We start from the raw sequence: 70,723 nt of genomic DNA on the forward strand, positions 1-70,723 counted from the left end.
TCCCTCTTCAGCTGTGGAAGCCGTCACAGGGGGGCTTCAGACTGCTGGTGCCTACTGTTGCAGACCACCTAGACGTGCTCCCTCCTTAGGTTCTGCGGCGGTGTTATGGGCTTTCCCAGCGGCCGGGGGCAGGATCACTTATATTTGCAGCTCTGTCACTGTTGGCGCCCACAAAATCTCGCTTGTCCGCTATGGGTCACAGCAGAGCTATGGGCATTTTCTACAGTCTGTGGTTAGCTCCCCTAGCTATGCTACTTTTGTCCCAGGGTCTTCAGCCTTGTGGTTGCCAGATGGGTGCTCTCTACTAGTGCTGTGCAGAGGCTATCGCTGAGGCTTCTGTGAGACTGCAGAGTTTCCCCCCTGGGCCACAGAGCCAGGTCGCTGGAACTCCACCCAGCCCCAGTCCTCTCCCCTAGGATCTCGGGGAGCCCATTGCCCTGATTGGGGGATAGCCGGATACCTTGAGTTCAGTGGCAGCTGGTTGGCTGCTGCCCTGCCTGGGATTCTCCTCTTTGGGACCCTCCCGGCATTGTGGATGCTGGGCAGGGCCTCTCTGCTAATGGCAGGCAAAGACCCTGGCTGCTGCCCAGACGGGACTTCAGAGTTTCTCCCCCAGGCCGTGTAGCCAGCCGCTGGAGCTCCACCCAGCCCCGGACCTCTCCCAGGAGATCTCCGGTAGTCCCTATCCCCTCCCGGGCGAAAGCCCGGTCAGAGGAGCTGGCGGCAGCAGCTGGTGGGCCGGTGCACCGCTTGGGATTCTTTCCGGGGGCCCCCAGGCATTGTGGGTGCTGGGCAGGGCCTCTCCAATAATGGCAGGGAAAGTCTCTGCCTGTGGCCGTGACCGGTCTCTAGAGTTTCTCCCCCAGGCCGCGTGGCCAGCTGCTGGAGCTCCACTCAGCCCCGGACCTCTCCCAGGAGATCTCAGGTAGTCGTGAGCCTCTCCCGGGCAAGAGCCAGGTCAGTGGAGCTTGCTGCGGCAGCTGGCAGGCTGGCGTGCCATTTGGGAGAGCCCCCAGGCATTGTGGAGGCTGGGTGGGGCCTCTCCGATAATGGCAGGCAAAGACCCTGCCTGCCGCAGGGATGGGACTTCAGAGTTTCTCCCCCAGGCTGCATTGCCAGCCACTGGAGCTCCGCCCAGCCCCAGACCTCTCCCAGGAGATCTTCGGTAGTCCTGATCCCCTCCTGGGCGAAAGCCCAGTCAGAGGAGCCCGCGGCAGCAGCTGGGGGGCTGGCGCACCACTTGGGATTCTCTGCAGGGGCCCCCAGGCGTTGTGGATGCTGGGCAGGACCTCTCCACTAATGGCAGGTAGGGGTTTTCCCCATGGCCTCCGGTGTGTAACTCTGGAGCTTCCCTCTGGGCTCAGGTGTAATTGCGGGGGGGCTTAGGTAGGGCTCTATTCACCTGTTTCCACCGTCGCTCCTCTGGTGTGTGCTCCCCCCTGCCCTTGGCGTGTGGCGATGTTCTGGGGCCGTCCGTTGGAAGAAAGCCGCCCGCAGGCTCTAGGCTGTTCGGGGGTCGGGGTCGGAGAGTTTTCACCTATCTCCACCTCCTCCCAGAGGGAAGTCCGTCTGCCTTCTGATGTATAGCAGTGTGGGTCTCTCTGATGTCCTGAGATGCTATATAGATATCCTTTGTCAAGCAATGAATGTCCAATTAGTTGTAGATTCGAAGGGGGAGAGACAAAGAAGTCTGCTCACGCCGCCATCTTGGATCTTATCCTGGACTGTCCCTTTGATCATCATATACTGCCCCTCTTTGTCTCTCTTTACTTGTCTTATCTTGAAGTCTACTTTGTCTGATATAAGTATTGCAACACCTGCTTTCCTTTGTTTGCCATTAGCTTGGAGTATCGTCTTCCATCCCTTCACTCTGAGCCTGTGTTTATCGTTGGAGCTGAGATGTGTTTCCTGGAGGCAGCAAACTATCGGATCTTGTTCTTTAATCCATCTCGCCACTCTCTGTCTTTTTATTGGAGAATTCAGTCCATTTACGTTTAGGGTAATTATTGATGTATGAGGGGTTAATGCTGTCATTATATCACTCGTTTTCCAGTTTTCCTGTATTTCCTTTGTTTCTTGTCCTGCGTTTTGGTCTACCCCTTGAATTATGTAGTTTTTTATAATGTTTCTTTGTTTTTTCCTTATTTATTTTTTGTGTCTCTGTTCTACCTTTTTGTTAGTGGTTATCCTGGAGTTTGTATTCAGAATCTCATGCATAACATAGTCCATTTTCTGATGACCTCTTATTTCCTTAGTCTAAGCTGATTCAGTCCCTTTCCTCCTCCCCTCCTAAGTTGTTTTTCTCATATCTTATCCAACTTGTGTTGTGAGTTTGTGGTTAAAGTGACAAGATTGTTGTTGTTTTTTGTGTTTTCCTTTCCTTTAGCCTAATGCTATAGTTGAATATTTGCTATCCTATTCTGATTCTGTCTACCTATTTATCTCCTACTCTGTGTTTTGTGACCCCTATCTCCCTTTTTTTCTTTTTTCAGGTATGAGGGCCTTCTTAAGGATTTCTTGTAAGGGGCGTCTCATGGCTATGAAGTCTCTTAGCTTTTGTTTGTTTGGGAAAGATTTAATTTCTGCCTCATATTTGAAGGATATTTTTGCTGGATAGAGTATTCTTGGCTGAAGATTCTTATCTTTTAAAGATTTGACTATGGCATTCCATTCTCTCCTAGCTTGTAAGGTTTTTGCAGAGAAATCCACTGAAAGCCTGATAGGGGATCTTTTGTAGGTTATTTTCTTCTGCTTTGCTGCCCTTAGTATTCTTTCTTTGTCCTTCATTTTTGTCAATTTTACTACTATATGCCTTGCAGTAGGTCTTTTTACATTGAAAAATCTAGGAGATCTGGGAGCTTCTTCCACATATATTTCCCTCTCTTTCACTAGATTTGGGAAGTTCTCTGCTATTATTTCTTTGAACACATTTACTGCTCCATTCTCTTTCTCTTCACCTTCTTGAATACCTATAATTCTTATGTTGCATTTCCTCATTGAGTCGAATATTTCTCAGAGACTTTTTTCATTTCTTTTTAGTCTCAGTTCTCTCTCTTCCTCTGCCTGGAGCATTTCAACATGTCTATCTTCAATTATGCTGATTCACTCCTCTATGATGTCCACTCGAGCATTGAGGGAATACGTGTTTTGTTTTGTCTCTTCCATTGTGTTTTTCATCTCTAATATTTCTGATTGGTTCTTCTTTAGAGTTTCAATCTCTTTTGTGAAGTAGTTCCTGAACTCGTTGAATTGTTTCTCTACATTCTCTTTTACCTCGTTGAGTTTTTTGATGATAGCTATTTTGAATTCATTGACATTTAGTTTGCATTTTTCTGTGTCCTCAGGACTGAATTCTGGGTGCTTATCATTTTCTCTCTGGTCTGCAGATTTGATGAAGTGCCTGATGTTGGAAGGTCAGGTCTTTCTCATTCTGATATCATTCGGTTGCAGTTACAGCCTATCGCCACTGGGTGGGGGTCGAGAGCCACACAGTCTGAGCCCTCCACCTTCAGCTGAGATACCAGGCACTGGAGCTGTGGGGTGGGGGTGGATGGGGGAGGGGTGCTTTCTCCTGCGTGCACTCCAGGATTTCTCCATCAGCTCTCGCTATCTGGTCTCCTGGGGTCTTGGCTTGATGAGTTCACCCCCCCCCCCCCCCGGGGAAAGCTTTCACCTCATTAGAGGGCTTCCCTCTAGGCTACAAAGGCCCTAGGCCGTCCTTGGTGATCCTGTGAATGAGTGACCCCTCCCTTCCTACTTCCTTCATGGATCCTCCCCTGGCCCCAATCGCAGTCCTTAGGGGAGGGAGCAAAGATCTGTCTTACCCCGTTCCAGCTCCTCTGAGGGGACTCCCACCTCTCTGCCCTCTATCATGTGGCTGCGTGTCTCTCCAAGGTTTTTGTGTTGTTAGGGTATCTTTTGTTGGAGTATGGATGCCCCTTTTTGTTGTATGTTGGAGGGGAGAGAGTTCCAGACAAGTTCGCTCCGCCATGATACTGACGTCACTCCCTGACCAGCCGTCTATAGATTGGAGGTTCCCATGATCTCCTCTTTAGGTTTGATTGATTTGCTAGATTGGCTCACAGAACTCAGAGCACCATTTACTCACCAGATCACTGGTTTATTATAAAAGGATGTAACTCAGGAACGGCCAGATGGAAAGGATGCACTGGGTGAGGTCTGGGGAAACAGCATGGGGCTCCCATACCTTCTCTGAGTGCCACTCTCCCCGAGCCTCTGTGTGTTCACCAGCTGGGAAGCTCTCCAGACCACTTCTTTTGGGGTTTTAATGGAGGCTTCATTATAGAGGCAGGATTGATTAAGTCATTGGCTATTGATGATTGAACCCAATTTCCAACCCCTCTCCCTTCCCAGAAGGTTGGTGGGTGGGACTGAAAGTTCCAGCCTTCCAATCACATGGTTACTTCCCCTGGCAACCAGTGCCATACTTAGCTTACCTGGGGGCTTTTCCAAAAGTCACCTCATTAACATAACATAATATAATATGACAAAACATAACATAACAAAGACACTATTACCCTCTCAACGCTCAGGGAATTCCAAGGATTTTAGGGTCTTTGTGCTGGGAATGGGAAGAAGATCAAATATATTTCTTATTATATGTCACAATGCTGTTCCTGCTGTCCTACGCTGTTCCCTCTCCCTGGAAAGCTCTCCTTTTCCCTTCTTGCCTGGCTTCCTGCTTCTGCCAGTAACCAGCTGACACCCTGAAGGGCACCTCCCTCTGCTCTTTGGTCTTCTAAGCAGGCCTCTGGATGATGGAGTCCGCAGAGACCAGAAGTTCCAGGGACCACTTGACGAGCCTCTTCCCCCAGAGCCTGCTGGGTTCCCAGCACAGAATGAGACCCTCTCAGGACCAGCCCAGCATGCACCTGGGGTTTAGGCCTTTCCCAACTGAAAAGTTAGAAGCTCTAGGGAAGAGGTGACCCACTTTCTGAATGAAGCATGTGGGTCCAAAAAAAAAAACCACTCAGAGTCACTTACTGGAGCAGAGTCCAGAATCCAGGCCCCAAGAAGAAAGGGTTCGTCCAATGTTGTGGGGTCATGACATTGTCAATAGCTAATAGTTAATGTTTACTGAGCTCTTACTGTTAGTGGGGCCAAATGAGGTAGCCCCTCTCAGTGCAGAGCACTGAGTGACTGCACCAGTGTAGGCCCATGGAGCAACCCAGACCTATTGATAAGACAAAGCTGTTCCTTGCTTGCCAGGATCAGGAAAAACACTCTTGCAAGAGGGCCTCAGCAGGGTCTCAGAGCCGGGGGCGGGGGGCAGGAGGGGAAGAGGGGCAACACTGGAATGTTTAGTGATAATTTTTTTTAAAGATTGGCACCTGCGCTAACATCTGTTGCCAATCTTTTTCTTCTTCTCCTTTCTTATCCCCAAAGCCCCCCAGTGCATAGTTGTATATTCTAGCTGTAGGTCCTTCTAGTTGTGCTATGTGGGACACCGCCTCAGCATGGTCTGATGAGCAGTGCCATGTCCACACCCAGGATCCAAACAGGAGAAATCCCAGGCCACTGAAGCGGAGAGTGTGAGCCCAACCACTCAGCCAGGGGGCCGGCCCCTTTAGTGATAATTTTTGAGGTATGGTTTAAGGTGGGTCTTTCAATGCACTTGGGATTGGCAAGAATCATGATATCACAGTTTCAGATTAATGGGCACAGTGAGATGATGGGGTGGAGGTGAAAAGTGTGGGGGAGGAAGAAATTTTCTTCTACCCTTCTAGGCTCTTCCAGCTGCTCTAAGAATTAAATTGACATGAGACAGATTAATTGGAGAAAGTAAAGTGTAATTAATTTCATATGTATTGCAACCCCACATATGTGAGAGGGTCAGTGACAAAAAGGTAAAATGAGGTACGTATGCCATCTTGAGCTCAGGAATGGGATAGGGGCCTGAGGCTTCAGAGGGGAGGAAAATAATTCATGAGACGATAAAAAGAGCAGATGTTCCATAATTAGAGACTTGCTGTGCCATATAGCTAGGTGATAAAAAGTTATTTCTGGTAATAACTCTTAGTATAGGCAAGGCCTCCAATTTAAATTCTTTAAGGGAGAGGTAAAAGTTTCTCTTGATCCTGCAGGATCTCTGATGAGGATCAAGGCTGCCCTAGGGAGAGAAGCCCAAGGTGTTCTGGCCTACATGCTGATCTATACCATCCTCCATCCGGGAAGTATAAGACGTCCTGACCTGATCAGGATAACCAGACCCCACCTGCACTGATACCATTTTCACAACTTTTTTACGTGATCTTTCCTTTGTCATATAAAGAGATAACCCACGTACCTATGCCTTATAAATTTAACTCTACCCTCAACCCATTGCAGCTCTTCATTGCCCATGGGTCCTGTCCCCCTGCTATTCTCTGAATAAAGGAGCACTACTACCAGACCTTGAGAGGCCAAGAAATCCTTCTTTTGACTCCTCAGCTCACCAAGCCCACATCATTTCTTCTGGTAGCCCATACTGGGATCTTGCTTCACTGGTTTGTGAGCTGAAGTTCTGGTAAGTGCACTTTTCTTCCTTGTGCCTTCCTCTTTTTCAAGGATGGATCTAAATTCACTTCTTCATCAGAAACCTTCTCGGACAGCTGTGTGAATCCACGTTTGCTGCCCGTGGCTACTCTAGGGGGCAAACCATGGCATTCAACCTGAAGAGAATCAGTACCTTAAGCCTGAGGGTGATGAAGATGAATTAATCCATTCCTCCCTAAAGCTGTCTCTAATATATAAATTTTACATGGGCACAGGTCAACCACTTAAGTTATTAGCATGGTCACCAATCTCCAAGACTCCCATGGCAGGTTTCTTTTCTTAAGGTTGGATTGGGATCCCTCCCTATGGCTCCTGGCCACACTCTGAACCATAGGAAAGTCCCAATGGGGACTCCAGTTCAACAAAAGTACTAAACTCTAACCTTTGGTTGAGTATGGAAACCCCTTCTTGGGAGAACGGCTCCAGGATGCAATTGGGTAGAATGTCCCCTAGACTGGCAGAAAATTCTTCACTGTTTTCCTCTATTCTTTTACCTTCAGGACTATTCACCAGGCCCCGATTACTGTCAAGCATAATAGGGAACATATACAATGGATGCAATGCAGGGGGACGCCCCCATCACCCCTTGCTATAGGAACCCCACAGGCAGAACAATGAGTAGGACACTGCCCTAGGTTCAGGGGGGAATTTCAAGGTAATGGACCCTTTTCTTTCAACTCTCTTAAAGTTGTAGTGGCCATTTTGGGCTTCTTTTGAGCCCCTGGTTTCCGGGCCTGATCACCCCAGGCGACCCCAAGTGGGGTGCCCTTTCTCGGCGGTTGACTTGTTGAGTATTTTAGGCGCCTACTGAGTCGGTTATGAGGATAAGCAACCTGTGATTTATTCTGTGAACTGTCCTGCTGGGGTTGTGTGCTCCAGTATGGGAACTGTTGTGTGACCTTTATCTTTCTTTTTTTTTTTTGAGGAAGATTAGCCCTGAGCTAACTACTGCCAATCCTCCTCTTTTTGCTGAGGAAGACTGGCCCTGAGCTAACATTCATGCCCACCTTTCTCTCCTTTATATGTGGGACGCCTACCACAGCATGGCTTTTGCCAAGTGGTGCCATGTCTGCACCTGGGATCCAAACCAGTGAACCCTGGGCCGCCGAGAAGTGGAACATGCGCACTTAACTGCTGCGCCACTGGGCCAGCCCCATGTGACCCTTGTCTTGATAACCCTTGGGAAGAGGCCATGAGGACGAGGCCTGATCTCTTCTTTTCCTTTCTTTGTCTGTCTCGTTCATCACCTCCTCTGTTGTCACCAAGTCGAGGTTAAGTTCAGGCCACACCTAAGCAGAACTTGGACTTTCTGTAAAATCGAAAACTTGAAAACCTTTTCCCAGGGACTTAACTCTCAACTCTGGCACTAGGAGACCCAGCCTCCTTCCAGCTCCAGGCCTTTGCCTCCTGCTTCCCTGGCTCGCATTGTGCTGGTTCAGGGACTAAGTGCCCAGGTTGAGCGGGACTTGACTAAATCTTATAACTGTACTGATGCCCACAGTCGGGCTCTGCACGCTTCTCCAGCCCACTGTCAGTCAGATGCTGACAGAGTTTTACTGCCATGGGGGATGCCCCAAGCATCCCTGGAGACTCACCCCTTGGGTGCATTTTAATTAATTGGAAACACTTTCAACTGGATGGGTTATGTCCCAGGAACTCCATCTTGGAGAAAACTTGAGGGGTTTCTCTGTGCCTTTATGATGTCATTGGACAGGTAGATCAACCTATACTGTCATTTGAGTTACAACCCAGTTTCTGAGAAATCAAGAGCAACTGTCCTTGGAAAATCCTTATAAGACTGGAAATGCAGCTCTGGAGGTGGTTCAGGTTCCACCCTTTTCCCTCATCTCAAAGAGCTCCCAAATCCTCTGGGGACTGTCTAGCCCATCACTAATTCCTAAGACTGAAGGGAAAAAAGGGAAAAAGGCCAAAAAACAGCCGTAAGCATGCCCTTGCCAAAAAATCTAGCATCTTAAATGTCTTCTCCACAAATATTAGTAAAAAGGCTCAAAACAAAATTTGGATTCATAGCTAGGGAGCTTTATATTACTGTACCTGATTCATGGCAGTAATTTTAAAACAATAGCTGTGGAGATTCTGTGTATGTGTGTCTATATGTATGTTATATGTGTGTGATATTTTACCTCCAGATTGTATGGCCAAAATCAAGAGCTCTGTTTAATTGGCTTAAAGTAAGCACTTACATAAATTCTAAATGTAATAGAAATTAACCCAAGTGTCTTTCAAGTTAACATGAGATAAATTAATCTTTGGTAAACAAAAGCTTGTTTAAGATTCTTGGCTTGATTGAAATAGGCATGTCATCAGAGCTGTTGGTATTTGGATATGATGCAGGCATGCAGCCTGGGTTTACTAGTCAAATAAACTAGTGTTGTCTGTTAGAAATTCATCAGCAAAATAATAGCTTTAAATGATAGCTAATTTTGTCTAATGTCTCATGAAGTTTTGGGGGGTAATCTGAACATAATTGTTGGAAACAAATGATTTAGATAGATTAAAATGGGTAAGAGTTTTTGGGTACAATAATTATGTTTTATGGTCTGTATAATTGGTGAAAAAACAGCTTCTAAATTCTTTTTGGTAACTTAAAACTTTAGAGTTTTGCCAAGTTAAGTTAAATGATAAAAATCTGTTGAGTATCTGGGTCATTTTCAGATAGGATGGAACATGAAACATTATTGCTGAACATGTCTAAGTTATCTACTTTGGGCTTCTTATTGCAGAGAGGCTAAAGGATGTTTGGGTCTATTAGTAAACATGCCTGTGTTTTATTACTATGAAGTAGCATGTTTTCTAGAAATTATGAAAAGTATTTAGAATGCTGATATGAAAGACAGTTCATAATTGCTTACCTTTTTAGTTTTTTACTAGGGTCTGTTAAAGGTTAAAAATTCTAATTAGTATATGTAATTAAAGCTACTAAAAATTAATAAGAAAAACAGCTCTGTATACAAGGAAATTAAAATGTCTATTTTCAGTAAAAAAGATATAAAGAATGGAAGTATTTTTGTTTGTTGGGTTAAGAAAGATAAATTCATCCTAAAGTAGTAGAAGGGAAGAATGAAAGCATGGGACAAATTCTGAATGTAAAAAGAAAGTTATAGAAGGTTTCTGAAAGAGAAGTTCTGAGAGAGTTTTATGCCTGGTCAAGTTGGCTAAGATTAAAGTAAATCCAATTAAGTAAATCAGTTTTTTTTTTTAAAGATTTTATTTTTTTCCTTTTTCTCCCCAAAGCCCCCCCATACATAGTTGTATATTCTTTGTTGTGGGTCCTTCTAGTTGTGGCATGTGGGACGCTGCTTCAGCGTGGTTCGATGAGCAGTGCCATGTCCGCGCCCAGGATTCGAACCAACGAGACACTGGGCCACCTGCAGCGGAGCACACGAACTTAACCACTTAGCCACGGGGCCAGCCCAAGTAAATCAGTTTTAATGTAAAAAATAAGCTGGTACAAGAATCGAAAGTTGTTTTCTCTCTCAAAAGGATAATTTTCTTAAAATTTTGGTCTGCTCTTTTTTTTTTTTTGGAGGGAGATTAGCCCTGAGCTAACACCTGCTGCCAATCCTCCTCTTTTTTGCTGAGGAAGATGGGCCCTGAGCTAACATCCGTGCCCATGTTCCTCTGCTTTATATGTGGAACACCTGCCACAGCATGGCTTGCCAAGTGGTGCCATGTCTGCACCTGGGATATGAACCAGCAAACCCTGGGCCACCAAAGTGGAACATGTGAACTTAACTGCTGCACCACCGGGCTGGCCCCTGGTCTGCTCTTGATAAAGAGGTTATAAAAGGTGTTTCTTTGAGTAAGTCTACCTAAAAGATGGAAAATCTATGTTTTGTTAAAATAAAATAATTCTCTATGTTCAGAAGGACTGAGGTCTCTCTGTTAAAGATTTTTTGACTGTTTCTGTTGTCACTTTGAATCTTATTTGAACAAGTGTTTTAAAACCTCTTGAGATTTTTGGCAAGCTTCTCCTTCAAACAAATATTCAAGTCCTGAATAAAGGCATTCTTTTGACCTGGAAGAAGGAAGAGGATTTCTAGGAGGATTTTCAGAGGGCCCCTGAGATTTCTCAAAAAGATTTGCTCTCTCTTCCTATAAGGAGGAAAATATTAAAGTAATTAGACTTATTTGGTCTATTAAATCACGTGGGAAGCATTGTCAAATAAGTGATGATAAACTTTCTTAGGTGGTATTATGTGGGTGAATGCTATTGATATAAATGTTTTAAAACTATATAACATTCCTAAAATTCTGATCTGTCCTGGTTGTCAGCCATAATTCCACTTACTGTCTTGAAGTGTCGTATGTCACAGAAGTAGCCAAGTTTCTTTGTCAATTGCCCTTTTGAGTCTTTTGTCATTTGCTGATAGTTGCTATTTTACTCTGATGCTTTTTGTTTTTGCAAACATGTTTTGTCTTCAGAGAAATTCATGGAAAGAATTCTGACACAGGATTCTAGAATACAGGTTTCTGATAAACTTTCAGATGGAAAAGCTGAAGTGGGTAAGAAATTACAGAATTCTAACAGAGAAACTGATGACCTCATAAAACTGCTAACAGAAGATTAAGATCAAGAACCGATTATACAGGATTGTATGAACTGATGAGCATGATTATAATTTTTTATGACTTTTGTTTGAAATATGTTGATTTTTTGATGTTTTGTTTTGTTTTCTCATATTTAAGGAAATCTTTTTCTCTTTCCTCTTATGCTAACTATGACTTATAGAAATTTGGTGAAATTATAACTTTGTGAGCAGAATTGAAACATTTATCTTTTTCTTCCTAGCTGATCCCTCCAGAATTTGGAAACTCTTAGTGAGTGAGTGAATATGGTTATTTTCATGGCAATATAGTTATTTGCATAAGTTCAATAAGAATCTGTTCTCCTTATAACAGGCACATTTGGAAACCTTGGTTATATAACCAAGGCTTTGACTGGAATGTCATATTTGAGAGAAACATACAGACTCAGATATGACAATACAGCCTTTGAGGAATAAAGGTTGACTTTCTGGAATAAAACCACTTGGAAATATTGGCCTTTACCTTGTTTACATAGATTCCAGCAATCTTACCTGGTAAGCAAGGAAGGTCACTTATCTGGCAGGTGCCTGGAACCTCGAAATATTTTGGAGGGCCTCAAGAAGAGAGAAATCTAGCCAAATCTGTAGGTATTACAGGCAAAATCTGATGGCAAGTCCTTGGCTTGGCTTTTCTGGCCTTGAGAGGCCTTTAAAGTTCAATCTGAGATTCCTCATGAAAAATTCCAGCAAAGCAGATTTAAAAGAGCCTATATAATCAATTGCTATTCTTGCTGCACTTATGTAAATAATTGGACCAAGTTTTTTTGTTTAGATTTTTTTTAATTTTTCCTTTTTCTCCCCAAAGCCCCCCCAGTACATAGTTGTGTATTTTTAGTTGTGGGTCCTTCCAGTTGTGGCACGTGGGATGCCACCTCAGCATGGCCTGATGAGTGGTGCCGTGTCCACACCCAGGATCTGAGCTGGCGAAACCCTGGGTTGCCGAAGCGGAGCAGGCGAACCCAAACACTCAGCCATGGGGCTGGCCCCTGGACCAAGTTTTATTAAAACTATACTTATTTTGCAAGCCAGTTAATCTTAATTTGGCTATCTTTTGTAAAACTGAGGGTGATTTTAGAGAGAAAAATTATGTTTCAGTAGAAGCTATAGTACACATTCATGGATATTAGATTTTAGCTCTTCTCTTCTACAAGATTCATCTATTACTAATCATAACGTCTCCTTGTGGCCATCTGTCTCTCAGACCTGGGTGCTCCCTGGCCACAATCAAACCTTTTCCTTCAACTCCACTGCCCAAATGCTAACTAGATTTGCCGTGTCACAGGTGGATCATAAACAACGAGTTCCTAAGGTAAAGTCCCCCACCTATCAATACACACAGGATGGACTATATCAAATTTGGGATGAATAGATTTGATTCACTCCTACTAGTGGTCGACTCAGTCAAAAGGCCACTCTATGTTGGGAACAAATCAATCACACCTGTGATACGTGGCCTACTAGCGCCCGACCTATGGCAAAAATTCCCCGTTATATGTGTTCTCATATCATAGCCTTAAAAAATACTGATTGGTTTGGGACTGACTGGGATAGACGGCCCAGCACACGTTGGTTAGCCCCTAACGGCACTCAGTGGTTACGTGGCTCCAACCTATGGCCTTGGCTGCTGCCTGGCTGGGTTGGACGATGCACCCTAGGCTTCATCTGGATGCAAGGTAGAACTACATTTACTGTATCTCCTCCTGCTAACCTACCCAACCCACAACAACGCTGGGCCCCTTCTGTCTTCCACTGGTATGATCGCCTTGCCTCACTTTTCCTTACCCAGTTAGGAATCGAAAGTGTCCTCTGGCACATGGAAGCCCTAAACAAATTTACCATGAAGGCATTAAATGATACACAACATAGCCTTTTGCTGCTCAATTTAGAAGTATCCCAAATGCATAAGGTGGTCCTCCAAAACCAAATGGCACTGGATGTCTTGACGGCAGCACTGGGGGCACTTGTGCCATTATAAAAGCCAAATGCTGTGTCTATATTCCTGGTTACCATCAAAATATTTCTGGCTTCCTATCCAATATGAGCCACTAAATTAAATCCACATCCAACTCTACCCTATCCCTGAATGATTGGCTGCACTCCTGGGCAAGTCCAGGTCTCTGGACTACTACCAACGCTTTATTTATTGGGTTAATCACATTGCTTGTATTTCTTACTATAATTTGCTGTCTATTTCATTGTTTGTCTTCCACACGTCAACAAAGTTTCATCTCCTGGACCACTTCTCATCAAGTGATTCTCTCATCTCCAGAGGATCTATATAACTTGTCTGCCTTGGATTCCATGGCCACAACATTCCAGTCCACTGAACTTTCTGCCCGAACCCCTGTAGCCCCATTTAGGGCCAGCTCTACAACCTTGTACAGCTGGGAGTAGTTACAGAAGATTGACCATTGTCCATATCCCCAAAGGATTTTGGAACCAAATGGTTTCAGGGGGGTTTTACAATGAGGATCAAGGCTGCCCCAGGGAGAGAAGCCCAAGGCATTCTGGCCTACATGCCAATCTATATCACCCTCTGGGGAGTATAGGACATCCCGACCTGATTCGTATCTAAAGCTATACAACCACACAATAACCAGCACAATAACCTGCACTGACACAATTTTAATGACTTTTTTACATGATCTTTCCTTTGTCTTGTAAAAAAATAACTTGCATAATTATGCCTTATAAATTTAACTCTACCCTCAACCCATTGCAGCTCTTACTGCCCATGGGTCCTGTCTCCATACTATTCTCTGAATAAAGGAGCACTACGACCAGACCTTGAGACTCCAAGAAATCTTTTGTTCGACTCCGCGGCTCACCAAGCCCTCATCAGTCTTGATCCTTTAGCTGGAATTATTTCACATGCAAAGTGGTGCAACTTGGGGAGGCTTGTTCTGAACCCCTTCAAGAGTTTTGGGTGTAATGTGTTATTGCATGCTTTCTATTGAAGAGCTGTGGAGTCTTTCTGGGAAGTTCTTGGAGTGAACAATAAAGTTAGTTGCAATTTGTATCTTTCTGGGCCAGAGTTTCCTGGGAATAGTAAAGCAATGTTGGTGGAGGCAGCCTGGTCTCCATCCAGCCATGTTATGGCAGACAAGCCATGGTCCAAGGAAAGAGATCAGGAGGAAAAGGTGAGCCCAACAGCCAGGTTTTTGAGCCATGAGGCTCTGGAAGGAGAGATACTGGCTCAACCCCAGCTCTGCCATTTATAATTGTATCGCTCTGGGCAAATAATTGTGACCTCTCTTAGCTGTGGTTTCACTTAAAATGGGGATAATCATGAGACTGAAATGAGAGCCAGTGCTCAGCACAACCTGAGCCAGAGACAGAGCTCCGCACAGCACACCGCAGCTGTCATCATTATCACTGCTAGCCTTTCTTGTGTTATCTCAGTGACACTAAAGCTTCCACTCCCTGCCCCACCCCACTCAGCTAGTTCCACCAGTCTGTTTCCAGTGCCCCAGGCCCAGTCCCAGCAGACCATGGTGGCCCTTGGAGGGAAGAATCTGAAACCTATTGTCGGGCGGCCTCTGTTTCGCAAGCATTTGGGGAGTTTCTCAGGGCCATTGTGCCAAAGACGGGAGCAGACACTCCCTTCCTCTAATCCTCTCTGTAGCTTTTCTTCTCCCTGGCTGGCAGCAAATCCGTGGGTTTGTCTGGGCCCATTGCATCAGGGAGAGCTTCTCAAATACCAGGGGAGAAAACCTCCTGCAGCCAGCGTCTGTCTCCTCCCTGCCTCTTGCCCCACCACCCCGGGAGGAGAAGGAGAAACAGGAGGTGGGAGTCTGAGGGCAGGTGTGTGTGCTGCCCAAAGGTAGCCAGCCAGCGCCCAGATGAGCAACGATGAGGAGAGGATTGAGGACATTGTGTCGGTCCCAGGGGTGAGTCTGCCTTGGTGGGGCACAGATCCGGGAGGCCTTGGGGCTGGGTGTCCAGGGAGGAATTGTTGAGGGAACATTCAGGAAAAGCACAGTCGTGCTTCTCAGGCTTTCATGAAAGCCGGAACCGCCTGGGGATCTGCTTCAAATGCAGCTTTGGATTGAGCAGGTCTGGGGTGGAGCCCAGGAGTCTGCGCAGGTGACGTGGCTGCTGCCGGGCCACAGACCTGAAGGCCTGGAGGAACTCCTCTTCCAGTGGCTTCAAGAGTGTGGGCATGCTCACACACTTTGGTTTCGAGGGGAACTTGAGTGGCTGGGCAGCCTCTGTAGGCTGCTGGCTTCCATATGACAAGAGATTTTCCATATGACAAGAGGCATATGGGGTAACTATTCAGGTTCAAAAACTGATTTGACTTGAACTAAAGAAGCTGACTCATGGCCTATTGAACATACGTTGTACATTTGCTTTAACCATTAAATTAAAGAATACGCTCTCAAGATAAGAATGCTTACTTCTCCTCCTATGCCCTTTTGGTAACCGTATTATTCCATTTCCAGACTTCAGGGTCACGTTGACCTGCTAACTTGCAACTGAATACCTCTCTGAAACTTTGATGATTATGTATTCTGGGCATATTTAATGTATATTCTTTCTTCTAAAAGTGTTTAAGACTGTAATGAAAACCATGCTTCTCCAGAATGCTTTCTTCCTTTGTGGAAACTGCCTTCCCAGACTATACTCCTCATCCCGGCTCAAGTAAAACTCACCTTATGTCTCTTATCTATAGACTGGTTCTTGGTTATTTTGCACTGACACATAACACGTTCCGCAAGATCCTGGGTTGGAAATGTAGGGTGTGTTATCTGGTCCTGGGGCGTCACGTAGTGCTAGATTTCCTGGGGTGCTGTAACTGTTCTGCAAGGGCTGGACTAGAGGTGGGGGGCCTTGCTGATAACTGTGATGCTCCCACCGATGCCGATGTCAGATGACTGCAGGGAAAGATGTGTGTTTCAGTGGAAAACTGCATTGCTGACAGTGCACTTCCTGATTCCACAGGGCTCTGCCAGCATGCCTTTGAGCTTACAATTCTGCAAGTCGTAGATAACCTATGCTAGTGCAAAATAATTGTCTATAAACATGCAAATGAACTCTGTCAGGGGAGGTTCCACTGACATCCCTCCCTCTCAAGAACCCGCGTAGATCCATTTGCAAACTCGTTTCAACATTCCTCTTCTATGAATGTGTCAGCTCTTTGGATTCTCTTTGAAATCAATTAGAACATCTGCCTAGGGCGCCAAAAGTGGGTTAAATAAAATCTATAATAAACACGTGCTTATTTGTCATTTGTACGAAAGTCATAATTTTTACCTTTTTTTTGAAAATTTCCTCTAACACTATTAATGTGAGGTCACTAAGTACAGTCAGAAAGAGATGGGCTGTAGCATACCATCATAGAGCATTTGAGGATTTATTCCCTTTCTTTTACTAAGGCAAAATTCACGTAACATAAAAATAGCCTTTTTAAAATGTACAATTCAGTGGCATATAGCCCATTCACAATGTTGCGTAACCACCAACTCTGTCTAGTTCTGAAACACTTTCATCACCCTCAAAGGAAAACCCACACTCATTAAGCAGCTACTCCCCATTCCGCTCTCCCCTCAGCCCCTGGCAACCACCAATCTGCTCTCTGTCTCTACGGACTTACCTATTCTGGATTTCTCATATAAATAGAATCATGCAATATGTGACCTTTTTGTGCCTGGCTTCTTTCACTTAGCATAATGTTTTTGAGGTACATGTAGCATGTATCAGTACTTCCTTCCTTTTTACAGCTGCATAATCCATTGTGTGTACATATCACAATTTGTTTACCCATTCATCCATTGATGGACATTGGGGCTGTTTCCACCTCTGGCTATTGTGAACAGTGTTGCCATGAAGATGAAGATGTATACATATGTGTACATATGTATATATATACACACCTATATGTATATAATTGCTTGAGTACCTGTTTGTAATTCTTCTGGGCATAGATCTAGGGGTAGAATTGCTGAGTCATACAGTAATTCTATGTTTAACTTTTTGAGGAACCACCACACTGTTTTCCACAGCAGCTGCACTATTTTCCATTCCCATCAGGAAGGTACAAGGGTTCCAATTTCCCCACATCCTTGCCTACAACACGGATGAAACTTGAGGACATTAGGCTAAGTGAAATAAGTCAGTCACCAAAAGACAAATGCTGTATGATTCCACTTAGACGAGGTAACTAAAGCAGTCAAATTCATGGATACAAAAAGTAGAGTGGAGGTTGCCACTGAAGGGAGGGAGAAACGGGGAGTTGTTTAGTGGATAGAGAGCCTTAGTTTTGCAAGAGGAGAAAGTTCTGGAGACCAGTAGAGCACAACAATGTGAATATACTTAACACTACTGAGCTATACACTTAAAAATGGTAAATTTTGGTATGTGGCTTGTTTTTTTTTTTAACCACAGCTTTAAAAAAAAGAGAATTGTCTACCTAAGGTAATGTGTAACCAATAGAAGCCAGTTGGGTCCCTGAGGAGTCTCGTGACTCCCTGGCTTTCAAGCTTTCTGTCCATGATTCCTGAGGGACACACCCTTTTGTGAATATGCAGTCTGATAGGCAAGGTCAAATTCTGTTCTTGGTAAGAAAACACAGAAACCTTGTGATGTCTCTGAAGTTTACTCACCACGCATGTCAGAACGTAATCAACAGCCAGCCTACTGGCCTTGGAGACATCTGATAGAAACTTGCGCTGGATTCTACGACAGCAGAGCATGGAAATGGCCCATAGAGCAAGAAAGTTACCTCAGATCTGGCGTGTAATCTCCCTCCTTGTTCTACCCACATTGCAGAGGTGGGTTCTGATGGCCAGGTGGCAAGCCTGGGTAGAGTGTGGTTGGCCCCACTGGGCACTGGGCTTGAGAAGTCTTGTGTCAACCAACTGGACATCTCTGCCCTCCTTCACCAGGAGCGCTGCCTGTGCAAAGCAAGGGCACGGCTGGATGACTGGATCCACACAGGGACCTGTTAATTACTCCTGCCTTATCTAAACTAGGAATGGGGATGACCCAGAGCTCTGCTTCCTCCCTTCCTGCCCCTCCCTCCGATCAAGCAATCGCATACACACTGCACCTTGGTGGGAGCCTCCTTTTGTGTGCTCTGAGGCACATGCAGGCATATCTGCTATAATTTGATATGCATGTTCCTAAAGAACCCCACATTCTACCATGTGGCACATAGAAGTAACAGGGCTTAAGGGAAAAATAGGGTTGGGGCAGACCACTCAAACCCCCTGCAATTTTTTAATCCGAACACAAACAAAAGCAAATGCAATCCCAATGAAAACAGCAGCCTGGGTAAATTTCCACTGACATTTGCACCCTGCAGCACAGAGGTCCATGCTTTCTCTTTTTTTTTTTTCAAAAGTTTGGCATCTGAGCTAACATCTGTTGCAAATCTCCCTTTTTTTTCTCTTCTCCCCAAAGCCCCCCAGTACATAGTTGTATATTCTAGTTGTGAGTGTCTCTGGTTGTGGCATGTGGGACGCCATCTCAGCATGGCCTGATGAAGGGTGCCATGTCCATGCCCAGGATCCAAGCCAGCAAAACCCCAGGCTGCAGAAGCAGAGTGCATGAATTTACCACTCAGCCACGGGGCTGGCCCCAGACGCTTTCTGCCTTAAGACAAATGTCCTTAGGCCATTTGCTTCTGGTAGAGAGCCAGTTCATCAAAATTTAAGATCTGATTTAGGCCGTAGTCTGTTGAAACAAATATATATGAAAATGTCTTCACTGACTTTGGGGTGTGTCTAGCAGTTATATAAGTGAGAACTAGGTTAGAGGAGTATTTTTCCTTCATGTTAAGCCCAGGGAGGTGGTCTGGGGCTGGAGAAGCCCTCTGCGTGGTAAGGGATCCATCTTTCGCTCTGTCCTGTGTGGCCTCAACCTCATGGTCCAAGCTGTTGGTACCCACATTGCAGGCAACAGAATGGAAAAAGGGACAAAGAAGAGAGCAAGGTTCCTGGAAGCCACCACGTGACACCTTTGGGTACTTTGCATTAGACAGAACTTTGTCATATATCCGTGCCACCTGCAAGGACAATAGGGGAAACATAGTCTTTCTCTTGGGGCAGCCACAGGTCCTGCTCAAAATTCTATTACTGTCAAAGAGGAACTGATCAAAATGATTTGGAGAGGGGTAGGAGGTGCCAACATAGATTGTACAATAGAGGCCCGTGGCAAAACTTTAAAGTTCTAGAACATTCGTAGAGGAGGTTGAGACCAACTGAAGTCTTAGTATCACTGTCTGACCTCAGAACAGCCCCAGGATTCGCCAGCCTGCTTTGTGGTGCTAATTCAGCATTTTACATCCTGGTGAAATTTTCCTATATAAACTTCTTTTTTCTTTTTTAAATTCTGAAAAGCTTGATTCTTAGATCATTTTAATTTTTTGTTTTATTACAACAGTAATACAGAAATTCTATTTCTCCTCCCCTCATCCTTTTGATCACCAAGGTTTGTCAATTTTACATCCTAAATATCTCTTAAAAGTATCTACTTCTCTGATGTCTACCGCCACACCGGTCCAAGTCCCCGCTGTCTGTCACCTGCCCTATGGCAAAGAACTCTGGCTCCCTCTTCCCTTCCTCAAACTCTTGTCCCCTTGTTACCAAACGAAAGTGGGTTCACCTTCGGGCAAGTTAAAATCAGACGCTCCACCAGAAATAGTTGTTACACAAAGTAAAGTATATTTACAGCAAATAGGAGGCCATGCAGCATCACTTCCAGAGTCCTGGTGTCCCCAAGCATGGGCCAGCAGGGACCTTTTATTTCGGATGGGGAATGAATATTCAAAAGGGAGAGGTGAGCAGGTGTTCGCTAGCGCAGGCTCAGCTAGAAAACATGCTTCCACATACTCTGCAGGTTATGGTGATAAGACCCAAGCTCATCCCAGAGAGGAGATCTTAGCATTAAAAATAAGGCAAAGGTTGTAGGCGTAGCTCTTGTGGTGAGGCTTGGTCCAGTTCACCATAGTTGGTGATTGCATCTCCTTAACATAACAAAAGAAAAAAATAATTTGGAGAAACAGTTAAATGCTTCGGAAACCTCCCTTGAGCCCCTCCGACCAATTAGGTCGGCAGCACCCTCACCAGTTCTCCTCTCCGCAGCCAGAGTGAGCTTTTTCTGTGTGTGTGTGAGGAAGATGGTCCCTGAGCCCATCTTCCTCTACTTTGCATATGGGACACTGCCACAGCATGGCTTGATGAGCGATGTGTAGGTCCATGCCTGGGATCCACACCTGCAAACCCCAGGCAGCCAAAGTGGAACGCTCGAACTTAACCACTATGCCACCAGGCCAGCCCCATAGCAGCCGGAGTGAACTTTTAAAAATGCAAATCTGATTGTTCTCCAAAACTCTTAACACCTTCTCTCTGCTCCTAGAATAAAAATCAAGTCTACAAGTGCTCAATGTAGTCTGGCCCTGCTTCCTTCCTCCTTCCCTCTTCCTCTCTGCTTTTGTGCTCTTCAGCCACACTGACCTGGCAATTTCCTGATGGCATCACACTCTCTTCTATGACAGGGCCTTGGCACATGCTGTTCCGTCTGGAAGGCTCGCTCCACCAGCCCATCCCCACCCCTCTTTGCCTAGGTAAACTCTATTCCTCCTTCCTTCCCATCTCAGCTCAAGCTCACTTTTTAAAGGAAGCCTTCCCCAACCAGGACCGCCTCCCCACTGCCATCTTTAGAGCCCTCTTACAGTCACAAATTCGTCAATATGCTTATTTAACTAAATTCTGTTTCCTCAACTAGAGTCTAACCCACATGAGGCCAAGGCTATTTCATTTTTGCACCCTGTTGTACTCCGCCCCCAGTACAGCAGTAGAGTAGTAAATATAAACATAAATTTATTCTAGGATTAAAATCATCTGTAATCTCACATCCCAGAATAACTACCGCTTTCAGATTTTGATGTCTTAGACATCAAATTGTGTGCTAACATATTTACATTTTTATGTTAGTGATAACGACTTGTGAATTGAGTTCTGGAACCCCAACCCTCAAGTCAGAATCCTCGGCAAGCAAGGATTCCTCGCCAGCACTTTCCCCATCGCAAGAGGTTAGAGGGCCTAACCCATGGCCCTCTGACAAGAAAATTGGCTTTTGGGTCCTCTTCTCCTTCAGTGATGAGATCCTAGCATCATTTCCCTGTAAAGAGTCAAACTGTATGGAAGGTGGGAAGAGAAGTCAGGCAGGCCCTGCCAGCCACGGGACTGGCCCGGCAACTGCCCGCTGTCCCTTCACTTTAAAAGTGATTCTTTGGCTCTCACCAGAGGGGAGAGGTAGTTTCAAAACACGAGTATGGGATTTCTTGGAAATTCTAGTACGTGTTCCGCCACACGCCTCAGCCTGTTATCTGCAGAAGGCCTTGGGTTAATCAGTGTTGTTTATCATTGTCGTTTCAAACTCGAAGGCAAAGATAGGCTTCAATTGTCAGGTTCCCTTCCTAGTCCGGCAGGACAGAGACAAGGGCTGGGCAGGGCGGGGAGGGCGAGACCCAGTGGGCGGGAATCTGAGACCCACCCCCCAGTTTTCAGCTCCCACGGGTAAAAATTAACACTTAAGTTCAGAAAAACAAAAAGACCGCCTGCAGTGGGCGAGCCAAGGTCACACACCTCAGGTCAGCCTGAGGTGGAGGGCCGGGAGGACCCCTGCCAGGGACAGTCACCGCCTCCAATCAGTGAGCCATTCCCCCATCTGAGCCCCCAGATCCTGGGAGCCCAAAGGACCCCTGACGGGCCCCGTGGCAGCCTGAGGTGCTGGGCCCGAGGCTGCCGGGTCCAGTCCAGGGGCCGGGAAGGACACAGAGGACAAGGGTAGTAGGGACAGTCCCGGAGCCCTTGGGCCCATTCTCGACTGTTCCAGGCTCCCACGTCCCACCCCCCCGCCCCGGGATCCCCAGGGACCCTCAGAGCTACAGGCCTCAGCCAGACCTAATGGTGGCCCGAGGTGAGGGGCTGGGGGCTGCTCCGCCCGCTGCGGGGGTCGGGGTCCTGGGCCAGAAGGAAGACTCGGGCAGGGGCCTAGGAGGACCCGGGCACGGACAGCGCCGGAGCCGGCTGGCAGCGCAGGCCGCGGAGGCTGACCCAGGGCTGCCCCGCGCCCGGCATCATGGCCGCCTCCCTGCCCGCGCCCGGCATCATGGCGGCCGCCCCACTGCGCCCTCTCCGTCTCGTGCTCCTCTCCCTCCGCCACTGAGGCGTTGGTGACGCCACGGCTATGCCTGCGATGCCCTGGGACTGCCAGGAGCCAGGTACTGCGGCCCTCACCTCCCCAGACAGTCTCGTCCGGGCCTGTGGGCCTGGACCAATGTCTCCTCCCCTGGGGGAAGTCGAGGCAGGGGTGGGGATTGTCTGCGTCCGCCATCGCCTGTCAGTTTTCAGCTCCCCACCGGCCCAGGGGCACACGGGGCGTGAGGTGGAGCATCTGGGCCAAGCAGGGGATTTCCTCTGTGCCGGACAATGACTAATGATTGCGGACTTTTGACATTTCTTTTTGATTGTGCAATCTGAACCTACCCCTTCACTCAATAGTCGTTCCCCGTACCCCCAACCCCCTCCCCAACTAAAGTGCATTTTCTTTGGAGAATTTTTCAAAACTCTGAAATAACTGGAAACCTCTGGTCTTGCCAAACCTTACTTGGAAATCATTGTATTAGGGCTGTGGCACAGAAGGAAAAGGACAGTAAATGAAGTTGGTGAAAGGAAATGGTCAGTCCTCCTTGGTGAATGGGGACATAGGGACCTCCGCAACACACACCCACACACACACCCACACACACACACCCCCACACACACACGGGCTGTTACACTGTCGCCCTCCTCACAGTCTCCCACACAGGGGAACCTGGACACAATTCCCTAGTTTGTTGCTGATGCCAGGAACAGTGCCTGACACATAGTGGGCTCCCAGTTAACTGTTAATTTGAAAGTGAATGAGGAGAAGGAATGACTGAATTAACTGGATTTGTGCCCAGCAAATAAAGCAGGGAATATGTCCTGTGAAGATGAAAGCCCGCAGGCCTGTGTGACTTTGCTCTGGATTTTGGCCACTTGCCCTGGTATGCCCCATGGTAGCTGAACACGTGCAGAGCACAGGGGGCTGGCAGTGGCCTGGCCGGGCGTGGAGGTCCCAGACCAGCAGCTGTGACTCATTTTCCCTGCCCTGCAGATAAAGGGCTTTGAAGTATTTACTGCCTTTGCATAGTGATGAATACACAGAAAGTAACATCTCTAGGCCACTCTGAGTTCCTTAAAAAGGAAAAGAAGAAACTTTCCAAGAAAGTGTTGCGTGGGCATCTTGGCAAAAGCTGACTCTCCAGTAGCAAGACTTGGCTGCCGGCTCCCTAGCAGGGACCGCTTCTGAGAAGCTTCTAGTGACTCTGTCTCTTGCCCCCATATTACCTGGTATGGTGTAGGGTCTGTGGCAGCTGTTGCTTTCCATGTGTTGGTGACAGAAATAACCCTTCCGGTCACTCACTATTAGCCTGACTAATGGTGGCTTTCACAGTGAGGAAATATTGCAGACTGTCCCAATCAGGAAGGCACTGTGCCTACAGCCCCAGGGGGCGGCCACTTGCTAAACTAAACCCCAGACATCTAATTTAGAAGAAGTGAAAGGAAGACAAACCTCTGGGTTCCTGAAAGGGTTATTCTGCCTTAGACTAGCCATAAAAATGCTATTGGCTGTTACTTGGCGCGACCAAAGTGCAGCCAGAATGTCTTCTCTCTCCATTCAGTGCATTTGTTATTTTGGCTGAGAGGAGGTAAGCTGCACTCTGCACTCGCAGAGCAGAGATGGAGCAGCAGGATCCGATTAAGAAGGAAGGGGTAAGAGTGCTGTTCAGGGACAGAGCACGGAGCAGCCCGCTGCCTGGGCCTGTTCAGCACGGCTGGGGGATGTTCTCGGGAGCTCTGTGCTGGGGAGGACCTTCGGGGGGACCTGCCCCTCAGAGTTCACCCAGGAGCTGGACTTTCACAGGGACTAGAGAGAGAAGAGATTTAGAGATATTTCGATTAATCTTTTCAGCAAGTAACATAGCTAAGCCATGAAAAGAAGATAGATAGACGCAGAGATGTTGCGAGATTTGGATTAAGCTCAAATCTGTAGCAGAGATTCTCTGCTTTTAGATAGTGAGACTTCCTTTTATTGACAGACGATTTTTCTGCACCTGCCCCCCATATAATGATGGTTGTACTTTTAGAATTCCTCAGTCGAGGAAAATGCGTAATGACGGAAAGATAATATGACTTTATTGATACTTTTAAGAAGTTTGCATTTTATTCACCACAACAGCATCTGCTGATATTTATCGGGGGAGAGGTACATATTTGTGCAAATTATTATTTACTCAGTCATGGATGTGAGGCCTTGCCACAGGGAGGTCAAGAACATGCTCTGTAGCTCATAGGTCAAGAATGGGTTTGGGAGGTAGAAATACCTGGGATTCATCCCTGCTTCTTCCTATTCTAGCTGTGGGAACTTGGCCAAGTTATTTAACTGCTCTGTGCCTCAGTTTTCTTGTCTCTGAAACGGAAATAATAAACATGCCACCTCATGGGGCTGCTGGAACAATTAAATGAGAGAATGTTTGTAAATTACTTGGCACATAGTGAATCCCGCATAAATGTTATTATTTGTTGATCATCCTTTAGAGCAGGGCACTACTGACATTTGGGACTGGATAATTCTTCGCTTTGCAGGGCTGGCCTGTGTGTTGTAGGCTGTTGAGCAGCATCTCTGGTCTCTCCTCACTGGATGCCAGTACCATCCTTGCCCCAGTGAGAATCTCTGCTTTAGAGATTACTGAGTACCTTCACATGGATTATCGTGTTGGACTTTCACAAAACCTAGGAGAGTGTTAGACGAGTCAGATGTTGGCCCCTCTGTCTTATAGAAAAGGAACTGTAAGCTAACGAGAACTTCGGGGTTCGGGAGTCAAGGGAGGCCCCTCTTCAAAGAGAAATCCACCCCCTAGCTGTGCCCCCGAGGTGTGGCTGTGGAAGAATGGAAATGTCCCTGAGTGGTGCTCCCTGAAAATGAGTGATACGTTTTGAAACGAAATGATTAAAATGGTCACAGATCATAGCTACCTGCCCCCTCCATTCTCCCTCCAGGTGCCAGGTGGGGTGATGGCTTCCCCCTCCTGGCCACCTGAGGGCAGACCTGCCCCTTTGGGTGAAAGCCAGGGCATGTGCTGGGCTTCCTACAAAACTCTTCAGTGGTGACTGCTTATAAAAATCTGGGAAATCATTAAATGAAGCTGGGGGGCGGGGGATTAGAAGCCAAGGAGAAGTGAAGAGGCCGGCAAAGGCTGCAGAGAGTGAGGGCCAGGCTGCAGGGGCTGCGTGGGCTGGTGAGGAGGGCGCCAGCTGGCCGGGAGGGCCTGGTCTCTGTCCCCTGGTGGCTGTGTGACCTCTACCTCACTGGCGTTTGCTTTCTTCATACGTAAAGAGAAAAGACCAGAATCTTTCTGATGTACATCAAAGACTTTCTGCCAGGAAAAAGGACTCTTAGCCTGAGAGAAAAAAATAAAATAGATTAAGGGAAAAAAATGGCAAAGTGCTTTGGAAAATGAAAGCACCTACTTTTTTGTGGAGTGCCTCTGCCACCAATTCGTTGGTGTCGTGGAGCAAGTAACTTCCCCTCTGAGTCCTTCTTATTAATAATTAATAATGATAGCAACCCCGTGTGTAACACTTACTCCAGGCCAGGTGTGGTTCTAAGCGTTTTTCATACGTACGAACTCACTCATTCCTCACGTCACTCCTGTTACCGAACCAGGTTCGTTATGTCTGTCACACAAACAAATCTCAAATCCGCCTTCCTGAAAAATGGGGACTAGGGATGTGTATGGGATAAGGGGGCGGTGGTCTGAAGTTTGAAGATAGATAATTGGAGGCAAGGAGTCATCAGGTAATTGATCTGCGCAAGCGTAGTCAAGCTTCGTGGCTCTTCGTAGGACGGTGTTCACAAAATGATAGTGTTGGCGTAATCCGAGGATGGAGTTTTTGGCTCCCTGACATCAGGAGGTCACCCAGTGGATGAGTCAGTGGTCTTAACTGGCCTGAACTGGACAAGGAGTAGACTCTCGGTTCCTGAAAAACTTACACACCTGTTACCATGGTGACCCAAGCGTCAGAAATGTTATCTATGAGGAACCTAGTGGGAGTCAGACAATACCTTGCCTATCTACGTGGTTTTAAAAATAAGCAGCACAGCTAACAATGGGCAGGCGAACAACCAAAGGCCACAATTAATAACTGCCAAAAAAAACTTTAGTTACTAGCTACCTAATCATTAATGACTAATTGACCACTGGTTTCAATCCTATGAGGAAGGTAGTATAGTTGTCCCCATTTTACGGATGAAGGAACAGAGACAGAGAAGCTCAGTAACTGGACCAAGGCCACACAGCCAGCAGCAGGAGAGCTGGCTTCGATCCTGTGCCCTCGGGCTGCAGGGGCTGTGCTCTGAACCCCACAGCAACGAGACAGGGCACCCCCAGCTCTAAAATGTGGTGATGTTGATCTCTCTCTCCCCTCACCTCTTAAACCTGTGTCTGCTTGTGAAACTTTGGGTTCCACGGTGTGATAAAAACTTGGGGTTCACAGTGTGACTTCAAGTGCTAATAATTTATAAGAACTCCAGAGATATTTGCATTCTGCCTAGAGATTCCTGACAAAGAAAAATCTTATCTGCAAAGTGTCTCTCTGACGGTGGAAATGGAATATGGAGACGAATTCCTCAGGGAGATGGTGAGGGCAGGGCTTCCTTCCCAGTGTCCTTGAATCACACTGCCAGAGGGCCCGCCCTGAAGGTGGTCAGTTTACTAAAGTCTCAAATGTTCTCAGTATTATGAAAAACAGGAAGCCGGTTGACTGTGGGCTTGAGGGATGCTGTTCCTGGTTTCTCTCAAGGGAGCGTCGTGGCTCGCCTTGGCCTCTGAGGAGAGCCCCCTCCCATTCATGTCTCCAGGCCACTGGGCCACTTGTCATTTTAGCAGGCGGGTTGGAGACCTTACATCCTCTTTGGCCTCTTCCTCTCCCTCATGCCCTAATTCAGCCTGGTACCAAATTCCCTTTTTTTCCCCTTCCTGGAAAGTAAAAAAAAAAAAGGGAAAGAAAGGAGAAAAAGAAAGCTTAAGCCTGGCTTTCTTTCATATGCCTTTTTTCCTTTCCTCTTCTTCTCCCCAAAGCCCCCTGTACATAGTTGTATATTCTAGTTGTGAGTACCTCTGGTTGTGCCACGTGGGCCGCCGCCTCAGCACGGCCTGATGAGCAGTGCCATGTCCACGCCCAGGATCCAAACCAGCAAAACCCTGAGCCGCTGAAGCGGAGCGCGCGAACTTAACCACTCGGCCATGGGGCCGGCCCCATACATGCCGTTTTAAATATACATTCATGTGTCGCTTAACAATGGCCATATGTTCTGAGAGCTGTGTCATTAGTTGATATTGTTGTGTGAACATCAGAGAGCGTACTTACCCAAACCTAGTATGGCCCACTGCACCCTGGGCTATATGGTGCTAATCTTGCGGGACTGCTGTTATATGTGGGATTCGCTGTTGACAGAAACGCCATTCTGTGTTGTGTGACTGTAGTATCTTTATGGAGAATATAACTCACATGCCATACCATTCACCATTTAAACTATACAATTCAGTGTATATTCACAGAGTTGTGCAGCCATCACCACAATCAATTTTAGAACATTTTCATCACCCCTGAAAGAAACCCATACCCACTGGCAGTCACTCTGAATTTCCTCCCATCCCCTCCTCTTCTCCTCCAGCCCTAGGCAACCACTAATTTATCTTCTGTCTCCATGGATTTGCCTGTTCTGGACATTCCACATTGATGGAACCATTCAATAGGTGGCCTCTGGTGACTGGTTTCTTTCACTTAGCATGTTTTCAAGGCTCGTCACATTGTAGCTGATATCAGGGTTTCATTCCTTTTTATGAGCAAATAATATTCCATCGTATGAATAGTCCACATTTTGTTTATCCACTCATCAGTTGACGGACGTTTGGGTTGTTTCCACTTTTTGGCTATTATGACTAATGCTGCTGTGAACATTTGTGGTAAAGTTTGTGTGAACATATGTTTTCATTTCTCTTGGATATGTACCTAGGGGTGGGATTGCTGAGTCATATGGGTTAACTTTGTGTGGAGTTTCCAGACTGTGAGAGGGTTCCAATTTTCTCCATGTCCTTGCCAACACTTATTATTACCTGTCTTGTTGATTTTAACCATCCTAGTAAGAAGTGCTATCTCATTGTGATTTTGATTTGCATTTTCCTATGGGGTACCAAGTCCTTTGATTTCAGTTTCTAAATGGTCTTCAAAGCTGACACTTCTTGCCCCTGCCACAGCCACCACACGTACCCAAGTCCCTATCCTCTCTCTGCCACTTTCCTGACTCCCCGTTTTAACCACTTCTGTGGTTTTTCTTCATAGAACATGTGACAGTTATAGTTTAATTATTAAATTATCATGTAGTTTTTAAAATGTCTGTCTTCTCCACTGGACCGTAATCCTCTTGAGAATAGCTGTTTTCCTCACCAGACCGCAGCTAGAACATATAGTCAGCTGTCAATGAATATTTAAGAAGTGAAGGCATTTGGACCAGCAAGATCAGTGAGAACCTACTCAGAATGTCTCTGCTATTTTCCTAGAGGGTAAGCTATGATTCCTACGGGTCCATAGAATGTGCCTGTGCCTTGAATTCGAGGAGGAAGCCGGAAAATAGAAGTTGAATTTGTGTGCTCTATGATTAGAGATTCTATTGAGGTCTTTCTGATCACTTTTGCTGGGACCCCACCGTCCCATCCTGCCATGGTGCCTGGCAGGATGCCCCCCAGTCTGGGTTACCAGCCAGCTCCCCAGCTGAGCTTTGCTAAGGACTTCAAACCTTAGCACCCATCACAGCAGAGTGTGGTCAGGAGTTCCACCTGGCAGTGTGCATGAAGCCTGTTGCATTTGTAGTTAATTGTTTACGGGGAAGAGAATTAGAAGAGGAGAAATTTTTATCGTCATTTTCTTCTTTTCTTTCCTTCTTCCCTCCCTCCCTCCTTTCCTTCCTTCCACAAAATCAAGCAATAGACTGCTGTAGGGGAGGGATCTTTGTTTTGTTCTCCACCATGTTCCCAGCACCTAGAACAATGCCTGGCTCACAGTGGGTGCTCAGTATATTGAATGAATGAGTGAAGGAATGAGTCCTCAGAGCACTTCAGGAGGGAGGGGAGCTCAGTCTGCCATGCTCTGCATCTCGGGGGGAGGGGCGGGGTGCCTGCTTGTGCACCCCTCGCATTTAGAAAATACAGGGCTGTGCAGCAACAGGCCTGGAACCCTCTTTCCTTCCTGGGCACTGTCACCCACTCCCACCACTTTTGTCACCCACTCCCCTCGCTGGCCCCAGAGGATGGTGGGAGCTGGGGAGAGATTGGAAACCAGGGCCTCCTCCTCCCTGAGAGGCTGCCTGCTCTGAGGCTGTTATCTTCCTCACCAGAAACTTCCTACTGAACTAACCACTTGCTAACTCATTTGGTGCAGGGAGGAGAAGGGCGAAGTCCCACTTGTGGTTTTGCTCTGACCAGGGCTCCTTGCAGGTCCTGCTCCTGCTCTGCGGAGGTTAACTGGCTCGCCTGTCCGCTCAGGGGCACCGCGACAAGGCAGGAGTGACTGTTGTTTCTCTGCCTGTCCTGCCCCTCACTTATCTCTCAAGAGGTCCTCTTTAGATTAGGAGGGATGCTGCCCAGAGGAAGACATGAGGACCTCGGCTTGCCACTGGAGGGGCACGTGTCCCGTGTCACGGGGACCTCCATCAGAGTACCTGAATGAAGGGGCTTCAGCGGAGGGTTCAGAGCTGTGTCCAGGCCTCACCCGCAGGGGATTCACCTCTCGGCCCGACGCTTTCCTAATTAATCCTCGCAACAGCTCCGAGGGAGTACTAATATCCTCATTTTAAAGATGAGGAAGCTGAAGGTCGTAAAAATTAAGGTAAAAAGTGGCAGCGGCAAATTCAAAATGAGATCTGTAGATTCTAAGAGCAAACCTCTTTCCACTTTATTTTTCTCCTGCTTGTCATTACTTTACTGATGAATTCCCTCTTGTCATTTAAGCTTGTCTTAAACGACTATTTACTTTCCTCTTGTGTCAAAAGGGGATATTATCATAGGGTGTGTCTGTTCAAGAGTCCCCAGAAATCTATGTTCAAATATTTTTTTCACTGTGCCTTGCCTGTTACAGCAAAAGTCCAGGGGCTAAAGGAAATTAATCAATGACCCTAAACAATTAAAAATTTTTGCATTTTTTTTCCTCTTCCATTTTTAGGGGCTTTTGTGTTTAAGATGGTGCTTGAGCACATTTGCTACAGTTGGCAAATGCAGCCCTGTGGCAGGAATGTCAGGGAAGCCGTGCGGATGGTAGATGGAGTGTTGGAGTAGGTGACCCTCAGTTTCCTTCTGACCCAGTGGTTCCCAACCAGGGGCAATGCCCCACCCACCTGGGGGACATTTAGCAATGTCTGGAGACATTTGGGTTGTCACAGATGGGAGGAGGGTTGATCCTACAGGACAGTCCCCCCCCTCCACCCTCCATAACAAACAATTATCCGGCCCTAAGTGCTACAGTTGAGAAAACCTGTTCTCATGCCAGGTGGGGAGAGGGGAGGTTTCAAGCTAGGGAGCAGCTGCGGATCTTCAGATTGTATTACGCCTTTCTACAAGACTTTGCAGTAAATCGGGAGTTCCGTGCGACCCCGGGCTGCTTCCTGACCTGAGCCCTGACCTCTCCTCCCACAGAGGCTGACACCTGTGCTTGCCTTGGCGACACTGATAGCTGCCTTTGGATCATCCTTCCAGTATGGGTACAACGTGGCCGCTGTCAACTCCCCTGCCGAGGTAGGTGGCTGTAGTGAGGGAGATGCAGCCCCCAGTAAACAGGGAGGTGGGTTGGGAGCAGCCCGTGTCGGGCGTGGTCGCCAGGGTGAGACTGCACACACACACTGAGGGCACACAGTGGGTCCTCAAGTGAAAGGAGGGGAACACACCCAAGAGACAGTGCAGGGCTTGGGAACTTACAGGCACAGGGCCATGGGGATGGACCAAGTGCCCAGGCCTCAGCTTCTCACGGAGAGCCAGCCAGCTGGACACACAGTGGGCTGGCCTCTGGGGTCAGGGTCTGATCTGCAGGCTTGCAATCTACAGAGGAGTCTGCAGAGGCAGGGATCGCCCAACAGACTGGCAGACTGGAGTCAGTCCTTTCTGGTGGTAGAGACATCCTGGGCGGATGGCCTCTCAGAGGCCTCTCAGCCCTCCCCATGGGTGCCCCCTGCTAATTGCTGTTAACTTTCGCCCTTTCCTCCACTTAACAGTGTTGATATCTATGCGCCCAGCTCATCCCATTGGGTGGCCCAACAACTTAGGTGGCTCTTTCTGCAAAACCAGGCCAAATGATCTGGGTGTTCTGTTTTGCTTTGTTCTCCAGCTCATGAAAGCATTTTATAATGAGACCCACTACAGTAGATTCAGTGAATACATCAGCGAGTTTTCCTTGACGTTGCTGTGGTCCATTTCTGTGTCCATGTTTCCCTTTGGAGGCTTCGTCGGATCCCTCATGGTTGGCCCCTTGGTGAATAGACTTGGCAGGTAAGGGAAGGTAATTTTCAATTCCCCAAAACTCATAGACTCCTTCAGAGTTTGACCCCTAGGCCTAAAGCTGAAATTGTTCTTGGAAAACTAGTTTATAACCGTTGTGATGATTTCTGTTTTCTAACATGATCTTAAGAATAAGACTAGACATTGACCAAGCGTTTGGGGACCTAGGCAAGGTCTGAGGGCCAGAAGTAGGGGTGATGAGGCTCAGGCTCTGGGTGGGATACCGAATGGGCAGAGTACGCTTCAGAGGTCCGGACTCACTCTTGCTGTCTCTGTTCTCTTGCCTTGAAGATATTTTCCCTACCAAAGCCAAAAACAAGTTCTCTCCTCTTTTTTCACCTTTCGAAGGGTCGAACACCAGATGATGTGGCCACGATGTTAGTCCCACCCGAGAACACAGCGCAGCGTCCTTGATCTCTGCCTCTTAAAGGAACACAAACGAACTGCTCCATTCTTTTACCTTGGGATCAAGTAATGTGCAAAATTTAGCCCAAATTAAATTCATGTAAAACTTTGAAATGGCTGAGATCAGTGTCAGGCACTTCAGTGTGAAACTGTGGTCCCAGAGTGACTCTGTGAGTGTCGTGAATGCCAAGGGCAGAGCTTTTATCTTTGCCCCTAATTCTAAAAGCATTAGAAATTCTGTATTTGATTCCAAAACATGTCCTTAAGACATCCCACTCCCCCAGGTAAATTCCACAGACAGGAGAGAGCAGCCCCCTTAAAAACAGCGTTTCCCAGCTCCTCCCCTCCAACCCCTTCCCTTTGCTAATGGGTACACAGAGGCTGGGGGAGGTCGAGTTGCTGTTCTTGACCACAGATCTAGTTAGCTCAAGAGTCAAGGCCAGAACCCAGACCTTAACTCCTTCTCCAGTATTTTTCAAAAAGAATCTGAGAATAGAAACTTAGAACCTCTGGTTTGGGATCTAAGATCCTAAGGTCTTTCTGGAGGGTTGATGTTGAACTCGCAGTTTTCCCTGGGACCCCCAGGGCAGGACATCTATCAGTCAAGTCACAGTGAGATCTGCAGGACGCTTCTCTTTGAGTGAAGTACTTGCCATCTGGTGTGCAGATGGAGCCGACAGTTGCTTGTCCAACCATCTGCTTGAGAATGTGATAAATGCTATTCAGTTGCTTGTGGTTTTCTTAAAGATTTGTAGGTGTTCCTTAAAGAACAGTAGCAACTAACAATTTATTGATGGATTCCTATGTGCCAGGATCTAGCCTGAGTGCTTCTAGGGTTATTGATTCCTCTAATCCTTACAAAAGCCCCATCCGCTTTTCAAAGATGGGAAAATGAGACACAGAGAGACAGTGTAACATACCCAAGATTACACAGCTGGGAGGAAATTTTACTTCTGAGCAAGTGCAAGTAAACTCCACATTGTACTCTGTTATATTGGGCAGACGTCTTCTCAGTCTGTTGCTTTATTTTCTAATCAGACATATAATATCTTTTTTATACAAAATTTTTAAATGTTCATGTGGTCAAATTTAAGTCTCGTTTATGGTTTCTGATTTTTGTGTCTTAAGCAGCTTTCCCTACTTGGAATCATAAGGATAGTCTTCTGTAATTTTAAAAATAATCTTACAATTTTGTTTTTCCCAAATAGATCTGGAATTTTGTTTTGTATATAGTGAGTGATGAGAGAAAGCTAATTTTATTTTTTTCCCATGTGAAAAGTCAGTTGCTCTCAGATTTATCTTAGTTATTTGTGTTCCTTTACTCCTCTGTGTTAATTTTTAAATCAATTTGTCAACATCCCTGAAGAAAGATTCTGCTTGGAATTTCTTTGGATTTATCATTTAATTTGAGAAAAACTGACATCCTTACACTGTTGAATCATCCCTCTTCGTGAGCAAGCGAGGGCTAATTTATTTATTCTGGAACGCGCTGTGGTTTCTTATCTGAAGTTTCATGTCTTTGTCATCAGTTTTGGAAAATTCAGCCGTCAGTTCTACAAATATTATCTCTCCTCCAATTTCTATATTCTTTCTTCTAGAACTCCATGGATTTCCTCCATATCTTTGATTGTTGTTGTTGCTGCCCTATTGACTTCTTCAAAAAATTATTTTTTAAAAATTGTGGTAAAATACGTATAATATAAAATTTACCATTTTAACCATTTTTAAGTGTCCAGGCTACTGGCATTAAGCACATTCACATTGTTGTGCAGCCACCACCACCATCCATCTCCACGACTTTTCATCTTACAAAACTGAAACTGTGCCCCGGTAAACAAGAACTCCTCATTCCCGCCTCCCCCCAGCCCCTGGGACCCACCATTCAACTTTCCGTCTGTGAGTTTGACTACCCCAGGGACCTCATATGAGTGGAATCATACAAGATTTGTCCTTTTGTGACTAGGTTATTTCACTTAGCATAATATCCTCAAGGTGCATCCGTGTTGTAGCATGTGTCAAAATTTCCTTCCTTTTTAAGGCTGAATAACATTCTGTTGTATGAATATATCACATTTTGTTTATCCATTCATTTGTCGATGGACAGTTGGGTTGCTTCCACCTTTTGGCTTTTGTGAATAATGATACTATAATCCACGTCTTAATCTCTCCTATTTCCCATCTTCTTCTCTCTCCCTCTCTGTTACTGTCTATGTAACTTCCTCGAGTCTACCTCCCTATTCATTAATTCTCTCCTCAGCCGTAATTCCCCTACTAAATTTTTTATTGCAATGACTATATTTTTGATTTCAAGAAGTTTTGTTTACTTGTTTTGAAAATTTGTCTCTCTTTTTGATATTGTTTCTGCTAGGTTTTGTTTTATATAGTTTCTTGTTCTCCCTTTAGCATATTTTGATTCCTTGTTTTCTGACACTAACCGTGTAATACATTTTGTAGCCTCTGTCCGATTCTGTCGTCTGAAACTGCGCTGTTCGTACATGCAGCTCTTGCATACGGTGGTTTGTTGTGTGTGTTGTGATGGTGGGGCTCTGTCGCTCGCGAGCCTGACTGAGGGACCCCTGGGGAGCCCGATGTGAGGAGCCTCTCGAGAAGTTTTCCCTGTGCCTTTGTCAGGCTCCAGGGCCCAAGTCCACCTCCAGTCCTGACTTAAATGGAGGTGCTTTTTAAGTTTTATTAGGTTTGATGTTATAGGTTTTTAGGAGATACCCTTTGTCAGCTTACGTAAGTTCCCTTATTTTTATAGTTTTTTAAAAAAATCATAATGAGTATCAAATTTTATTGACTTCTTTTGCTACTTCAGTTGATAATCCTATATTTTTTCCCCAGTGTAATCTTTAATATGGTGTTTTTAACATTGAAAGTTCTTTTTCATATATGCTGTTGAATTCAATCTGCTGATATTTCATTTAGGATTTTTGTATCTATGTTGATAAGTGAAGTTGGCTCACACTTTTCTTCTAATATCCTCACCCAGTTTGAATTTCAAGATTACACTAAAATCATGTTTGTTTATGATTGCAAAAGCCCTTTACTGTATTGTAATTTGTGACTTTCCCTCTACCCGCCACCGCTGATGCCCTCTGCACTGTGGGCATTTCCGTTTGCTCCCACAGAGACTATTCCACACCAGGCTCCACACTTGACCTGTGTCAGTCTTCAGTCAACAGCAAAGCTTAAAACACAACAGTGAAGCTTACTGCTTGAACCGAATAGATGCTCAATGAACGTTTGTTAAATGAATGAGTGAATTCTTAAACCAGACAATTAATTGATATTTGTCCTCTGCAGAAAAGGGACCTTGCTGTTTAACAACATATTTTCCATCGTGCCCGCCATCTTAATGGGAACCAGCAAAACTGCCAGGTCGTACGAGATGATAATTTTGTCCAGACTTTTGGTGGGAATATGTGCAGGTAACAATGCTACGCTTGCTACCGTTCTGTGATTTAGGATAATCAAGAGGAGGGGAACAGGCGCTGGTGTCTGAGCGTATAGATTCGTGCTGTTGCTCTGCCTCTGCTGTGAGGAGATGCTCGAGCCCCTGCGTTGGTGTCAGGGGTGGACAGCAGGCGGATCTTCACTGTGACGTTTCCTGCTAAGAAAGCTGTTCTTTGAAAGACTGAAATGCAGAATCTTAGGTTCCGAAGGATCCTTCCATTCCAGTCTCTCTTCTCAACATTGTCTAAACTGCAGGTTGGGACCAGTTAGTGGGTGCTGACATCTGTTTAGTGAGCAGAATTTTCTTTTTTTAACTAGAGCAGACTGTGTCACGTGTCATAAAAGTAAGGACTATCTTTTGAAGCTTTTGTTTCAGTTGCTCATCTGTGTGCGTACGTGAACCAGGTGGCCGTGTAAAGTGTATTTCTGCGTTTTCTATTGTGAGTCAAAACAGCTTGAGAAACAGTCTAATGTGCGAAGCCCTCTACTTAGGGAGTCAAGGATAGCAGCCTCTCACCTGCGCGGGGGTTTAAAGTGTGCGAAGGGCTTTTCGTGGGTTCTGGCTCCCTTAGTGCTTCAGCGCCCGCCTGCTGGCGGCCTAGCTCTCACCTCAGCCCCTGTGGAGCTGGTTTGCAAGCCCTGCAAAGCCATGCAGCCCAGGCTGTTGTTGAGTGCTTCTAGAAAACTCCCCCATAATTGCTTCAGACGGAGGAGGAGCCGTCGCTGGAGCCGGCCCGTGGCCTTCCCCCGAGTTGGCGTTCTCTTGAGGCAGTGATTCCCAGGGTCAGTCGAGGTGAGTGAGGTGCCTGGGTGTAAAGTAAGGAGGCGCCTGCTCTCGGGGCGTGCACCTTCAGGGTGGGCTCCGAAGGGGAGCGCCCTCGGGAATGCTGCACCCGGGGCACCTCCCTTGCCCCCTCTACCTGGCTCTGGCATTGCCAAGTAACTCTCGTTTTCTCCTTCCAAACACGGGGATAGGGACGAAGGGATCCTCTGGCTAGATAGCAGCAAAGCCTTTCGCTGGAGCTCATTGACAACGCGGGGGGGAGGGGCGGAGGGGCGGAGGGGCGGGGGGCGGCGGCCGGCGAGCAGCCTGGCATCAGGGGAAATGGTGAGGGGTTGCAGGCCTGGGGACAGAAGAGGAAAACAAGGTTCCTGGAGGGAGAAGAAGTCCTTTCAAGGAGAGAATGATGGGCCCCCTGACAAACTTCACTTCATATTCACATTCCCTGGGGGCGCCCGGACGGGTCTCTGCCATCTTGGCCTGAGCCCCCAGGGCACCTGGCCCCGCCCCTGGCCCTGCGGTGGGGCTCAGCGTTAGGAAAATAGACGATTCCTGAAAGTTGCCAGCTGTGAGCTGAGGCAGTCGCTTTTTGATTGACCATCCGACATTTCAGAGTTGGTTCCAACAGAGAAATATTAGGCTCCAATAGATGACAGATCACAGTTAAAAACCCAACTTTACTCCTGAGCAAGCGTTCCTTTCAGTCAGCTGTTCTCACACTTTTTGGCCTCACTTACCCTTTACACTCTTCAAATTATTGAGGGCCCCAAAGAGCTTTTGCTGATATGGGATTTATTGATCAATATTTACCATATTAGAAAATTGCAACCAAGAAATGTGTTACTTCCTTTAAAAATAACAATAATAAGCCCATTACGTGTCTTTATGAAAATAACTGTATTTTCTAAAACAAAAAATTTAGCGAGGTGAGTGGCATTGCTTTACATGTTTGCAAATCTCTTTCACGTCTGACTTAGTAGAAGACAGACAGACCCTCAGCCCTGCTCCTGGGCTCTGCTGATTGTGATCGCACACGGCGTGTAGCCTCTAGAAAACTCCACTGTGTGCTCACAAGAGAGCGAGGATGACAGGGAAAAATAACATCTTGAGATTTTTATGAAAATAGTTTTGGTCTCACTGACCCCCTAGAAAGGGGTCAGGAGCCTGGGTCCTCAGGTCGAGCTTAGAGAACACCCGCAGAAACATAGTTCCTTTGCAGTTAGTTCTTGAAAAAGTCAGGAAAATGCAGCATCAAGCTACATGCCTCTTAGACATCCTGATGCTGAAGTAAACAACTACCCCGGCCGGAGGGCGCAGAGAGAAATACGAGTTGGACTAGAGGATGCTCACGGGTTACTGGTTTGCTGAGTTAGCTTTGGCAGGAAGGCTGAAGGCTTTCGCTCAAGGACTTTAAACGTTAGGAGCCGCTCTCTCTGACTCTGTGTCAGAACAGGCCGGCTGGGGTTGCCCCAGGGAGTCATTTTTAAGACAAAATAGAGATTGCTTCCACCAACATGAAGGGAATCGCATCTCTTCAGCAGCCTCCTGCTGTCTGACGCCTCAGCGCTGTCCTTGATCAGGTTCAGAAGCACTCGCCACTGAGAACGGCCTGAGTGATGACCACGGGGCCTCGGTGTCCTCCACAGGAGGCACCGGGCCTGTGGGGCTCCTCCCCCACAAGACCCTAACGGCTGTTCTAAAGACTGCCTCCTGTGCTCGGAAAACCAGAAAGAACCCATGGTGATGAACGCAGATGTCTCTTTTAAAATACTAAACAGAGACACCCTTGGGCAGAATGGCGAAGCTTGAGAACTTGCCCTTCAGTTCCCTCCTGTCTCAGTGTCTCCCAAGGCCGTCCCAGGAGCAGCAGCTCTGGCCTCTGCCCACTCCAGGCTCCGCTTCCTCTCGGTCTCCCCGTGGCCGGAGTCTCCCGCAGATCCCATGTCTCTCTGAGCCTCAGCTTGAGTTCTGACTACGTGTAGGATACTTGGACTAACAACCCACCTTGTAACAACCCGTCTGACCTTCCTCTGAGACTCCTAGCCTCTCATTGGGCCTTTAGGAGAATTAAAAGGGATAATATATGTGAAAATGCTTCAGAACCTAAAAATTAAGTTCCACCTATTTTTTTTTTTTTAGCGATTTATTTTTTACTTTTCCTTATTCTCCCCAAAGCCCCCCAGTACATAGTTGTGTATTTTAGTTGTGGGTCCTTCTAGTTGTGGCATGTGGGACGCGACCTCAGCATGGCTTGATGAGCAGTGCTAGGTCCGCGCCCAGGATTCGAACCAACGAAACCCTGGGCCAGCGAAGCAGAGCGTGCGAACTTAACCACTTGGCCACCAGGCCAGCCCCAAGTTCCAACTATTCTTAAGATCAGATTCCAGTCAGATGGGAAAACTTACAAGTTTACATATTGGGGATTCAGAAGTAATCCAGGCATTACGTACGTCCCAGGTGGCAGTTGTTCCACATTGTGTATTTAAGTTTTTAACGTTTATTATAAATAAAGCTTGTGTTTCAGTGTCTGTGAAGGTATCTATGATGGGTTTATCATGTGACATACTGTCTCAGAAGCGGGCAGGGTCCTTGGCCTTTTATTAACAGACTCCCCAGGGAGCAGCAGAGGAGAGAGTGTCTAGACCAACCCGGGCTTTTCCTCTCTGAGGCCAAGCCAGTCAGGAGGGAAGACCTGAGGTCAGGCAGGCCTCTGTCCCCAGGCGCCACCAGGCCAGAAGCAAGGGCATCTGTTCATAACTTCTTTGGTCAGACTATTTTCTCCTTCCTTAAAAGTTCAAAGGACTAAGAATTAAAAGAGGCGTTTGCATACTCCTGCGGCTTCCGGAAAGTTTCATCCCAACTAGTGTGATTGCTGAGTAAGAATAAATGTATTTGGAGACACACCTTGGCCCTGCCAGACTAACGTTTCCTGGTCATGTTTTCATTCCAACCCCTCTCCCAGGTCTGTCTTCCAACGTTGTCCCTATGTACTTAGGGGAGCTGTCCCCTAAGAACCTGAGGGGGGCTCTCGGGGTGGTGCCCCAGCTCTTCATCACCGTTGGCATCCTTGTGGCCCAGATCGTTGGTCTTCGGAGTCTCCTTGCAACTGAAGAAGGTAAGCTCAGGGTGCCTCTGGACCCGCAGCCCTCCCTCTGCTCCAGCTGGACGTTTCTGTGAGCCTGTCTTTTCTCTCTAATCGACTGGCTGTCCTTGCGGGCCCCACACTGCCCTGACCCCACAATGCTGGTATGGTGTTAGCACAGAGCAGGCCCTGAACAAGTTGGTGGGGAAGGATTGGCTGACGTTTCCTAGTCCCTCTGAGGACACGGATGAGGTGGCTTTGAGTGAGCAGGAAGCGCTATTGTCTGACTGTCTCTAGGCCGTGTGGGGGCCTGGGGCATAGTGATGCCAGCTACCTGTGTTACTGCTTCGCTGGAGCCACCCCCCGCCCCAATGCCGCTGCCCAGGGGGCTCTGTGATGATCCCTTTCCACAGCCAGGAAAGACAGTCCCTCCACCTGGCACGTGTGGGTGAGGTGGCGAGTCTCATCCAGACCGTGACTCCAGAGCTGCGCCCCCTCCCAGGAGCCTGGGACCTGGCACACAGTAGGTGCACAGTAACTTGCAACCATCACTGTGTCTGCGAGACCTCCCCTCTCTTTGTCATGGGTCTCAAAACTCTGAAAGGGGAATCACCATTAATAACAACACCAGTCAAACGTATGAAGTACTCCTCGTAGGCCAGCACCAAGGCTTTCATATTCATCCACTGAATCCCCTAAACACGCCTACAAAGCACGTACTGGTATCATACCCACTTTACAGGTGCCAAACCTGAGGCACGGAGAGGTGGGATGACATGTCCAAGGTCTCATTAGGACACCAGCCCAGGCAGCTCAGGCCCACATCCATGTTTAACTGCCACTGTCTCCTGCCTTTGAATCACTCTTGTAAGGAGCTGGGCCCAGGAGTGAGGGGCGAGCGTCCTGTCTCCCAGTGACGGCATGTAAACAACCAGCAGCGCCCAGAGCCATCCGCAGCACCCGGCATCTGGGAAGTGTTCTCTGCTGTGCTCCCGGGAGGGAGGGGGCCTCAGAGAGGCCTGGACCAAGGGTATGGAGGACGGGCGTTCCAGACATGGGCAGAGGGGCAGAAGTGTACAAGTTCTTCCACATTCAGGGAACTGCAGATGTGGTGGGGGGCTGCATTTTGTCCCTCTGTCCTTTATTCTGACTATTCGACCATCAGTACGCTTCTTCTAGACAGAGTGTGTGGAGGGCAGGGCTTGGCCTTATTTATTTTTGAATCTCCAGCACAATTCCTGGCACATAATAGGTGCTCAAAGAACAAGGAAGGAGAACCAGAAGAGAATAGTGTCAGAGAAGCCTCCAGAAGGAGTGGCACGGGAGGCGGAAGGTCACCGTGCAGAGGCTGCAAAGAAGCCAGGGGTCAAGGTCGGCACACAGTATCTGGATTTGGCAGTGAGGGGTCTCCGAGACCTCGGGAGAAGGTTTTCAGTGTAGAGGGTGGGGCCAGAGGCCGGATGGCAGTGGCCTGGACAGCAGGTACGTCCACTGTTGCTGTAGGCCGTGCTGGGTGAGGCAGGCCCCCAGGTTAGCTAGGGTTAGCTGGGCCCTGGATTCGGAGCTGAGGTCGGGAAGATGATCAGCCAGCCAGTACAACGGTGGGCAGGGCAGGAGGTGAATTTAAGATTGCCTGGCACTCGTTTTCCTGGTGAAGAGCGATGAGGTTATAGGATGGGGGAAGCTTCAGAGGTTGAAATATGGCTTGAAAAAGATGATGTCTAAATGAGGGTGTTCTTCCTTGATTTCTCTTCTGTTTCGGTAGTTGGACTCTATTTTAGAAGAGATGGATGGTAAATCACGGGTCGTCAGGTGGTCCCAGTTTTAAGTTTGACTAAGAGTCTGTGTAACGTGTGGTTAAGAATACCCAGAGTGCACCGTGCCTGGATTCGAATCCAAGCTTTGCTCCTAAATGCTGACCTTGGGCAGGAGGCCTCCACCCTCCAGCCTCAGCGTTTGCAGGTGTCAAATGGGACTGACCTCGGTACCTGCCTCTTGACATTGCTGTGATGGGGGAGTGAAGAGCCATTAGACTGGGGCCTGGCAGGCAGGTGTCCATGGTTGTCACCTACTGCAAGCCCTAGGAGAAGAGGGGCGAGTCAGGCACTAACCACTCCTAGAAGGAGCCTACTCATTCACTTATTTACCCATTTTTATTGTGAGATATAACATATGTAAGGAAATGTGCATAAAACGTAAACGTGCATTTAGTCAAACAAATCAAACACCTGTGTGACCACTACCCAGGTCCAGGACTAGAGCAACAGCAGCCCCCCAGAGGCCTCTGTGCACCCTCAGCCACAGCCTTCTAACTCCCAAAGGGAACCACTGTGTTGACGTTTTATTTGTGATCATCGCATCCTTGGTTTTCCCTATAGTTTCACTACCTTTCGCGAAGGTTAGAGTTAATGTTTCTGGACTTTATCGAAGGGAACCACATTGTGCAGATTATTGCCTCCGACATGGTGTTTGTGGGATTGGCTCCTGTCCTGGCTTCTTTCATTTTCATTACAGTATAAATTTACGTTTTATGAATACACCGTGATTTGTGTATCCATTTGCCATTGTGGACGCTTGCATTGTTTCTAGTTTTCATTTCTCTGATCAGTGCTGCTCTGATGATTCTAGTTCAGGGGTCCCGGTGGCCTGGGCATACACCTGAACAGGACTGCTGGGTCACAGTGTGAAGGTGGCCAGTGTCACCAGCTCCTGCCATACTGTTCTCTAAAGATGCTGCATGTCCGCACCATGGCAGTGTGGAGACTTCTTATTCGCCCACATTCTCGTCAGCACTTGTTATTCTCAGAATTTTTCATTTTGTCCTTCTGGTAGGTGGGCAGGGCTTATTCATCATTACCCATTCTGCGACTATTTAGGGTGTCTGCTATTCTTAGGCACCATCTGTAGTGCTGGGATACGGGGGTAAGAAAGACAAGCCCCTGCCCCTCAGAACCTGCGTACCAGCTCCAAAGAAAACTCACCAGGGTAATGGGGCAGCGTGGCCAGCTGGGCACCATGGGGGCGGGGCGGGGGCTGGAGGCTGGATGCTGGGTTTGGTGGGCCTCTCCCAGAGATGGCGTCAGAGCCAGGTCTCACGTTAAGACACTGGTTTCCCTGTAGGCTGGCCGATCCTCCTCGGGTTGACTGCCATTCCAGCAGCCCTGCAGCTCCTTCTACTGCCCTTCTTCCCCGAGAGCCCCAGGTACCTGCTGATTCAGAAGAAAGATGCAGCAGCTGCCAAAAACGGTAAGGCTTCCCTGTGAGAGGAGGAAAAGCAGCCAAGGGCACAGCGTCTCGCTCCGGGGAAGCCATGGTCCACTCTCAGACCCCTCTCTGCTCCCCTCCTTTAGCACTGAAGAGGCTGCGCGGCTGGGATGATGTGGATGCCGAGATGGAGGAGATCCAGCTGGAGGACGAGGCCGAGAAGGCCGCGGGCATCATCTCCGTGCTGACGATGTTCAGGATGAGGTCCCTGCGATGGCAGGTCATCTCCATCATCATCCTCATGGGCGGCCAGCAGCTGTCAGGAGTGAATGCGGTACGGGGCTGCCCAGGGCCAGGGACAGCGGGCAGTGTCCAGGTGCAGGATTGCCCCAGGTCCAGGCTGCATCCTGCCCGGCCCCACCAGCCTCTGGGGTTGCCTTCCAGATCTACTACTACGCAGACCAGATCTACCTGAGCGCTGGGGTCAAAGACCAGGATGTCCAGTACGTGACGGTGGGCACAGGGGCTGTCAACGTGTTGATGACCATCTGCGCTGTGAGTGTCCAGGGGAACTGACTCCCTGTCCCCTGCCAAGGTTGGAGGGAATCTTGAGAATGGGGGTCTTGGCCAAGGAAGGAGCCCGGATCTAAGATGGCAGGATGCTCCTTGGTCCCCTTATCTCTAGCCTCTTGGGCTCTCCTGAGATAGCCTGTCTCTTGTAGGGGACAGCCTATGGCTCCCCAAAGATGGAGACCCCCACCCCCTACTCCAGTAGTTTCCTCTGTGTGAGGTGACTCTTCTCCAACATCTTACACTTGGGGCCAGGGCCACAGTCTGACAGGAACAAATACAGCACCTGGACTGGGCAGTGTGGTGGCCTGATGGCCATTCAAGGGCATACTCTTGGGGACACACATATGTACGCAGGTGGGCATGTAACCCACCAGGCTCTCCTCACAGCTGCCCCTTCAGAAGTAGGTGTTTGGGATGGGCCAGGGGCTTCCTCTTGGGGTAGCTCCAGTCAGGGGTGTGGCTGGACCACCAGGGCCCACCCAACCTCCTGCCTGGCGGGCGCAGGGCTCCTGATCGCCGCTGCTTCCTTCGCCCCTTCCCTCCAGGTGTTCGTGGTGGAGTACCTGGGGAGGAGGGCCCTGCTCCTCCTGGGCTTCTCTGTCTGCTTCATCGCTTGCTGCGTGCTGACCGTCGCTCTGGCTCTGCAGGTGAGGAAGCTGGGCCCCACGTGGAGGCGCCCAGAGGCCAGAGCAGTGTCACTCTCACCCTCTGCCCTCACTTACGTTATAGGAAAAAAGACCAAAATGACGTTGTTATAGCCGTTAGGATGAGTCAGATGCCTGGGGACCACGTGTAGCTGTACCCCCCACCCTCAGTAGCCCCCTTGCCCACTTCCAGATAATTTTCCAGTGGCATCCAGGTGGTTCTGCCTGTTGAAGGAGCAGCCAGGTGCCATCCTTTCCCAGCCCAGGTGGAGTACCTGGCCCTCTGGGGACCAAGGTTCCTGACATCCCCATCCCAGCTTTGTCTCTCCTTTGCCCAGGGTTTATCCAACTCTGTTTTCCCCCCACAGGACAGGGTATCCTGGATGCCTTACATCAGCATCGTCTGTGTCATCTGCTACGTCATAGGACATGCCCTTGGGCCCAGTATGTACCCAGAGCTGGTTCTGTGGTTTCATTGCCCCCTCTCCTGCATCAGCCCTAGAAACTTCTGGCTTGAGCTCATCAGAGAGGCTCCAGGGAGGGCAGGATGCAGCCCCAACATGGCTTCTCTCCTCATCTTCCTATTTCAGAGGGGGTTGGGTGGAGCATAATTAGAGCGATGACAGTAAAGCAGCCTGTGTAGGTGCCCTGTGTGATTGGCATAGAGAGCCTTACGGGTGGTCATGGCCTCTTTTCGGGAATCACAGGATATCATCTATTGTGCTGAACTCTTGCTATTTGCCTTCTCACACTGCTTCTCCACAAGACCAGGAGTCCGGGAGACACACCCCTGCCCCCCGGGCCAGATGCTGAGGGCGCCTTGCACATGGCAGGGGCACCAGGACCCTTTGCGGGCTGGCTCTGCCCACAGGGGAGCCAGCTCTTCTTCTCCCTCCCCCAAGGTCCCATCCCGGCGCTGCTCATCACAGAGGTCTTCCTGCAGTCCTCCAGGTCGGCCGCCTACATGGTGGGGGGCACCGTCCACTGGCTCTCCAACTTTGCTGTAGGCTTGGTCTTCCCCTTCATTCAAGTAAGTGCATCCCCGGGGGCCCGGATTCACAAAATCCACAAGCAGTGAAGTGAGGACCTTTTCGAGAAGGTGAACCCGGCTCCCCTTCCCGCAGGTGGGCCTCGGAGCTTACAGCTTCATCATTTTTGCCGTGATTTGCCTTCTCACCACCATCTACATCTTCCTGATTGTCCCTGAGACCAAGGGCAAGACATTCGTGGAGATCAATCACATTTTCACCAAGATGAATAAGGTGTCAGACGTGCACCCAGCAAAGGATGAACTGAAGGACATCCCCCTCTCTGCCGTGGAGCTGTAGCTTGAGAGGAGGGGCCTGTTAAGCGGTCGGTGTGGAGCTTCCCTCCTGGGCTTTTTTTCTGACTGAAAGTTGTCTATGAGTAGCCAGCACTAGGCCAAGGCCAGTGTGGAATGCAGGCCCCAATGGGACTGTCCGAAAGGCTTCTGTGCGGTTCTGAAAGCCAAGCTGTCTCTGTCCAGATTGACCCATCTCCAACCCCAAGTCACAGCGAGCAGCTGTCCCCTAGCTGTGCTGGGTGAGCCACTGTGGGACTCCGGGTAACACCAGCTCTTATGATAAGAATCGTTGGTAGGGTAGTGCGATGGAAGGAATACAATTTTGCCAGAGAAAGAAACTCTTCTTCAATCCCGAGTCTTCTGGGGGCCACAAGCCTGTGTTCAGAGCAGAATTCATTCTCTTGTCAGATCCACCTCCAGAAACACCAGTCTTGGAAAGTGTGTTGTCACAAGTAATAATGTCTAAGAAGCTGGGGAACAGGTCCCTATGGAGATTTTAACTGAGTCAGAGATTATTGATCATAAATTATATTGTTAGGGGACAACAGAATTGCATCTGTATACTCAATAAAATGAATAATGGTTACTTTTCACCAAGATGTGTTCTTTTCTGTGAGCAAGTGGAAGGTGGGGGGCCTTCCCTGCTGCTTCGAGCAGTTTGACTGTCCTGGAGCGTCAGCCCCTTGAGGTCACAGGTTTGGCTAGTTTTGTTTATCCCAGAAACCTCGCTCCTAGAACAGGGCCTGGCGTGGAGGAGGCACTCAGACAAGATTGGCTGAAAGAGGGGAGAAGTGAGAGATGAAATGGTTGCAAAGTTGTGATTTTTATCTCTTTTTTTTTTTTAAAGATTGACACCTGAGCTAACAACTGTTGCCAATTTTTTTTCCTTCCTTCTTTTTCTCCTCAAATCCCTCCAGCACATAATTGTATTTTCTAGTTGTGGGTCCTTCTAGTTGTGGCATGTGGGCTGCTGCCTCAGTGTGGCCTGATGAGCAGTGCCATGTCCGCGCCCACGATCCAAACCCGCAAAACCCTGCGCCCTGAAGCAGAGCACGCGAACTTAACCTCTCAGCCACAGGGCCAGCCCCTAGATTATTAAAATTTAAGATTGGGGAGGCATCTGCTTGTCTTGAGGTCCTTAAGGTGAGACAGAGGTGGCGGTCAGGAGAAGGAGGGAGTGCCCCTACACATACAGCAGAGCGAGAGGATTTTCTTAGAGACGTGTGTGTGTGAAGAGGATGTGTACAAAAAGGTGGAGAAAACTGAGGTGTGAGAAAGGACAGTGGAGGGCTGAAAGGCCTCTGACAGGATGTGAAATCTTCTGGGAGTTAGGGAGGCAGAGGCCAGGGCCTGGAGGGGACGAGGTGGAGTTGGGAGCAACTATTGTGGGAGTGGAATGGGGGTTCCCCAGGTGATGAATTAAATAGCTTACAAGAGTAATGAGGGCCTGGGTGAGGTAAATAGTGCAGTGCTGTGACTGAACCATCCTCCACCTGCAGCGAGGGTCGGCAGTGCGGAAGGGGGCACAGAAAACAGCCAACGCTGGAAGCTGTCGACACTGAAGAGCAGTTAGGCCAGAATGTCACAAGTCAAGGGACTGTGGCATTATTATCTCACCTCACATTACCCGCAGGGAAGGCTGTGGAGTTCATAACTCTGGAGGTCCGCTCCCTGGGGACAAGCTTGGTTCTGCCACTTAGTAATTGTGCAACTTAGGCGACTTACTTGGTGTTTCTGTACCTCAGTTTCCTCTTCTGTTAAATGGAGCTAATGATAAATGTCTCACGTGGTTGGTTGTGAGAATCAAGTAATGTTTTATAGTGTTTAGATCAATGCCTGGCATGTATTAAGCACTTATTTTTAAGTGCGTGGGAATGAGCATTGATCTTGAGGACAAATAAACCCACAGGTCAAATATGGTGAGAGACCACTATACCTGTATGCTGTGATTAAACATTAAGTGAGTGGATGGCGGGTGGTGGGAACCGTCTCACTGCTGCAGTGAGAAATTACGGATGAGCCAAGAGGAGTCTAGAACAGTCCAGGTGGGAGTAGATTAGAGTAGGAGATAGTGGTATGAGCTCACGTTCAGCTTATTATAGACACAGATGGCTGTGTAAAGAAGTATTTATGGATGTGGGTATTTACATGGGTTAGTAAAGTACAACAAGAGGAGAGAGGTGTGGGCCTGGTGCTATGGGAGCACAGGAGGAAGATGGGGACTTAGGAAAGACAAAAAGGATTTCTCCAGGCAGAGCAGAGGCAGTAGGAAAGTAAAGGAAAGACGTTTCAGGTGAGAAGAGAGAACAGAGAGAGGTAGAGGTGTTTAGGGGAAACTCCAGGTAGTTTGGTCTGAAAGCGAAGCCAGAAAGGCTGAACAAGATCCTGCGGGTCTTTGTGAGCCAAGCTGTCTGAACTTTGTCCTCAAGATAATCCTGGCATTAAGTGATCACTGAGTTTCGGAGAGTGCTGAGGTGGCAACAAGGACGGGGGCGACTTGGTTGAGGAGACCAGCTGGTGAGAGAGAGTGAGGGCCCTGCAAAGCCAGCGGCGGCGGGGCTGAGGTGCGAGGGAGAGTGCAGAGGTTCAGTGGGATTTAGGGACTGCTTGGCCGTCAGAGGCAAGGAGTCTGGCATTCCTGCCAGGTTTCTTTTTTTCTAGATTGGCACCTGAGCTAACAACTCTTGCCAATCTTCTTTTTTTTTTTTTTCCTGCTTTTTCTCCCCAAATCCCCGCAGTACATAGCTGCATATTTTAGTTGTGGGTCCTTCTAGTTGTGGCATGTGGGACACTGCCTCAGCAGGGCTTGATGAGTGGTGCCATATCCATGCGCAGGATTCGAACCGGCGAAACCCTGGGCCGCAGAAGCAGAGTACGCGAACTTAACCACTAGGCCACAGCCCGGCCCCCGCTGCCACGTTTCTAATGTGGGCCAATGGTGAATGGCTTGAGGAGCTGGGTGGCCAGTTTTGGGAGAAGGAAGTAAAATTTTTGGACATGTTGAGATGGAGGAGCTCGTGGGACATGCAAAAGATGTCTAGAAGGAAGTTGGCCTCATGGACCTGGAGCTCAGGAGAGCAGGCGTGTAGATTTGCGGGAAACAGCACACATTTGTTGATCACGTACAGTGTCCCAGGCACTGGGGCCACAGCAATGAAGAGAACCACGTCGTGGGGAGAGAAGTGTGATAAAGAACAATCGAGCAGCGTAGCGTAAGGGGCGATGGAGGGGGAGCTGCTATTTTTTGAGGGGAGGGGCAGCCATGAGAATCTGCACAAGTGTGGGCCTGGCCAAGGGAACAGCAGGGGTAAATGTCTTAAAGCAAGGGAGGGCTGACCGCAGTTCAGGGAGAAACGAGAGGTCCACGGAGCTGGAACAGAAAGGGAGAAGGGGAGAGGAAGGAGCTATGGTGCAGAGGCCTCCCTAGGGGGCCACCAGGAGGTTTTGGGGTTTTATTCTGAATGTGATGGGAAGCCACTGGTTGACTCGAGCCAGAGCGTCCTAATCTGATTTGCAATTTCAAGAGTCATTCCAGCAGCCCTGGAGAAGATCTCATGGTTTCCAAAATCCTCAAACAGGTTAAAGCCCCAAGTTAGCATAAGATTGCCCTGGTTTACAGACTGAGAAGATAGAAAGCAGGAGATGAAACACCATCAAATGAGGGACACAGAGGAGCCGCCAAAGAAGACGGAGCTGCCAGCTCAGCACTTTGCTGGAACCAGAAAGGAAGTGTCCATCGGATTCCAGGACTCAGTCTGAAGACAGCGAGGGTGGAAGGGAGACCACCAGGGTGGGGGCCACATCAGAGGCAGAGAGAAAAATAGTAGAGCCTAAATTTATTTTTATTTCTTCCTTCCTCCCTTCATAATTCCTGTTTGAGAGTTCGTTTTATCACATAACATTTATATGTATATAAATTATAAAAATAAATATACATATACCGGAGGTTTGTGTTCAAAAGTTTATCACTGACGGAGTAGTGCAATGGAAGGGGTTTGAAGACCATTGCGGGCCCAGCTGCCTACACAGATAAGTGAGAGCTGGGGGGAAGGACGCTTTGGGGGGGTTGTGAAGTGTCAAGAGATGGGAGGTTCTCTGAATGCTGATCAAGGTCAGTGAAGGTCAAGGCAGTTAGCAAGAGAGAGAGATGGAGGTGAGGAGGGGCAATGAGAATTGACAAGATAGAACACTGTCGTACCTAGTTTAGAGTCTGCCGTGAGCATGGTTTTAATTATCGGAGCAGCTCCAGAGCCTCACAGGGAGCTTGGCACTTGTTGGCATTTAATAAATGTTGAATGAATGAATGCGAACAGGAATGGTCTTCAAGGAAAAGGTCAACTGTGAGCTGAGCCTTCAAGAATGGGTGGGATTTGTGGAGGAATGGAGGATAAAGTATTTTAGAGGGTGGTGGAGGAGAGAGATTTATGAGCATCATGAGTCAAGGACATGCATTCATTCAACAAATATTTGCTGTGCCAGGCAGTGGAGATAATGGATCTAATGGTCAAAAATACGAATAGACAAATACTTTAAGGTCATTTCCGATGGACTCAGGGTAAAGTGTTAGAGAATGCCAGGCGAGGGGTGGGGGTTACTTTAGAAAGGGCAGTCCTAGGGACAAGCCTCCCAAGGAGGTGACATTTGACCTGAGATCTGGGGAAGGAGTGTTTCAAGCAGAAGGAACAGCAGGAAGAGCCTGGTTTTGCCATCAGCTTGACCTTGTTGTGGTGGTCGAGTCAGAGGAAAGTGAGGGAGGCAGAGTTTCAACGATGCCATTAGACTACAAGCATTGTGACCGGGCACACAGGAGATGTGCCAGATGAATTCCGAATTCAGGTGGCTGATAACGAGCTGGTGGACTAGCATTCAAGAGTCTTTAGGAACAGACTAAAGACGATTGCGTTCACCAGAATAATGCCCCCAAGTGTGTCCAGGTCCTAACCCCCAGAGCCTGTGACTATGTCAGGTTACAGGGCAAAGGGGGATTAAAATCGCAGACGGGATTGAGGCCGCTGCTCAGCTGACCCTGAGATGGGAGATGATTCTGGATTATTCAAGTGGGCCCAATGTATTCACAGGAAAGAGGAAGAACCAGAAAGACAGCAGCATGAGAAGGACTCAGTCTGGTGTTGGCTTTGCAGATGGGGGAAGGGGTCATGAGCAAGGAGTGCAGGTGCCTTCTAGAAGCCGGAAAAGGCAAGGAAAGGGATTCTCCCCCAGAGTCCCGAGAGGAGCACAGCTCTGCTGACACCTTGATTTTAGCCCGGTGAGACGATGTCAGACTTACGGCCTCCACAACCGTAAGGTAGTAAATGTGTGTTGTTTCAAGCCATTCAGTTTGTGGCGATCTGTTGCAGCAGCCACAGGAAACTGATGCAGACCTTGCTACGGGGAAGTGGGGGAAGCTTTAACACATACCTAAAAACATGGCAATGGCTTTGGCGTTGCGCAATGGGCAGAGGCTGGAAGATTTTGAGAGGCATGATAGAAAAGGCCTGGATTGCCTTGAAGAGATTGCTAGCGGAAATATGAATGTCAGTACTTCACTGTTCACCTGGAAGCCAGGCTGTGCAGCCAAGGTTAAAAGGCAGGTAGGTAAGTGCCACCCAGGGGAGAGACCAGGACATGACTCAAGGTCACTGAGAACAGACAGTTCGAATGCCAGGCTGTGAGTGATGTGGCGTCTACTCATAGAAGAGAGGGGAGACAGAAGGCCAAGATGCGGCCCCTTGCAATGTGTCGGCCCCCGTGGCTGGTGGATCCACTCCGCAGCCCTGGAGGGCAGTGTGGCTGCACACACCCCGAGTCCTCCTTTGGGGTCTGAAATACAGAACGCTGGGGGCTTACCTGAGGGCCATTGCCGCATGCGCTTTAAGCAGAACACAGGAGCACACCCTGAGCCTGACCCAGGGAAAGAGACTCATTCCCTCCCGGGGCGCTAAGCCAGCCCAGTCTGTGAGGTCTCTTTATGTCTTGGTACAAAGATGTCCCGGGCCCAGGGCCCATTGTTATGTGGCCGAGCTAGCAAGAGTGAAAGGCACGTGCCTTTCCTAACAGTTAACGACTCTGCTAGCGAGGCCTCAGCAGGAACGAGGGGCACAGCAGAGAAAACAAATAGCCCTTCGGAGAATACCTAGATTGTCATGAGCAGACTGTTAGGAGAAACAAGGACCTCACGTTCTCTTACTGCTATGGCGCGCCATTGTGCGTCCCCGTGCCAACACACTCTCACCCAGGCACACCAGTGTATTTCGCTTCAGTCACAACGTTCATAACGTGCTCCCACGTCCCTGTGTACTTTTCATCGTCACCCTTTGACACAGCAGCCTGGCATTCCAATCACTTGGTTGCCGTGATTTATTCAGTCACTCTCTATTTTTTTTTTTTTTTGCTAATAGAGATCATTCTGAAATGAGCACCTTTGTTCAGTATTTTATTGACTTAATAGTGAGTGTAATTAGGAATAATTTAGTTGTATTTCTTTAAAAGTATTTAGTTTGCTCTTTCTCCCAAATGGACAATTAGTCCGAATTCGTACAAGGAAGCACAGATGGAGAAATATCACAAGGGAGGCGCCAGGGGTCAGGCAGTCGGGCCCGACTCGGTGCCTGAGACCCCTCATTTCTAGGGACCAATGGCGGGCAGTGTTTTTCCCTCCCCGTGCAGTTGGGGAGCTTCTGGTTTGGGGCTTGGAAGCAGAGACAAAAGTCATGCTGTGTGTGACTCTTATCAACGCATCTAAGGAAAATGTGCTCCTGGGGAAAGTCGACAGGGTCCAGAAGCCAAAAGGGTAAGAAAGCCACGCAGGCCCCCGCGAGACGCGGCTGGTCCTGCGAGCGGTCAGCACAAAGCAGGACGTAAGTTTCACTTGGGAGGCAGAGCACATCTGCTTCTCACCTGAACGAGCATGGAGAAAAAAGGGCCAGGGACTCCCCCACCCAGAGAGGGGGTACGTGCCAAGTCGAGGAAACTGTCACCGTCACTGTCCCTTTCCCATCAGTAGAGGAGCCCTGTGGAGGGAGGGGGAGGCTCCTGAAATGCTTCTAGCAAGGAGAAGACGGCACGGCCCCTGCCTTTCCTGGGGGGCCGCCAGCCCTGGGCCAGCAGTGGGGAGAAGGCAGCATCCCCAAACATCACAGCTCAGACACGAGAGGGGAGGTTGAGTCCAGCTCCGGTGAAGTGAGGGAGATTGGATGACACTGAGGACGCCACCCTCCCTCTGCCCGCCACCCGCCTCCTGTTTGCTCAGCCACGGGAGGTGCCCGGATCCTGCTTTTCTCTGCCAGGCTGGTTCCCTCGTGTGCAGGGCTGAGGGCTGTGGACAGTCAAGGCAGCTGATGGGGAAGGGGGGCTGCGGTCAGTGGTGCGGTTAACGGGCAAGCAGAAGGGGGATGGCCCAGGGGCTGTGGCTCTAGACAAGCTAATTTCTTGGAGCCCTGGACCCCAATTCTGCCGCCCCCTCTGCAGACTTCAGCCCTTGGCCGGTTGCCCTGGGTGCTGTGGTTGCCATGGAAACGAGATCACCTTCGTGTCCCCGAGGGCCTGTCCTGGAGTGAAGGACGAGCGGTGTGGGTCTTCCGGGGCCTGTGTGTGTTGCTCTCTGTCTGGAATACTCTGCTCCAGATGCTCAGAGGCTGCTCCACTTCTTCCATTCAGGTCTCAGCCCACAGGCACTTCCTCAGGGAGTCCTTGTCTGTTCCCCCTACTGAACACAGCCCCTCACCCCGCTACTGGCTTCCATCCCATTGCTCTGCTTTACTGTCCTCATAGCATTATCCTCGTTTGGAATTCTTGTATTTGTTTGTCTTTCCTTTTTGGCCTCCCCCTTGCTAGAATGTAAGCTTCATGAGAGTGGCGCAAGGCTGGACCTTCTTCTGAAAGCTCTGCCCACTCCTCCCCGGGCCAGGCTCCGGGCCAGACACACAGATGCTCCGACATGTGTGTCTTCGAGGAGAGAATGAATGCGTGTGGGGAATGGGAAGTGATGCCGTCCACGTCTCCTAGTTGGATTGCCTTCCCCATCCGGCCACCGCTTCCACCTTCCCTGGGCATGGCCTGGGGTCCCCTACTCCCCACTCCAGCCTTGGCTCCACTTCTGGAGGTCCTGAGGACCAACCCCCCAGAGTCCCTGACCACAGACCTCATCTCCTGCAGCAGCTGCATCCCATTCTGGTGCTGGCAACACCAAGCGCAGCCTTTGGCTCAGACTTCCAGTATGGCTACAACATGGCTGTGGTCAACACGCTGCACAAGGCAGGCTCAGGTGGATGGGAGGCAGCTGCCATCTTCCTTCTGAAAGCCACTGTCTAGTACTCTCATGGACACCCACTGCTAGAGACCAGGGGATGACGAGGGTTGTTTTTCTCCAGAGTGTCATCCTTTCCAGGCACATTGGGACACGGGAGGGGGATGTGAGAGGGCCCTGGATTCCCTTCCCAGTCGCTTTGGGCCTGAGTTCCACTGCCCTTCCCCTGGGAAGGCCACTTGCAGATGGAAAGAGAATGAAGTCAAGGACTAAACCCTGGGGCATTCAGGGATTGGGATTGGGGTCAGGGGAAGCAAAGAAAAAAGAGACAGGGCTCTTGTCAGGTGGGGGAGACCTGAGGGCAGAGTGTCTCCAAGGCCTAGTAAAGGACATGAGTCAGGAGGGAGGGCAGCCCCTGCTGATGAGCCAAGAGGAGGACTGAGAACTGACCGCTGGTTTTGACCTCATGGCGGGTGTGAGTGACCTTGACAAGAGCAGCTGAGGTGAGAACTGGAGGCAAAAGCTTGATTAGAGTGGGTTCAAAGGAGAATGGGTGGGTGGGAAGGAGTTCTGCCGCTCAAGAAATGCGGCTTAGTGAAGGGGGATAAAGGGGTCGTGTTAGGCTTTTATAGGGCAGAAGTCGTGTTTGTACACTGACCAGAAGGATGCAATGAAGAAGGAAGGACCAATGATGCAAGACAGACAGAAGACAATTGCAGAGAGAAGTCCCTGAAAGGGCAAGGCCGGGACCCAGTGTCTACTCCCGCTCATTTGGGTACATGAGTTCTGCTGCACTTTTGAAATCAATGTCATTTGTTTATAGCTACACTCCGTTCAGCATCTGCTTTATAGGAGGTACTGCACTCGTTGCTGATGGCGTATATTACTACGCTCATAATTATTAACATTGATGGAACATCTTTTCTCCGTCAAGCAATGTACCATGACTATAGCACATTGAATGCTCACAACTTCTCTGCTAGATATATATTATTTCTGTAACTGAGGAGGAAACTAAGGCTTATAGAGGTAATATAACTTGCCCAAAGTCACAAACAGTATTTCTTATGTTGCCTCTTGCAGAGTAAGGCTCTGCAAAGTGAATTTTTAGCAACTTTTTGTCCAGTCGGGTTCCCCATCTCACCCCATCATACAATAGGCTTTTTTATTCTCAGGTGACAGCAGAGAATCAATTGTGTCCAAGGGTATTGGCAGAAACATCCTTCAGTACAATGACAAGAGGCAACGGAGAGCATTACCTCAGCAGCTCTCATGAGTTGCCCAATATCCTTGGCTATGGATGGGGCAATGTTTTCCAGGCCTTGAAGTCATTTTGTAACAAAATCTACTTCAAGCGACATGGAACATTCAGGGACGAGAAGGTTGTGGTGCTCCTGTTTTCTTGCACCGTATCCGTGTTTCCTCTGGGCCGCGTGTTGGGGTCGCTGACAGTTGGCCTGCTGGCTGATGGAGGCGTTAGGTAAAGAGAAGGTGAGCTGTTCCCAGTTAAAATGCACCTTAGTAAACCACACTGCCTCTTGGCCATTGTGCATGTGGCGGGGAGTTGGTGTGACCTTGAAAATCAGGAGGCCTGAAGTCTAGTCCCCACGTCCCCATAGACATCACGACCTTAAAGAAAGTCTCTGAATCTCTCTGGGATTTCTTCCCCTTGTCATTTGCACAGGAACAGCAGTTCCTCCGTCATCTACTCCATGGAGGTGGTACGTACAGCCTTCGAGAGCAAAGTTCTTGATGGTCCTTAGCGTAGTGCCTTGTCAGCACTTCCAGCAGGTGTTCGATAAACTTGTTGATTGGGTTTAATTCGCCATCAGGTGATCTGTGGTAACAGCTGCAGCCTCTCCCTGCTCGGCCTCATCAGCATTGTTGTTCTGAGGTTTGGGGTTCAGCCTGAGTCACCCCACGAGCCCGGCTCATGTCTTGTTTGAGAACGAGGAACAGTCCTTGTGCTTTTCTGGCTTACATGGACTCACTGATCTTTGTGCCTAACCCAAGTTGCTACAAGGACAGGACTCCGCAGATAAGGAAGGATGCCCAGGTCAAGGTTCCCAGGAAGGAGGGCGTGAGCCGAGATCTCGGGGTGCGGCACCGTGGACTCCACCTGGCCAGATCCCACCCTGGGGGTCACAGTCACACTCAGACCCGATGTGCCAAGGGTGGCAGTTTGTAGGAGGGAGTGGAAAGGCCTCCAAAGAAAACTGACTTTTAAAGAACCGTAGCAATTCAGTTTTCATGCATAAAAGAAAACGTGGCCAAATGAAAATTATTTATTACAGCAAAACCCATAGGACCTGTTTTTTTAAATACTTGATTAACAGTGAATTTGCCATACATTGTGTACTCGAATGAAGAGAACATTCCATATGTTATAATTATGCCATAAGCCAGGCTTTTTTGTAATTCAGAGTGTGCTGCTCTCAGCTAGATCAAGAGTGACTGGACTGTTCTAGAAGCCTAGGCTTGGCCTCCACTTCCTCACCTGAACCCCAGAGTAACAGAAGTTGGGACCTCAGAGATGGTCCCGTCACTGACCTCACTTTTCAGGTGAGGACCCTGAGACCTGCAGGTGTGGCCAAGCGGCCTTGTCCTGGCGGGGTCGGGCCAGCCCTGAGCTAAGCCGAGGCCTCTGCTCGCCAGGAAGAGCTGGAGGAGGGCAGGCATGTGTGGGCGGTTTGTTCCCTTTGGGCCTCAGGGCTGGCTGGTCCTCAGCTCTGAGTCCGGGCTCTGACGGCAGCTCTCAGGGGTACAGCTGCCCCAGGGAGAGAGCAGCAGCCTGAGAAAGCCAGTCTGCATATTTGGGGAGTCCACAGTGTTGCCAAGCAGGGGATTTTCATAGAACCCCTATGGCCACCCCTCAGGAGGGGTCTCTGGGTTTCTGGGTTTAGAGACCCCTCAGCCACCAGTCCTGGCATCAGAGCTCCACCTCCTTGGCTGACTGGCTCAGCGCACTTGTGTCAGTCAGGGTCCTGATGGTCCTCCAGGTGGGCACAGTGGGGACATTAAGGGCGGTGCAGCCAGCAACCACCCTCAGCTGGGGCGCTCTCTTCATTCCTGATCCACTGTTGTTTCTCCTTCACCAAAACCCAAGCCAAAGGTTGGGGAGGGAGGGGCAAGGGAGCCACTGATGCAAGTCAGCCTGGGGCATACAGCCCGGTCTGGAAGGTCAGGATGGATCCTGGGGGTAGGCTGGGGGCATCCAGCGGATTCTGTTTTTCTGACAGCCCCTCCCTCTCCATCACAGACTCGTGTTTCCCAGCCTTGGAAGGGATCTTAGAGATCATCTAGTCCAACTCCGTATCCCACATGTTGTGGGGATCCCTTGTTCAACATTCCCAACAACCTCCTCTGGTCTAGTCTCTGCTTGAATACCACCAGTGACAGGAAGCTCCCTACCTGTAGAGGCAGCCCATTCCTTTTTCCTTCCCTACTGTTTTCAGTCGGCTCCAGTTGTTAGCATGCTCCCAACCCCAACCCAGCCCCGCTGGCCCCAAACCTTCCTTCCTGGGACTTCTGCCCAGTGGTCCCCGCCTTCCCGCTGTACCCAGCCCTCAGCCTTTCTCAGGCACATCCCTGGCACTGCTGTAGTGGCTGGCTGGGAGAACAGGAGTTGGTGTCGGGAGAGCTGTTGCCTCAGCACCCTGCCCTCTGGGCTCTGCTGTCCTTGCAGAAGGGGGGCCCTGCTGATCAACAGTGTCTTTACCACCGTCCCCGCCGTCCTGATGGGGGTCAGCGGAATGACCAAGCCTTTTGAGCTGATCACCTTTTCTCGGTGGTGCTGGGAGTCTGTGACAGCCGAAGGCCCAAGCACATGCTCGGGTCTGAAGGGCCTGAGGTGACATGGCCCGCACCACTGGCCGAGGTTGGAGCAGAGGACGAGGGCCTTCCTGGCTCTGCCTGGCCCTTTTCTCTCTTGAGGCATCCTCTTATCTTTGTTCCCAGGCCCTTGCAAACCTCATGCTCTCTCTCCCCTTCCCCTCGTTTAATAAAATATTCTATCATGGGAGCTGGCCCGGTGGCACAGCAGTTGAGGACGCATGTTCCACTTTGGCTGCCCAGGGTTCGCTGGTTGGGATCCCAGGTGCAGACATGGCGCTGCTTGTCAAGCAAAAAAAAAGCAAAAATTCTATCAGGGAAAGATCTTTTAAAAGTACACTTTTATCTTAAAGTATAAATAACTGATAAAGTTTTACAAGGTATCTTCCGAGGAGGATTACGGTTTACACTGAGAATGAGGGGCTTCAAGCAAATGAATACAGAATCTGGGGCCTCGGTCAGCCAGGGAGTGAGGTTTCTTAACTGGAGGAGGTTCTCCTATCTTTTAAAAAAAGTGCTACAAGTAAACTGTGCTTTAGTAAAATCAGAAAATAAGTCAAAGCAAAAGAGTTGTCTTGAAGTCCCAATACCTAAGGGCACACTCCTTGTCTGTGACGAGCGGCCCCAACTCTGGAAATAGGAGGGAGAGGACGTCCTCATCATGGGTCTGAGGATTCTGCGCGGGTTTCCTTACTCAACAGTCCACATGGCCCATTTCCATCCCCGCGGCAGGGCGGCGGGACTGTGCAAGCTGCCTGTCGGTGGCGGCTGACACCGTGGAGAAGCTCGGGGATGATGAGCGCGGCTGAATTAAATCTCAGGCCCCCTGCTCACAGGAGGCTGGGGCTGCTTCTCTCCTCCCTTGATTTCTGTTCTGCTGGAACCAGGCGTCTCCTACAGTGCCCTTCCCGTGTAACTGGGACAGTCGGCTCCCTAGAACCTTAGGGGCACTCTGGGAGCAATGACCAAGGTTTCTGTCGTTGTGGGAATCTTCCTAGCGCAGATCTCCAGCCTGCAGGCCATCCTGGGCAATCCTACAGGTGTACCCGAGCAAAAAGGGGCTCATTCTGCTCACCGCAATCTGGTGTCAATCATTGCAAACAAGCTGGTGGTTGAGAAAGGAAAATTTATCCGATTAGCTAGCGTCATCGGAAGGTGGCGGACTAGTGTCCTGAAGAACCATCTTACAACCGTGCAGAACCTTGAGACAGTTCTACAGGAAAATGGGCAGGGGAGGAGGGGGTCAGGGATGTTGATTATCTGGTGTGACGAACTTCAAGGCGCCATATTATTTCTTTCTTCTGTCACTCATGATGGGTACCAACACAGAATTCTTCTTTCTGGACGTCATCATGTTCCTGAAGAACTCAGAGAACAAAGTTGTCTTATCACAGCTGGGGATATGCGTAAGCAAGAGTCACAGAACTAGCAGATCATGTATTTTGTAAAAGCGAGAGGTGCTTAATCATCTAGGCTACGTGCAGGCTAGAATGTCTTCACAGAGACTAGTGAGGCGGGGCATAGTTACAGTACTGCTTCTTTTCCCTAAGATGGCTTCCCTCATGTTTACTTAAGATCTAGCTGTTATACAGGGACCCATAGCATGCTGAGGTCAAAGGAGAAGAGGGTGCGTGGGGGCCACGAAGGGCCAGTTGTTCACTCAGCTGTGCCCATGTTCCTGGCGGATCAAATCAGAGGAGGCCGAGAGGTGACCTTTGAGTCGGGCAATGAGCAGCTTGGTGGACGTGGGTGAGCTTGATGAGGGGAGTTTTGGTGAGTGATGGGGACAAATTGTGCTTGGGAACGGAAGGAGAAGACGTGGAGACAAGAGGCATACACACCTCTTGTGAGTTTTGCTATAAAGGGGAGGACAGAAGTTGGGTGGAAGCCGGAAGGGGAAGTAGGGTGGGGAAAAGAGGTACTTTTTTCTTTTGAGGAAGATTAGCCCTGAGCTAACATCTGCCACCAATCCTCCTCTTTTTGCTGAGGAAGACTGGCCCTGACCTAACATCCGTGCCCATCTTCCTCTACTTTATATGTGGGATGCCTACCACAACATGGCTTGCCAAGTGGTGCCGTGTCCGCACCTGGGATCTGAACTGGCGAACCCTAGGGCACCGAAGCGGAATGTGCACACTTAACATGCCACGGGGCTGGCCCCATGAAGAAGTAGTTTTTTAGCTGGGAAAAATAACAGTATCCTGGCTTGACTGGTATAGGAATGGTCCAGTAGGGAAGGAAGTCAGTGCAGGAGCAGGTGGGCACACAGCCATGGTTACTGTTATGTAAGTGGACGTGGCACTGTTAGATGTTTTCTTCTGGTTGTTTCCACTTTCTCAGTGAAATAAGAGGCAAGGCCATTGCCTGAGGGAGGGGGAGCGTGGCAGGGTTGGGGAGGGTGGAGGTTTAGGAGAGAGGAGAAAGGGGAAATTGTCATCTAGGGGAGTGGGCCAGAGAAGGGACGGGGAAGTGTGGCTTGAATGCAGGTCGGCATTAAAGGCCTACAAGAACACAGTGGGGTGTTTTGGGGGTTCTTTTTGGAGGAAGATTATCCCTGAGCTAACTGCTGCCAATCCTCCTCTTTTTGCTGAGGAAGACTGGCCCTGAGCTAACATCCGTGCCCATCTTCCTCTACTTTATATGTGGGACGCCTACCACAGCATGGCTGCCAAGCGGTGCCATGTCCGCACCCGGGATCCGAACCGTGAACCCCTGGCCGATGAAGCAGAACGTGTGCACTTAACCACTGCGCCACCGGGCCGGCCCCTGTTTTTGTTTTTTTAATAAACATTTTCAAATTATCCAATTCCACACAAATTCCTTAATGGGTGGATTTATGTCTTAGGGATTCCCCTCAGTAGGGTGAAGAGACTCAGAACCCAGCAGGTACTCAAGGAAAGGTCGTTAGAGTTAACGATTCCCAAACTGCCCCGTGAGGTTAAACGTTAGACACGATCGGCGAAGGGGATCCCGACAGAAGCCATGCTGGCCTGCTGCTGCCAAGAGCCCCCTTGTCCGGATGCCTGGTGTGTGCTGTCGCTTTCAACCCTCGCCACTCTGTGCGTGGCACTTTATCATCATCACTGTCATCTTCATATCATCATCTTTATTTACTGATGAGAAACTGAGACTGTGGCTAAATAACTCATCCAGTTCCCATTATAGCTAGCAGGGTTAGCTGGATCTCAGCACCGTGCCTTAACCCCAACCTTCCAGAAGGAGCTCACACAGCCACAGTGCTGGGACCACCCCCCTCTCCAACCCCAGCCTCTAGTGAGGTAGATATTATGCCATTTCCAGCCATAAAATTACGAACAAGACATGGCTTCACTTTCTCTAGGGCTCACGCTTTTTTTTTTTTTTTGAAGATTGGCACCTGAGCTAACATCTGTTGCCAATCTTCTTTTCTTCTTCTTCCCCCCACTGCATAGGTACATATTCTGGTTGTAGGTCATCTGGTTGTGCTGTGTGGGACACCACCTCAGCATTGCCTGATGAGCGGTGCCACGTCCACACCCTGGATCCGAACCATCAAAACCCCAGATGGCAGAAGCGAAGCACGAGAACTTAACCACTCGGCCACAGGGCCGGCCCCTAGGGCTCACACTTTTAAATCACATACTGTTCCTAAGCAAAGCCATGCTCTTCCTGCAAAATGAATTAACATATCTTTTAAAAATTATAATTATTTTCTCTACTTTTAAATGTGGAACCCCTTTGTGGGGGACACCGGGCAGCCACATCTTGGCAAGGACTAGGTCCCTGCTGTCCTTGGCTCTCACGGAGGGCTAGAACGCTGAGGGCGAGTGACATTGTAAGAGGAGAGCAAGAAGCTCAGCTGGAGGGCGCCCAGAGCCCCCAGGGATCCCTGGCCCGGTCAGTCTCAAGTTCTTGCTGCTGCTCCCTTCCAGACCTGGGCTCTTGACAGTGACAGGGGTCTCCGCGCTGCTTCGGTCCCTCTCTCTGCACTTCCTCCCTGAGAGCCACAGTGTATCCAGATTCAGAAAAGAGATGAAGAATCAGCTCGACGAGTGCTGAAGACACAGGCTGCTCTGTCAAGACCCTCTCACCCTGTTCACTTTCCTGCCACCTCCCAGCCCTGCCAAGATGTCCTCCCTAGTGCCCGGTGACAAGATGGGGAGATGCACTCCAAGATGAGGCACCAACGAGATAGGATAGAGGGACCACACGCGCTAGCGAGTCCAGGGCAACCATGGGGTGTGGTCCAAGGGGGAACATGGTCAAGGTCAGAGCTGGCATCCTGGTTGATCTGTATTGAGAGCTGAGAGCTTGGCCAGGTTGGGGCTGTGCTTGTGATTGGGGACAGCATCACCGTGTTGGGGACCTAGCTTGGGTCAAATGAGCACTCACGCTGGGAAAACAGTTAGGCTGTGGCCAGAGGTGGGCCAAGTTCTTGGGGAGTTAGCCCCTGCTTCCCTAAGCCTTGGGTAGGCCAGTGTCAGTGACGAGATGGGGCTGCTCTGCTCCCCACAGCTGAGGAAATGAGAGGCTGGGCTGATGTGGAGGATGAGATGGAAGAAATGTGCGTGGAGGACCAGGCCAAGAAGGCCAAGGGCTGCCTGTCCAGCTCAACTTCTTCACATTTCAGCCTCTCTGTGGCAGTTCATCTCTGTCATGGTGCTCACAGGCGGCCAGCAGCTTTCAACACGGTGTGCAGGGCAGTAAGGGTGCTGCCCGAGTGCCCAGCAACAGGTGGGACGTCAGCCCTGCAGTGGGGGCTTCTGAGGCGTCCATGCAAGGTCCTCTCAGAACTTCCAGTCCACCAGAAAGCCATTTGATTTAATTGAACCCAATAAACGTTCAGTGAACTATGATGAACAGTATTCGTGTTAGTGCTGTATTGTTCATGTTATATCAAAGTTCAAAGTGTGCAATGCTGAGTTCTGCATCCAAGAGGAACGAGAGTGGAAAGCTGGTGGACATGAATCAGCTGTTCTGTGGGCGGGAGAGGCCAGGGTCCTGAACACGGGGCAGCCGGGCAGTCACCCTCTGGTAGCAGGATGCTTTTGTTTATAAGGAGCGAGGTACCCATGGAAATAGCTTAAGCAAAACTGGACTTAATTTACAGAAACAGCTCAACCAGTGGAAGGCCGGGGATGCAGACAGGCGTCAGGAACAGCCTGGACGCAGGCATGGAACGTCGTGAGGGAACCCAGGAGGCTCTGTCTCCCAGCTCCGCTTCTGCCCACAGGCCCACCTTGCTGTTCTCTTGCTACAGAACCTTTTCCTTTGCTCTCCAGTCCCCAAGAGAAAATGTCTGCCGCCAGCAGTCCTTTAGCCTCTCTACAAGAGACCAGCTGGACAGATGGGCTGGCGGTTTCCTGGGACCAACTTCTGGTTCCCAGTGCAGGTCAGGTAGCTGACAGCTTGGGTCAGGAGCCTACCTTGAACCCACTCAGCTGTGACCACTGGTGGCACTGCTTTCTGGGAATGGGATTTTTTTTTGCTGTAACTGTATCTATCAATGATGTGGAGAGAAGGGCAGAGATCTGAAAAAAGGTGTGGGGGGGGATCACTTCCGGAAACGTTGGAGGTTGGATGGGGAATCTAGTTGGGGCTCAAGGAAAGTGTCAGGAAGAGGTGGCACCCGGCCTTCAAGGACTCAGGGATGTTTAACAAGTGATGTTGGGAGTGGCAGACAGCCCAGGCAGAAGCCAGTGAATGGGCAATGGCCTGTGGGGCTTTCATTCCATTCAAGAAGCAGAAGAAAACAGAGGTCGGCGTGGTTGGCAGAATAAATAACGTTGGGGTAGGTAATAATTCAATGTAATTGCCTGTGACAAGAGAGAGAGGAAAATAGCAACACACATGGCAACTTAGAAGGTTAGGATGGAGAACATGAGGAAGGAACGTGATGTTCTAGTAAATGAGCTCAGTCTGATTCATAAACGTGTTGTCAAAATAACCCCTCAGGTTATAAAACGGGGCACAGCTTTCATCTTGAAATCCTAATGCCAGGACGTATGTCAGTCTCTAATACTAAAAATATCTTGGGGAGCAGATCAGGATGAAATGGGACAAGAAAGTGTTAGGAGAGGCTGTGGAGTAATTGGGAAGAGCATCAGGGTCGGATGGAAGCACAATAGGCGCCCAAGCAAGAAAGACATCATTTTAATTTGTAGTTTTCTCAGCATGTATTTATTATCCATCTTCTACGAAAGTTTTGAGAATACATGGGATGGCCATAATATGGAATATCCTGAAAACAACCAGCATTTTGTATATCCTTGCAGTAACTGTGCCAGCAGACAGAAACCCTTGTCAATTAAAACTACACAGCTGGAAACTGTGCAATCGTACACGAGGGTGAGAAGGTGTGAAGAGGTTATTCTGTAATTCAGAGACAATGTCTGCCGTTTGCCTTCTTTTCCAAGCTACCCTCTCTGTAACGACTTGCTCCTTAACTACAGGCGAGTGCAAAGACCTTCAGGTGGATGAAGCTGGTTGTGTTCAGGGAACAGCAAGGCACAAGGCCTGTGGAGGGACAGGCGAGGCAGAGAGTGACGGATGAAGCTGGCGAGGAAAACGCTAATTACATGCCTTTTCTGCTTTAATTAAAGTTTCCTTTTTAAGACCTTATTTTCTTATTTTAAAACTAATCTTAGTTCTTAGTAACATTTAGGGACTTTAGGCAAGAGAAAAGAAGTAAATAAAACTGGGCATTATCTACAAAGATAACTGCTGGTTACATTCGGGAAAACTTGGGGTGTCCCCGGCAACTCTTTCTCTCGCTGCCTCCCTCCAACCAACGCCAGTCCCGTCGGCTCTGCCCGAAGACGTGGCCAGCAGCTGCCCCCTGGCACCATGTCCAGGACGGTCCCTCAGCCTCAGCCATCTCCTCTTTTGTTTCAAGTATTGAGAGGGACCCCACCTGCCTGCTGCTTCTGCCCTGCCGCCCACCGCTGTCTCCGTTGAACACGAATCAGAGCTTGTCACTCTGCTCAGAAGCCTCGGCCAGCTCCGTGTCCCCACGTCATCCACGTCCCTCCCTTCCATTCCGGGAGGCCGTCCTTCTCCCAGCTCATCTTTCACCTCGCAGCCGACAACCTCACTGAAGGAGCCCTTCCCAGCCCACCTCCACCGCCAGCTTTGGACCCACCCCTCCTTTGCAGCGTTCTTCCTAATTGTAGTGACATAGTGACCTGCGTAGTCAGTTTGGGGTCCCCATTTAGTTTGGTTGAAGTCTGTTCCCTGGTTTTGTGCCAGCCGTTGTCCTGGCTATGGGAGCAGAGATCGTGGTCTGCCAGCTCTCCTGGTCCGGTGGCTTCTAGAAGGATTTTGTCAGGTAGTGTAGAGTCTGGGTGCCAGCTCCGTCCCCTGCTGATCGTCTGACTTGGGCCACTGCTTGATCCCTGAGGGACCGTGCCCTCGTGGTCTGTGTTCAGGCTCTCTGTGCTCTCATTCCACATTTGCAGGATTGAAACAATAATACCCTCACTCGCAGGGCTGTCGTGAAGATTAAGCGAGTTAGTATTTGTGAAGGCGGAGCCTAAAGCCGGAGGTGTTCCTCCTGTGACATTTCTCTCAATTACGTGAGGCTTGTGGAAGCCATCTGGAAATCAGAATGCTAGACATCAGTCCTTGTACTCCTCTTCCTCCCTCCCGCCCACAGATGCCTGAGGCCTACGCAGAAGTCCAGGTGTGGCTCCTTCCCGTGGCAGGAAGGTGGGCCCCACAGGTGGACTCATACGCATGTGAGGCACTTGGCCTCAAGTTCTTGGAGGTCCCAGGCCCTCAGGCACAGACAGCCCCGCCCCTCCGCACCCCTCCGCACCGAGCAGGGTCTCTGAGCTGTCTTACCTCGGTGTCAGCTGTGTCTTCGCCTACACTGCAGACTTCCACTGGGCCCGGTGAGTCCCTGCACACCCCCACCAGCCATCCTGGGCCCAGCACATGGCAGGTGCTCAGTAGATATTTGTGGAGCAATGGATGTCCTTGATTCGTGACGCTCATGATGCTCTCTCCACGTTCTCCTCTCTTCCTATACAAACTCCACCCATAGTTGAAAGCTCAGCTCAGTTTACTTTTTCCCTGAAGTCCACTCCAGCTGACATCCATTCATTCAACAAACATTTTCTAAGTGCCAACCAGTGCCACAGCCAGGCCGGGGCCCCACCAGTCCCCTGCGGCTCCCAGAGGCTCCCAGCCTCAGGTCCGTCACCCAAGATGGAGATGAGCCTCTGCAAAGAGGGAGCCCATGCCAGACAGACCCCGCTGGGGGCACTTCAGTTCATGTCCAGACCCTCTACACACTTGCTCACACTCAGGCCCCCAGCCCACCCGTGGCCCGCTCACCTCCAGTCATGGTCCTTTGTTGCCTTACGCCCAGGTCCACACACTGGCAGCTTCGGGCCTTCACCTCACAGGAGCCTCCAGACCCAAGGCTCCCCTCCCCTGTGTGGGAATGGAGCCCCCTCTCACTGCCTGGGGAAAGGCACCTCTGACGCCTAAGACTAGAATATTCTGTGGGGAATGGTTTTTTTTTTTTGAAGAAGATTAGCCCTGAGCTAACTGCTGCCAATCCTCCTCTTTTCGCTGAGGAAAACTGGCCCTGAGCTAACATCCGTGCCCATCTTCCTCTATTTTATATGTGGGATGCCTACCACAGCATGGCTTTTTGCCAAGCGGTGCCATGTCTGCAACCAGGATCTGAACCGGCGAACCCCAGGCTGCCCAAGTGGAACGTGCGCACTTAACCACTGTGCCACCGGGCCAGCCCCTGGGGAATGGTTTTGAAAGAACTGTCCATAAACCAAAACAAAGGTGTCGATCCATTCAACACACACTGATGGAATGCCTGCTTAGTCTATGCTGGGCCAGGCCCCGGGGACACAGCCATGAACAGGACGGACACAGTAGTGTTTAAGGACATTTAAGGGGGATTTTCAGCAGGGAGCCTTGCCGGTGCTCCTTGAACGTTGAGGCAGGAGGGCCTCAGTGCTGGCGTTTGTGTCAGGACACGTGGGCTCTGGGCCGCACCGCTCCTTATTGCCTGAGTGTCGCCTGGAGCAAGCCGCTGTGCTTCTCCGGGTGGCGGGCTCCTGCTTGAAGAACGTGGGGAATCAGATGGCAGATTCGGGATCAGATGGTGGGCTGATCTGACAGGTGAGCAGGTCCTAAGGGGCTGCTCCGCTGTCCCCTGGAGGGCAGGAGGGAGGCAGGACCCACAGGCAGCAGAGGTCACTTCCCTCCAGTGCCCACTTAGGGGCACAGAGCCCTGAGGAAGGGGCCCCATCCTCACTGGACTGTAGGAGTTTCACATTTGATGTCCCAAGGGCAGCTCATTCTGGGGCCTTGAATTCCTCTCCATCTCCCTCCACTGGGGCTGTGCATTTTCCACGCGGCCATGTCACCCCCCAGGGTCAGAAATTGGTTAAGGGAAGGGACAGAATCTTATTCTTTTCATGTATAAAGCCATAGATAGACATATAGTACATGAACAGATATCCAGTATATCTGTGGTGTTAAAATTTCAGGAGGGGGGCCAGCCCCGTGGCCGAGTGCTTAAGTTTGCACGCTCCGCTTCGAGGGCCCAGGGCTTCACTGGTTCGGATCCTGGGGGTAGACATGGCACCGCTCATCAGGCCACATTGAGGCGGCGTCCCACATGCCACAACTAGAAGGACCCATAACATAAATGTACAACTACGTACTGGGGATTTGGGAAGAAAAAGCAGGAAAAAAAAAAAGATTGGCAACAGTTGTTAGCTCAGGTACCAATCTTTAAAAAAAAAAAAATTCATGAAGAATCGTGATTAGGAAGGAAAAAAAATGGCTCTAAACACTTTAGACAAGTCTCCTAGGAAAAAGGTTGAGGCAGATCCCAAGCCGGAGGCAAGGCGCCCGCCGTCCCCCAGACCTGCCACGGGCAGCACCCGCCAGGCACAAGCGTGCGGTGAGCTCTGCACCCCTTCACTGTCTGAGATTTTCACAATGACAGCGACACCCGGGGAGAGTGGACTCTATGTGACCCTGAGACCCTCAAAGGGAGGCTGTCCCCTCCCGGCCCGGGTGCAGCTGTAGGTGCGCCCAGGAGGAGCACCCAGAGAGAGGAGGAAGCAGGGCGCGCTGGCTGAGAGCTGTGAGCTTGCGCCCTCCGCCATCTGGAACGGACTGTGCGCCGAGGGGCCTGGGTGTAGGGCTGGGCCGGTGGGGACCGCTAGCCCTGCAGGCTCTCTGAGCCCCTCTCTGCTCCACGCGTCCCGTGCGGTCTGCCCTCGAGGTCCCGTCCGCTCCATGGTGAGGACCGAGGTCTTCCTGTGGTCCTCCCCAGGGCTGCCTTCCTGGTGGACAGAGCTCTCCATCTCCATCGTGGCCTTCGGGCTCCATTCCCTCAGGTGAGCGGGGATGCCCAGTGTGGGGCTCAGGTAGGTGGCCCTTGCTCCCACTCGAAGCTCCACCCTGCCCACCCCCAAGGCAGCAGGGGCCCCAGGAGATAAGCAGTGGTTCCCTCTACTAAGAACATCTGCTCATTGACAAGGGGGCTGCTCTTGGACACTTTCAAGGTCCATAAAACACGCATGCGCCACTTCAGCCAAACTGGGAACACGCCAGTTTCCCACTTCTGCAGGGAGCTCCCTCACTCAAGTTACTAGGGGCTCAGGTCTGCCAAGTTCAAAGGCCATAGAAAGTGAGCTGAGCCAGGGCAAGAGAGCAGAGCCCCTGGTAACGCCTCCTTCCTCTGTGTCTGGAGATGTGCATGGTGACTCTGCCTTCTCCACCCCTCACAGGCCAGAGGACGTAACGTCCCTATTTCTAAAGGCTAAGGAGTCCGTTTACACAGGACGGCAGGACCCAGTTTGCTACCTGTTTCACTCCTCTGGGAACGGAGTAAAACTGGCCACCAAGAGACTCCTTTATGACTCGCGCAGGCCTCACCCAGAATTGTCACTGTCATTTCTTTCTTGCTCCATTCCCCCATTTCTGGTCTCCACCTAGGAGGTCATTGGTGCCTACAGTTTCGTCATCTTTCCTGGAATCTTCTCCTCACTGCTGTTTACATCTGTGTGGTTATTCCTGAGACCAAGGGTCAAACGTTTGTGGAGATAAACCGAATTTTTGCCAAAAGAAACAGAGTGGAGATTCCAGAGAAGAAAGAAGAAATCACAGATGTCGGGCCTCACCTGCGGTCTCTGCCTACCGAGGAAACTACCTTTCAGCGGCTCTGCGTGTGGCCCGGGCACCACACTCAAGGCCTCCTTCTCTGAGAAAGGGCACTCCCCGCCCCAGGTCTCAAGGGAAGTGACAGCTCTGAGGATTTTGTGCCCCCAGAGGCATCTGGAAGACTTTGGAAAGTTTAGTCCCTGATTTCATTGAGAAGTGGTTAGCTTCCCACACTAACCCCTGGGAGGGCTAGCCTAGGAGGACAGGCGGGAGGGTGAGTGTTGACTGGCAAGGTCCGATTCTCTGATTCGACATTAGCACCAAAACTGCTATGATTTTGGGTGCACTTTTTTCAAGTTCAGCAATTGCTGTGGGGGCCCGAATCCCTAACACTGTGTTGGTCAGAGAATTGAAGGAACAAGAAGCCAACGCTCTGGATTCCATTGCCTTCCTGGGGAGGCTTTCTCTCTCGCTCTCTGGCTGTGGGTTGCCCAGCTAATCCTGGTCAGTGTTCACAGCTCCCAGGGGCAGCTGGGTAAGAGATGGGTTCTTGGGATTGTTTAGAAAAACAATTTTTCAAGAAAATACCCTCCCTGGGTTGGGCCAATTGATATCTGCCTTGGAAACAGAAAAAGCGCTATATCACTTTTCAACACCTACAGTCTGTCCTGACCTTGTCACCTCCCTGCCAAAATCCTGGGACGGCTCTCTGTCACCCACAATTATAAGGCCCGGACCCTTGGTGTGGCATGGCTTTCCTGCCCCCTCCCCCTGCCCCAGCACTTTCAGACTTCTGGGCCTTTCTTCCTGGGTGCTTTCATGCTCCCTGCACCCAAACTATCAAAACCCTACCCAGCCTTCAACACTCCACTTAAATGCACCTTTATAAGCTCGCTCGTCTGTCCAGGGGAGGCCCTCTCTCCTCTGGGCTCCTCAAACACTCTGTACCTTTTTCCGCTGGAGCACTTATCACTTTGTACATTAATCATTAGTTAATCTATTGCTGTGTAACAAATTACCTCAAAACGTAGTGGCTTAAAACAATAACAGTCATTGTCTCTCGTGGTTTCAGAGGAATTCAGACAGGGCTCAGCGGGAACTCATGTCCTCTAGGATTTCAGCTGGAACACTCAAAGGCAGGGACCAAAATTAGCTAAAGCCTTGTTCCCACGCATTTCTAATGGTCGTGCTGGAGGTCGGCTGAAACCAACGCCTGCCCTGGGCTTCGTCGTACCTTGGTGTCTGGATTCTTGGGAGAGAAACAGACAGAATCTTAGGCACACACATTTCCAGCTTTGGAAGTCACAGAAATAGCACCAGTTCTGCCACATTCTGTTCGCTAGAAGCTAGTCACTGACTTCAGCCCACAGTGAGGGTGAGGGGAATTAGATGCAGCTTTTGAACAGAGTTGTACCAAAGAATTTGCAGAAATAGTTTAAAACGACCACAAGATCTTTCTTTTGGTCCCAACTTTTTCCCCTATTCTGGTCCTTTTGGCAAGTAAGTTACTTAATCTCTTTTAGCTTCAGTTTCTGCATCTCTAAATTGAGGCTGATAATACGTGCCTCGGATAGACCAGGTGAAACTGCTTGGTAAGTTATGAAGCATTTTACAGGTGTCGGGGGTTATGCTATTAAAACATACCTGATAGTGGAGTCCCCCAGCATGCTCGTCCCAGAGTCCCCACCAGGCCTGGTTCTCTTTATCTAGGTCTGTGCGGTGCCCTGTGGCAGAGACCGAGTCTTCAGGAGGTTGAGATGTGGCCCCAGCAGGTCATGCGGCTCATTTAGCCTGCATCTTTCAGTCAGAAATTCCAGGAGTCCGCTGCGATTCTTCCGCAGAATTCTTCCCTCCTGGATCACATACCCCAAATGGAGGACATTCCCATGATCCGCAGCTGGGCCTGCCCTAAAGGGAAGCCCAGGTCTCATAGTGCTGGGCCTAGTCAGTGGTTCAAGAGCAAAACAATGAAGGAGCCACCCATCAGTGTTGGCCAAGTGAGGCCAGGGTCATCCAAACACATTGGCTGCTCTCTGGAGTAAAACAGAAGGTGCTGTGGTGCCTTTGTGGTTGGTGTGAGTGGAAGGATGGTCTGGGCCTGGACAAGGCTGACTTGCTTCTACCCAATCAAACACAGCAAGGGACAGGATAATAAAGGGATATTATGAACAATTTTATTCCAAGAAATTTGATAACATGGATGAAATGGAAAAACTTGAAAGACACAAAGTACCAAAGCTCACTCAATAAG

General features: G+C 49.3%; 1 protein-coding gene across 4 annotated transcripts; it reads left to right on the plus strand.

Annotated features, from left to right (window-relative positions):
• Positions 1-14,801: 14,801 nt before the first annotated feature.
• Positions 14,802-45,850, plus strand: LOC124238981 (solute carrier family 2, facilitated glucose transporter member 5). Of its 4 annotated transcripts, none has more exons than XM_046660265.1 (12): positions 14,802-15,055; positions 30,949-31,047; positions 31,634-31,794; positions 35,515-35,639; positions 39,408-39,560; positions 42,648-42,773; positions 42,878-43,065; positions 43,176-43,286; positions 43,850-43,951; positions 44,317-44,392; positions 44,851-44,978; positions 45,073-45,850. In XM_046660265.1, the coding sequence occupies exons 1-12, from the start codon at positions 15,008-15,010 to the stop codon at positions 45,274-45,276; spliced, it is 1,521 nt and encodes a 506-aa protein (XP_046516221.1). In that variant the 5' UTR covers positions 14,802-15,007; the 3' UTR covers positions 45,277-45,850. The 4 variants fall into 4 exon arrangements, with proteins under 4 accessions (XP_046516221.1, XP_046516224.1, XP_046516222.1 ...); XM_046660266.1 differs by lacking the exon at positions 14,802-15,055 and adding an exon at positions 23,899-23,971; XM_046660267.1 differs by lacking the exon at positions 14,802-15,055 and adding an exon at positions 29,918-30,145.
• Positions 45,851-70,723: the final 24,873 nt, after the last annotated feature.

The sequence above is a fragment of the Equus quagga genome, chromosome 5 (assembly GCF_021613505.1).
Source record: "Equus quagga isolate Etosha38 chromosome 5, UCLA_HA_Equagga_1.0, whole genome shotgun sequence".
Lineage (NCBI taxonomy): Eukaryota > Metazoa > Chordata > Mammalia > Perissodactyla > Equidae > Equus > Equus quagga.

Excerpts from the sequence above, each read along its gene's own strand:
- LOC124238981 (XM_046660265.1), top strand. The coding sequence starts at position 15,008 with ATGAGCAACGATGAGGAGAGGATTGAGGACATTGTGTCGGTCCCAGGG. Across the intron at positions 42,774-42,877 it reads TGCAGCAGCTGCCAAAAACG|CACTGAAGAGGCTGCGCGGC; the intron begins GTAAGGCTTCCC and ends CCCCTCCTTTAG. Across the intron at positions 43,066-43,175 it reads AGCTGTCAGGAGTGAATGCG|ATCTACTACTACGCAGACCA; the intron begins GTACGGGGCTGC and ends GTTGCCTTCCAG.